This window comes from Orcinus orca, chromosome 4 (genome assembly GCF_937001465.1).
Source record: "Orcinus orca chromosome 4, mOrcOrc1.1, whole genome shotgun sequence".
Taxonomy (NCBI): Eukaryota; Metazoa; Chordata; class Mammalia; order Artiodactyla; family Delphinidae; genus Orcinus; species Orcinus orca.
In genome coordinates, this window is record NC_064562.1 from 27,219,490 (window position 1) to 27,291,578 (window position 72,089).

Below are 72,089 nucleotides of genomic sequence, written 5' to 3' on the forward strand. Positions count from 1 at the left end.
TTTGTATTTCAGTTTTAGAAGTTTCTATTGACTCAAGTATCAAGCTCACTGATTCCTTCCTTGGCTGTGTCCCGTCTATTGCTAAGCCAATCAAAGGCATTCTTCATATCTGTTACAGCGTTTTTGATTTGTAACATTTCCTTTTGATTCTTTCTTAGAATGTCCATCTCTCTGCTTATATTACCAGTCTCTTCTTGTATGTTGTCCACTTTTCCATTAGAGCCCTTAGCATATTAATTATGTTGTTTAAAATTACTAATCTGCTAATTCCAAAGTCTCTGCCAGGGACTTCCCTGGTGGCGCAGTGGTTAAGAATCCGCCTGCCAATTCAGGGTACACGGGTTCAATCCCTGGTCCAGGAAGATCCCACATGCCATGGAGCAACTAAGCCTGTGTGACACAACTACTGAGGCTGCATGCCACAACTACTGAAGCCCGCGTGCCTAGAGCCCATGCTCTGCAACAAGAGAAGCCACCACAATGAGAAGCCCACGCACCACAACGAAGAGTAGCCCCTGCTCTCCGCAACTAGAGAAAGCTCGGGCGCAACAATGAAGACCTAACACAGCCAAATAAATAAATAAATAAATCTTTAAAAAATAATAAAATAAATAAATACATCTAATACCTCTTTTCAAACGAACAAACAAAGTCTCTGTTATATCTGAGTGTGGACCTGAAGCTTGCTCTGTCTCTTCAGGGTGTGTTTTTTGTCTTTTAGTATACCTTGTAATTTTTTTGTTTCAAGAAGAACATAATTTACTGGATAAAAAGGACTAAAGTAAATAGACCTTTAGTATAAAGTTTTATGTTTAGCTGGCTAGGAGTTAGGCTATGTTTACTGTTTGCTATAGCTGTAGGTATCCGAGGCTAAAATTTCCTCTGGTGGCTTTGTTGCTTTCCCCTCTGTGTTTTCCTAGAGACTTCTTCTTAAATAAAGTCTGAAGTGTGCAGTTATTTCAGTCGTAATCCCCTGATATTATACCGGAGCCCTACTTATGTGTTGGTAAGATGTGGGGGAAGGAAAAGCATTCTATGGTCCTAGGATTAGGTCTTAGTCTTTTAATGAGCCCATGCCCCTGAGCTGTGACCTTCACAGGGGCTTCTCAGGTTTTTATTTTCTCCCTCTTAGATGAGACAGGAAGGCTAGATGGGACTGACATTGGGTATTTCCCTACTCCTAGGTCATTAGGCTCTGGTAAAAGCCATGTTGGTTAGGCTTTTGTAAAATATTTTCCTTGAGGGCAGGACTTACTAAGAACAGGGAGTTCTGGGCTGTTTCGTAATGGCTACATTTGCCCTCTCCATGGTAGAAGCACAAGGGGATTTTTCTCTACTCTTCACTGTGAGAACTGGTTCAGGATTCTGAACTCCACCAAAGTGTGGAGACCACCTAAGACTGGGAAACCCTGGCATTTTTAACTCTCAGACTTGTCCACGCCAAACTGCCAGCAATTACCTACTTACAGTTTAGGTTTCCTGCCCCCTGCTCTGGTTTTGCAGAGCTCTCTGCTCTGGGAAGCTTTCACTCTCTAGCCACTTTTCTGCTTCTCCAACTTTGGGGGCAGAGGTTTGCCCTGTGACCTCAGTTCTCTGACGGATCTAAGAACAGTTGTTGATGTTCCATTTGCTCAGTGTTTTTTGTTTGTTTGTTTTGTGGCTAGGTATGATAACTTCTGCTTTATTTATGTTAATAAAGTTTAATGAAAGTTTTGACTCAATATTTTACTAATAAGCCTGCCTCCCATGCCTGGCAATACTGTGAAATTCTTCCTGTGTGTGTATAAACATATGCAGATGAGGAAACACAGAAAATGGAACTAATAACACATGAAAGGTAAGATCTGGTATGGTATGTGTGCCATGAGGTCTTGCGCTCTGCCTGAGTGAGCCAGGGTCCTAGTTTAGGAGCCCCTCTAGTATATTATGACCTTGCTGCCTATATTCCAAGGATATTGTCTGGTTCCCATGCCTCGACTGAATCCAAAATCTCACCCACTACCTCCTGTCACACTTAGAAACTAAGAGACAACAACAAAAGATGTTCCAGCCATATGCACAGCCATGAATATTGTGCCAAGATTCCAGTCATGTCCTCATTTCCTCTCCTACTCCAGCAAGACATCAAGAAGCCATTCATCCCTTGCCCTTAAAAAACAGGAAAGAGGTGGCCTGAGAAATTTGCCTTGTCTCTTCTCTCTCGACCCTCACCTGGCCCCCTTCAGGCCTCTAGATCTGAAGGTACCTCCTAAGCAGAAGGCAATACCAATCTTACCAAGAAAGAGAAGGGAAACTACATATCCTTCCAAAAGTACATCCTCTCATCCTTGATGTGTGAGGGGAAGGGCATCATCCTCCAGTGAGCTATTAGGACCTCTATATACCATCTGCCTCAGAATCAATGGTCTACCTACTAAAATCGCACATGCCTGGGCCTCTGTCCAAGTTTACCAAACCGGCATGTCTACATTAATAACGTGCTCCCTTGATTCTCTTGTGCACATCAGAGTTTGAGAACCACTGGGTTATAGTAGCCTGCGGGTGGAAGGGCAGGCGTGTGGGGTAGTAGTCGCCATTAATATTTGAATGGGTACACATTTTTATGTCAAAGTCATCATTCAAGGATCAGTAGCCCATGGACCTAGGGCCACATGTAGTCGTTTAGAGCTTGAAGTATGATCCTTTGAGCAACCGTGAAGAAAAAATTTCCATTACAAACTCTATACATAAGGTAATTTTATATATTCTGAAGTATTACAAATGAGCTCTTAGTGTAAGACACATGACTAATATGGATATTTCTCTTCTTTTAATTAAGATCAATATCTTATTATATGTATCTTTTTTACTTAGGATAACTATCTTATTTTAATAATTTAACTTAAATGTCTAACAAATAAAATTGATTAAAATTAAATTAATATTTAATTTAATTATTTTAATAATAATAATAGTGGTGATAGGGGCTATCATTTATTTTTTCTGGAGTATAGTTGATTAACAATGTTGTGTTAGTGTCAGGTGTACAGCAAACTGACTCAGTTATACATATACATGTACCTATTCTTTTTCAAATTCTTTTCCCATTTAGGTTATTACAGAATATTGAGCAGAGTTCCCTGTGCTATACAGTAGGTCCTTTTTGGTTATCTATTTTAAATATAATAGTGTGTACATGTTAATCCCAAACTCCTATGCACTCCCATGAGTGTCTAACCATGCTTTAGGCATAGCGGTAAGTGGGTTTCAGTGATTATCTCAATTAATTCTCACAGATACTGTGAGGTAGTAAAACGATTATTCCCATTTCACATATAATGAAACTGAGGCCTAAAGAAATTAGGTAACTTTTCCAAATCGTATAACTTGTAAGTGGCAGAGACAGAATACAGCCCAGGACTGCCTGCTCAGGCTCATAACCACTGCTTCACTGCAGTAAAATTAATTAGATAATAACATATTAAAAAAATTTATAGCCCTTTGTGATATTGGTCATTTCTAACCCTTGCCTTTACTGTTTGGCTCCTTTACACGATAAATCTTTGATACTTAATTTTGAGTGTGTAGATGGCTGAATGTACCTCCATTTAATTAAAGAGAAGTACGTTTCATTGCGCTGGCAAAGTTTAAATGCTCGGCTATCCTCGGAGCTGGCAAGACCTCCTAAGTTCTTAAGTTAACCCTCGGACTTCCAGAAATTTTGCTTAATGAATGAAAGTTTATTTGAATAGTAAGAGCCCCTCTGGTTTTGGAATACAGTATTAGGGTTTTCCTTGCTAAGCCGTATCAGACTTTTCTCTGATGTGATGGAGGGTGCTTTCAGAATTTCACGGGGAAGCAGCTTGCAGGAGGTCCTTTCTCCCCTTTCCCAGGTACACGGGATTTAGCAACATAGCAGTTCTCAGATGATTTGATAAAAATCCTTCCTGCTCAGTTAGGAGTGGGTAGCAGTGTTAATTAGAGGACTTAGGACAAGGACATCTGAATATCTGCCTCTGAGAATGCAATGCTCTTTTCAAAACCAGAACCAGTATTTTCTACACCAAATGCTATACCTTGAAGGCCTCATTTGCAAACAAAAAGATGGCGAGTTTCTAGCATTTGTTTACTGTCGTTTCTCCAGGCACAATAATCAGGCACCCTCCTAATGACAGAGGGGCTGTCAATATCATTTTCAAGTGACGAGACCTCTTCCAGGTAGGAGAGCAGGGAGAGGAAATGGTCAACAGGCAATGCAGCTTTCATTGAAATCCTCCCCGGAGGATTTTCATTACCCTTTCAGTATCAGGACTTACCTTTTCCCTTCTCAAGGTCAGCTCTGTCTAGACAGTTCAACTTCCGGTAACTAAAGCACACTCACAATAGACTTGTGCCCAGGACCTCGCAGGGTGCCCTTCCACCTAAATCTGGAGAGTCCCTTCCTTCTGTCTTATTTGTGACCTTTCTCTAGGTGAGAAGGTCTCCTAGGAAGCAGCCAGGTCGGCCTTGTTATGGTGATGGCACTGCAGAAAGCGGCTTCTCCCTCGTTAGAAGTGACATCACTGTACACTAAAGACATCATATCTCCTTTCATATTAAAATGCCTGTCAGCTCTCTTGCTCAAAGGTTGTAAATCTGCCAGAGTCGCCTGAGCTTGGGGAGTTTTCATTATGAAAATACAAAGATAAGCACTCTGTTTTCCTGTCAAAGGGGAAAAGGTAAGCCTTCTGGTAATGACATTACTTTAAAAAATAAATATACATTTTCTTAACTGAGTGTTATAGGAGCACATTTGGAAAAGATAGCTCCCCCTCGCTTTTTTTTTTAAGTTTTAAAAATTCAGGCTTAGAAAGCGGACTGGCATAGCTCAGATAGGCTATATAGCTGGAGTAAGATTTATTAATGCATGCTTTTCACACTTACTCTTAGAGTAAATCATTAGACGTTTTCAATGATTTTAGCCCTTCATTTTTTGTTGTCCAGTCTCGAAAGTGACCAAAGAATACTTAACCCACCAGTCACTTGTAATTCACAAATGAAGTAGCCATTGTGTTGGACTTAAGCTTTTCCTTAACATTTTTAAAGACTTGCCAAATCATCTCTTGCTCGTAGAACTTATTTGACGACGGCCTCTCTCCAGCACAGGGAAAAAGATGGTGCCAACTACAGACTGGCACTTGTCATCTACCTCTACAACGATTAAATCATGAGCCGCTGCAGCTGCTGACTTTCAACACCCCCTGGAAGGAGTTCAGGGTGGAGATCAGGAATGAGGCCCTCTGTGCTCTGGGAAAAACTGGTAGAACAGGTCTTTAGATAGTTAGATATTTTCAAGGGAAGATTTTATGAGCCCAATTCTTGCAATCTCCTTGTACCTAGAAAAGCACTAAAACCCTTCATGGTGACGTCTGCTCCTCGTGAGTCGCAGTAACCTTCACGAGACTGGCAGAAACCTGCAAAAAATATGTGATTGATTGCATGTGCTCCCCCTTCACCAAAATCACATATTTACTGACCTTCCCCCCTGCCTCTCTGGAGCAGTTTCTCAGAGCTATCTGGGATGCTGTCTCCTGGGCTATTGTCCTCATTTTTTCCCCAATAAAACTTAACTCACGGGCTTCCCTGGTGGCACAGTGGTTGGGAGTCTGCCTGCTGATGCAGGGAACACGGGTTCGTGCCCCGGTCCAGGAAGATCCCACATGCCGCTGAGCCTGCGCGTCCGGAGCCTGTGCTCCGGAAAAAAAAAAAAAAAAGGAAAAAAAAAAAACAACTTAACTCACAACTCTTATGTTGTGCTTTTTTTTTTTTTCAGTTGACAAAAGTGAGTTTAGGGAGCATTATCCGTGGAAGGTGGGGTTTCCTTTCTACCTAAACACATAAAATAGAGAAAAATGGTTGAGGAAACTACAGTATAAACCTTTGCCTCTGTGAGGCTTCAGGTTCCAAATTAACACTTTCCAGGCAGGGACATTTGCATTTTCTGAAAGGTCTTACAATCAAAGACCTAAATTAAACTCTCAAACACCGCTGCATTCAGGAGTGGGGTTTGATCAGCTGTCTGTGAAGCAAACTAATGATTCTCCATTTGGTTTTGAGGTTCATCTCCGAAGTTTATTCTTCCTTGGTAGCTCGTGAAGAGGAACTTAGATTTCAGATACTATTACTTCTCTCTGCAGAAGTGACCATTAGGATCAATGCCGGTTATTCAGGGCATCCCATTAGTGAAAAAAAAGTGGCACAGCTGTGTCTGGCTGTCAGCTACTCTGTGGATTCATAAAGACTCAGAGAACTCAGCTTCTCAAAGATGACAAATCAAAAACTTCTCATAGGTTGGAATTAACTCCTCTTTCATTCATAAAAGGCTAAAATATCAATATCTCTATATTCATCCCACTGACAAATGAATAGAAATGCCACAACGCTCCCTCTCTTGCTTTTGACACGATGCTGTGGACTGTACATTATCACCTTCCAAGGTAAGCCGTGAAATGATTTTATGGATGTGTTTATCTGTAATTCAGTAAGTCTAGGCCCTATGACTGGTGACTTTCTATGGATTAATTCAAATGAAAATAACCAGACTCAACAAGCCCAGGAAAGGCTTGGATATGAGAAAAGCTATCCAATTACCATGAACAAAAAAGAAAACCTCCAGGGAAGTGGCTGAAGCCCAGACATCCTCTGTTTGCTGTGTTCTGTGCAGTGTGTCTCAACACCAGCCTGGCTTGCTGGGGCCTGCTCTGTGGCTCTCTCGGTAGAGGAGGAAATCTACTTGAGATTAGTCAGTGATCGCAAATGCCTAGACATAAAACCAAGTCAGGGAACAGGCTCTGTCGTTCCTAGCGGCAAAGAATTGGTTCCGGCAATGTTATAAGTCAAGGAATTTGGGGCACTCGACTATCTAGTGAAGCGAAGTGATGTTTTCAGTTATCAGCAAAATTCTCAAGGGCAAGTTCTGTCGTTTCTCCACCCTCGCCCTTAGAAAATTTAGACCATGTTACAAAAGTTAACAACTTCCCACCAATAGCGGTGTGCCTTGTGCCAAGGGGCAGTCCCAATTCAAAAGGAGACCAAACCTTCGCTCATCATCAGATCCAATGAGCATTTAAGGGGATCCCTTACTTTATAATCCTTCTGTTGAAGGAGAGGAGGGGGAAAGACTCTTGGCCTTTTGGGAATTTCTCGGAGTCTGGCTTGGGGCTGGGACGCTTTTCTCCCTAGCTGTGCTACAGGCAGTCTGTACTCACGGATGTTGGCTGTTGGTTCCTTTTGAAGTCATAATCACAAGCTCACATAAAATGGGCCTAAGCTACTTTGTGCCACTGAACATAGTCACGCGCTAGAGTGTTTTGGACTTGTCCAGAACAGGTGGGACAATTTAGCACAGACAGGCCGTAGTGACTTACAACCAGAGACACTAACCTACGCAGAAATGCAATGTTCTCAGACTCCACCAGTTTGAAATCAATGACAGGCTTTATAAAACAAACAAACCAACCGTAAGCACCCAATATCCCCAAGGCCGTCATGGAGGGCTGATTGAATCACTCCGAGCTGGTTTCCTTTGGGGGGACTTTTACTTTGTTACCTACGGCCAAGAAGTAAATAGGATTGAAACCTCTAGCTGTCACTACTCAGGCCTCCTAACGACTTCCTAAATCAGCCTTGTTTGGTAAATGAAATCACAGCTGAAAGGGGACAGGCCGTCGCAGTGGACATCACTGCATTGGGAGGGGGTCAAGTTGCCTTCGCCCTTCTGCTCCCAGCCCTTTATTGCTGGCCTGCTGCCAGAGGCCAGCACTTGCCTGGACACCGGTGACCCTATATAGAAAGCCCAGCACAGTAAAGTCAGCTACACTGAATCTAATTCGTGTATGTAATAAAAAACAGTTTTGTGATAAGGATAATTTCTTAGAAGCAGAAAAAGTATATCTTTCCCATTTAGTTGAAATTCTGCATTAAAATCCTGGACATTAGGTCAGGGTCCCAAGCTCACTTTATATAAAGTCTGGTCATTTCTCTTTGGTCCAGAGCCGCAAACTCTACCTCCATTCTGTAAATATACTCTGCCAATTTGCCATTTGATAGGCATGTTTTATCAATCAGAAGGGTGCGTTGCTGACAAACAAGAATGAATCAGCGCCCACATTATCAGCCCTGTAGTTTTAAAGCACGTTTTATGGGCAAAGAAATTTTTAGTTATGTGGCAGATTGTATTTCCCTTTTTTTAAATTTACTTTTTTAAAATATCTTTATTGGAGTATAATTGCTTTACAGTGTTGTGTTAGTTTCTGCTGTATAAAAAAGTGAATCAGCTATATGTATACATATGTCCCCATATCCCCTCCCTCTTGAACTTCCCTCCCACCCTCCCTATCCCACCCCTCTAGGTCTTCATCACAAACCACTGAGCTGATCTCCCTGTGCTACGCAGAAGCTTCACACTAGCCAACCATTTTACATTTGCTGGTGTATATATGTCAATGCTACTCTCTCACTTCCTTCCAGCTTCCCCTTCCCCACCGTGTCCTGCATCTTTATTCCTGCCCTGGCACTAAGTTCATCAGTACCATTTTTTAAGATTCCATACGTGTGTATTAGCATATGGTATTTGTTTTTCTCTTTCTGACTTACTTCACTCTCTATGACAGACTCTAGGTCCATCCACCTCACTACAAATCACTCAAAGAGGGCAGCAACAAGATTTCCCATCCCTTGTGTTCTTGCGATGTGACTTTGACATACCTCCCACTGAGGGGAGGAGTCTCCCTTAAAAGTGGAGTTGCTTTGTGACTTTTGACCAATAGACTACGGCAGAACTGACTCTGTGACTTCTGAGGCTGGTTCATAAAAGCCTTCAGCCTTGTTTGCTGGAACACTCACTCAAAAAGTCTTTAACCACCTTGTAAGTTGTCTGCCATGCTGGAAGGAAGCACAATTAGCTCATGCTCAGAGACCATTACAGGGTGGACTCACGACCACATGAATGGAGAAAGAGAGAGAAGTACCTAGCTAATCCCCAGCTGCATAAGCCCACTGTAGTTCTAGCTCTAGCTACCATCTGACTGCAACCTCGAGGGAGATCCTGAGCTAGGGACACCCAGGTCTGTCCCAAATTCTCACCCACAGAGACTGTGGGAGATAAAATGATTATGATTTAAATAACTAGGTTTTGGGGTGATTTGTTATAAAACAATAGATAACAGACAAGAACTTAGCTATTTGGCCCATGACTACTGCAGTGCACAGATTAGTATCTGCAATTTAAAAGAAATCTACTGGGCATATACCCTGAGAAAACCATAGTTCAAAAAGAGACATGGGGCTTCCCTGGTGGTGCAGTGGTTGAGAGTCCGCCTGCCGATGCAGGGGACACCGGTTCGTGCCCCAGTCCGGGAGGATCCCACATGCCGCGGAGCGGCTGGGCCCGTGAGTCATGGCCGCTGAGCCTGCACGTCTGGAGCCTGTGCTCTGCAACAGAAGAGGCCACAACAGTGAGAGGCCCAAGCACTGCAAAAAAAAAAAAGACATATACCACAACGTTCATTGCAGCACTATGTACAATAGGCAGGACAAGTTCATTACAGCACTATTTACAATAGGCAGGACAAGCTAAGTGTCCATCAACAGATGAATGGAAAAGACGATGTGTCACACATATACAATGGAATATTACTCAGCCATAAAAAGAAATGAAATTGAGTTATTTGTAGTGAGGTGGATGGACCTAGAGTCTGTCATACAGAGTGAAGTAAGTCAGAAAGAGAAAAACAAATACCGTGTGCTAACACATATATATGGAATCTAAAAAAAAAAAAGGTTCTGAAGAACCTGGGTTCAAATCTCAGATCCACAACTGTGTGATATTGGGCAAATTATTCTTCTGAGCCTCAGTCAACTCATTTACAAATCGGGGATGACAGCTGTAGTAACTTCACAGGGTCTGTGTGAGGATTAAATTAATTCATATTCATAAAATGCATAGGAGAGTGCCTGGCAAAGAGTAAGTGTTAGTAGGAGAAGTCCAGGTTATATAGGGGCCTGAAGCATATACAATTTGGTTTCTCTTTTTTTTTTTTTTTTGCGGTATGCAGGCCTCTCACTGCTGTGGCCTCTCCGGTTGCGGAGCACAGGCTCCGGACGCGCATGGCTCACAGGCCCAGCCGCTCCGCGGCATGTGGGATCTTCCCGGACCGGGGCACGAACCCGTGTCCCCTGCATCGGCCGGCGGGCTCTCAACCACTGCGCCACCAGGGAAGCCCCAATTTGGTTTCTCTTAATTCCAAATACATAAAATTACAAATACTAGACATACTCTGGGTTAGGCATGTTCCAGGAGCTAGGGACATAGTAGTAACCAGGAGTTCTCGCTGTCTTCCAGGAGCTTATACACCACAAGGGAAGGCAGGAAAATAAACAGAAATTTACAAACGAGGCAGATTATTTTGGAAAACATCTATCTTTGGGCACTCTCATTTATTTTTTGAGGAGTATAAATTGGTCTTCCTGGAGACACATCTGGCTACAGTTGTAGAAAAATATCCTTTAAACCACGCAAATCTTTGGAAATACTGATTCTACATTGCGGAATTTATCTAAGGAAATAGATAAGCATTCAAAAAAAACACAAAAAACCTCACACACATATTTAAATATATGTTGCTATTGTAGCAAAGAATTTAAAATACAAAGTTGTTTAATAATGACAGGATTAACTAAATTGTGACGTGAGTGTTATGCTGTTATTAAAATGATTTTATATTCACTGATATGGAAAGATCTTCACTAAGTCTAATTAAATGAGAAAAAAGTTATACAATAGTGAGTGTCATCTGGAGTAAGAGAGAGCGAGAGACACAGACAATGGCAGTGGCCCAGGGGAGCTCTGTACTCACACACTGGTTTGCTCGGAAGTGGTGAAATAACAGGCAAATTTTGAGTTTTCTCTTTTTCATCTGTATTTATCTACAGAAAACATGTCATATTTGTGTTTTTTAAAAAGTAGATAATTTTTTTAAAAGAATGACTACATTTCACTCAGTGTTTTTTCTTGAAGAGTAACAAACCCATCTCATTAAATATTCATATTTGCCCTCACTTCTTGGTCCACCTTAAATAAAAACACATATTTGATAAAGCATTAGTTTTTGCAGACTTGGAATCACCTTCTGGCTTGGATGGAGATGTATTGGAACAGGAGGTGAAGTGCAAGTTTGTTAGCCAGGACCGGACATGAGCTAAGAAAACACACGCCCTTCCTGGACGACCTTCTGCGCTTCCACATCCAGATTCACTAATGGAGCGTAACTAAAATCTGAAGTGTGATATAAAATGCTAACAGTATTGATAGAGAATAACGCCTCATCTCTGTGGTTTAACTGGATCGACTTCCTTGGAAGTAATCAGGCACGTTCATCTCGATCATCTTTGTGGCTCACCTTCGTGACAGCTGCCACTATTCTAACTGGGGGGTAGAAGCCTTTCATTTTTCAGGGATGGAATAAGAGGCTTAAATCTTTGGGGTTATAAATATTGAAAGTGTTCGAGTTAAATAAATTATATTCCATGCCACCTTCATGTCCTTCCTCTCCACCCCCTCCTTTTTTTTTTTTTTTTTTTGCAAACAGGTGCTGTTTTATTCCTTGGTTTGAATGAGATGGACAGAGTCTAATGTGGTCCACTCTTAGCCCTATACAACAGGAGGGCTAGGCAGTCAGGCTGCTCTGCGTCTTTGGGCAAGTGGGCTCGTCTCCTGCTTGTCTGGGAAAGCATTGCACCTATAAATACCTGCACACTGTCCCCACACCTGGCACTGATGCCAACACTTCCTAAGAGATTTATGACTCTAAGCTATTAAAGAACTCCACCTTACAAATGCACACGAGCAAAATCACATATTGGATCTGCTATTATCACTTTATCAAAAATGAGCTTATAAGGTCTTTGCTATGATGACGTTCAGCTGAAATCCTGGGGAAGAGACCGAAAGCACAGGCATTACCTTGGAGAACATTTAGAGGGTAGAAGTGCAAACTCAGAGCCAAGGCTCAGTTCCTGGGGACACTTGAGAGAAACAGCCCAATAAGAATTCCAGTGTTGTCAGGGGATGGCCTAGGAGACCAGAAGGAGGAGAATCTTGGCAAGGAAACTTTGGGAAGATGTCAAAGACAACAACTTTCTTCAGACAGCTCTTCCCTTGGCACTCACTATTCACATGGGAGGCTGAGGGTGTCATCTTAGAGGCTTATTTCCCCAGCTGAGAGGCAAGGCTCACCCCTTCCTCATGCCCTTCTCTACAGAAACCTTGCTTCTAGTGTGTCTTCCAGTGGACGTTCTTGTTCTGTGGCACCGTATCTGACTTGCCAGGTCCCTCTCAGACTGAGGGGTGGTGAGCTCTGGCGGCCTACCTAACGATTGCCACCTTTTTAACCATCCTTGCAAATCCCTGTCAGATGCAAATATTCAGCTTTAGTACTGGGATAAGTCTTGCAAATGGTCAAAGGCGAAAATTAATCCCTGCCCGAGTTTTGTCCCGCAGCTGTTTCCAGGCGAAAAGTTTCACTCTTTCTAATACGGCACTTGGTGCAGGTTTGTGTGAAATTCACAGCCTCACACCTTGTCAATCAATACCTCTAAGTTAGGTGAGCACTCTTGGGCCAATGACAAGTTGCCAGAGGTTTAGGAATGAAGGAACTTCAATGATGGAGAGAGACCACGCACAGAGCTTACCCAAGGCTTCCTTTGCTAGTGGAGACTAATAAAATATTATTGTTTAGAACACATGCATACACTCTAAGAATACAAAAGTCATCTACCTTTGTATTTTGAAAGAACAATCAATTTTCTCTATAATAGATTTCCTCCAGAATCTTTTTTTCTCTTGATGTTTGAATTTTTAGGAGTGTACTATTGAATTTTGCTCACAGTAAGTTATTCTTGAAAAACCTTTTTAAGTTATTTGGGGTGGGGCAGTTGGCATCCGTAAGACTCTAGTTTTCCTTCACATGTAGTTAGGAAGTAACTTACGTGCTGAAGGAGGCACTGGCGTGGTCTTTATCCAGTTAGGAAAGTGAAAAGTAAGCTTCATTGAAGGTTCTGCGATCTTTGCTGCCCCTGAAGAGGAATGGATGCAGAAAGTCAGATTCGGAAGCCATTACCCATTTCAGGTACTTAATCATGGTTGAAGAAATGTTTATTAACTAATTGTGTGATTTGGGGATGGGAGAATAAGGCTCAAGAAGTGTTGAAATTCTGATTCCTGTAGAGTTCACATCAAGGAACTTCATATTCTTTCATATTTTATTTAATATTTATTCAAGCTGTGGTTCTCAGAGGGTCTTACTCTGGGACCAACTGAGGATGTGTCACGTAGTCACATTTATTCATCCATGTATATTTAGGAGTACCTTTTCTTTGCCAGGCACTGAGCGAAGACATAAAACTTTAAAAGGGAACAGGTTGTCATTTGGATATAATGTTAGGATGGATCTTAATCTAGCAAATGCCTACATTAATTTTTCAGTATCTCCCCCACCAGCTGTGAGAAGAGTATATCCAGCAATTGTAATATACATCCTGGCTCTTGACTAAATTGGACGCTGTGAATGTCCTCACCATGTTTTGTGTCCTCTGCGACCTATTTGTCTCAATTCTTCAGCGTAAATCCGAAGGCCTTGTTTCTCCTTCTAACAAAAAGCAGAAAGGGACTTTTCTGGTGGTGTAGTGGTTAAGAATCCACCTGCCAATTCAGGGGACACCGGTTCGAACCCTTGTCCGGGAAGATCCCACACACCGCAGAGCAACTAAATCCTTGCACCACAACTACTGAGCCTGCGTACCACAACTACTCAAGCCTGCGTGCCTAGAGCCCTTGCTCTGCAACAGGGAAGCTACTGCAACGAGAAGCCCGTGCACCGCAAGGAATAGTAGCCCCACTTGCCGCAACTAGAGAAAGCCTGCGTGCAGCAATGAAGACCCAACACAGCCAAATAAATAAATAAATAAATAAATAAAAAGGCAGAAAGGATTCTCCTCAGTTGAGTCTGTAGAAGACCCTCAGGGAAAGAGGGTATTATTCTTTGCTCTAGTTACAATTTATAAGATGGCTGTCAGTTCCCCAAATTCTTTTTTGGGAATGTTATGAAATGAGGACAGTGTTGTGTTTTTGAGGCAGATGATCACCCTCTACCTATGGGTAACCTTCTAGAAATGTGTCCAGACGTTGGTGCAGGTCTTGTCACACCAGAAAGAACTAGACAGTCTGCTACTCAGAGTTTTAGGTAGCCACAGATGTGTTTTTTATTGCAGTAACTTCAGTGAGAGAAAAAGGCAACTTTTTCTCTTTTAAGAAAAACAAAATTGGAAGGAAAGAGTTTATGCTACCATATTGGTAATTTCCAGCTGTATTATGTTCACTAATCCAGGACTAGGAAAAACAGCTTCTAATGCTAAAAGTTACAGAGAGGTAGCATCTGCTCTTAAATTTTTGCTTTCTCCCTGTATTGAAGGCCTGAGATTCTGAAGTTGTTCTTGAACTTGACCCTGCTAGTTTATAATATGCTGTATTTTAACTACACCACAGTGCTGGTGAAAGAAACATTTACATCAAAAAAGCATATGGATTTGATAACCCACCCTGGGAAATCAAGGACACCTGTTGGTTTTTTTTTTTTTTTTTGCTGTAAACATTTTTTGAAAGTCTAAACATAAAGCACTGGTCCAATTCATTAATATTTTGGAATGAATTTAGTTATGTGTCATAATAGAAATGGATTGTGGTGTTTTTTTGTAGTTGAAAAGATCAAAATTTTCACATTATCAGTTAAAATCACGTTAGTAAGAAACATTTTGAAAATTGAATTTATTTTAAATAAATGTGGTGTCAAGTATTCAAGCAGAGAAAATCCTCAGAGATGTAGATGTGCATTTTTAAGAATGAAAAGAACCACATACCTTGGAAATCATTTGCTGATATCTAAACTATTCCTGAATTTTTATAGACTGTAATTTGTTTATTTCAACTGGCTGTACAGTTTTAATTAGTTTCACTGTGGTAGAATTAGATCACTGAAGTAGATTCACTCCACTGCAAGATGAACAGCAGCCTTATGGACCACAGATTTCCAACATAAACTATAATTCATAAAACTATAATTCATAAAAAAAAACTCTTTTCTTTGTGGCTGGGTAACCATTTATGTCTGAGGTGAAGATGTTAATATGGAGATTTTGTGAGCTAGGAAAGAAGACGAACGCTATCATTCTAATTTATGACCTTTCATATAAGGCCAAATGTAAAGGCAACTTCAATTGTTTTATATCTCAGGGCCAGCACATGGCAGATGTATGAAATTTGGAGTGTTAGACATAAACTTTTATTACTAAATTATAAATAATTTCTCCTACTTATACTGTTCACCTTTCAAGTTCATCTTGATTAAAATACAAGAGCAGGGCTTCCCTGGTGGCGCAGTGGTTGAGAGCCCGCCTGCCGATGCAGGGGACACGGATTCGTGCCCCGGTCTCGGAAGATCCCACATACCACGGAGCGGCTGGGCCCATGAGCCATAGCCACTGAGCCTGCGCATCCGGAGCCTGTGCTCCGCAACGGGAGAGGCCACAACAGTGAGAGGCCCACGTACCGCAAAAAAAAAAAAAAAATCCAAGAGCAGCGTCACACCGATTTCACTGAATTTTACTACTGAGAGCGGTTTTCTAGAGTTCAGAGTGGAGCATAAAGCATAAAGACTTTCCTCATAGGAGTTCAGACCCTGAGCCCATCTCTTCTGAAATTCAAGTTATACCAAAATGATGGTCGCTGACGTCTGAACATTTATTTAAACATCTCAAATGTTATATCTGAAACCCAGTGCCCATGATGTAGAATATATCACATCTTTTGGGAAAAATAAAAGGCACACCACGGTTTTTTCTGAGAAATTTGGCCCACAGTCAATAAGCTTATATTACTTCTCAGAAGATATTCGACAAGAGTATCTTTTTCCTTGTTGTCTTTAACAAAAAATTTTCACATCCCATGATAAAAGGTAGATAACAGTGGTCCAAACACCCAAATCTAGGATGTGACAGGTGTTTCTACTGTCCAGTCTGAAGCTCCAAGTGCAAGCCAGCACTTCATAGAGTTAATGCATTGCTGGAACAAGACGGCCAAAGTTACTAGAAGCATAAGACTAATTTAGATATTAAAATCTGCTTTGGAGACTGTTGACCAATCCAGTTTCATGTTTGCATTTCTCATCATCAGTGTCATGAGCATAACACAATCACCCACATGTCCACAGGGCTGTTGGGTGTTTTATAAAATAAGCTAGACGTGATATTGTTACCCAACTGGGTTTGTTTGCCTGAGGCTCAGCAAGCCAAATGCTCAGATGATGAGGTTTGCAGCAGAGGAAAGTTTATTCACAAGGCAGCCAAGTGAGGAGAAGGGAGAACAAATCTTAAAACCGCCTCCTTCAAAGGCGAGGGGCTCAGGATATTTATGGGATAAAGCTGAGGCATAGGAAGCGTGGAGAGAGGTGCCTGGAGATAAGAACAAGGTGAGGTGATCATCATTCTGCGCAAGCGCAACTATGCTACAGGCTTTTACATGGGACACGTGTTCAGAGAGTGGCGGTGCCAGCATGTTTTGAGGGTGGAGTTTTGGATCCTCTGATGTCAACAGGTCACCTATTGGACAGCCTAATGGGAAGGTCAGTGGTCCTAACCAGTCTTAACCTACCTGAGTTTGAACTGGAGACACAGGTGACTCCAAGTTTCTAAAAAAAATACTTGGGCAAACATCTTATTGTTTAGGCTACATGATGCTTGGAGGACATGCAAGTTTTTGTAAAAACAAAGTGAGTTTGATCAATGAAGTCAGGTTACAGTTTATTATTTATTAATGGCTAATTGACGACTGCCCTTGACTACCTTCTCTTATGCACATGAAACACTGAAGGACATGGTTTTTCAAAGGCCTAAGTACAAAGAACTATACAAGTTTGGAACAAAAAAACAGAGTGGCAAAAGTTCATCTCAGTATTTTTATGCTAGCATTTGCCTATTTTAAGAATAATAAATTCAAGAGAATGAAAAGACAAGCTACAGATTGGGAGAAAATATTTGCAAAAGACACATCTGATAAAGGACTGTTATCTAAAATATACAAAGAACACTTAAAACTCAATTTTAAAAAATGAACGATCTGGTTGAATAATGGGCAAAAGATCGGAAAAGACACCTCACCAAAGAAGATGTACAAATGGCAGATAAGCATATGATGATATGTCATTAAGGAAATGCAAGTTAAAACTGCGAAGAGATACCACTATATACCCATTAGAATGGCCCAAATCCAAAATACTGGACACACCAAACACTGGTGAAGATGTGGAGCAATAGGAACCCTGAGTCATTCCTGGTGGGAATGCAAAATGGTACAGCCGCTTTGGAAGACAGTTTGGCCATTTCTTACAGAAGTAAACACACTCTTATCATACAGTTCAGCAATTGCACTCCTTGGTATTTATTCAAGTGAATTGAAAACTTATGTCTATACAAAAACCCACACACAGACATTTATAATAACTTTATTCATAACTGCTAAAACTTGGAAGCAACCAAGATATCCTTCAGTAAGTGAACGAATAAATAAACTGTGGTACATTCAGACAATGGAATGTTAACCAGAGCTAAAAAGAAATGAGTCATCAAGCCATGAAAAGATATGGAGGAACCCTAAATGCATATTACTAAGTGAAAGAAGCCAACCTGAAAAGGCTACATACTGTATGATTCCAACTGAATGATATTTTGGAAAAGGCAAAACCATGACGACAGGAAAAAAATCAGTGATTGCCAGGGGTCAGTGGGGAGAGAAGGATAAAAACACAGACGAGGCACAGATGATTTTGGAGACCCTGGAACTGCTCTGTATGATACGATAATGGTGGATACATGTCATTATATGTTCGTCAAAACCCATAGAGTGTACGCCATCAAAGTGAACCCTAATATAAACTATGCACTTGGGGTGATTATGATGTGTCAGTGTAGGTTCATCAATTCTTACAACTAAAGCATGTAAGCTAAACTAAATCTTGTCATGCTATTTTTATGACTTTAAAACTCCTTAATAAATTAATGTTTGTGTTCAGGGTTTTGAAGACTTGTTCTCAGTGTACTACTATTCCGAAAAAGCCTTGCACGTGTTTTCTTTGTATAATAAAAGATGCTGGGGGGAAAAAAGCCCTGTAAAATATGGAAGGTTGCTTTGTGGGTTAGTGAAAGCCAATTCTAAGCTGCTGAGGGGGTTCTGGGCACAACTACATTTTGGTAAACATTTTTGGCTTGTGAACTAATTCATGGTGCCCACCCTGTTTATCTGCTTGGGCCCTTACAAATCTTTGCCCCTTCGAAAATGTTGCAGCTGCTCTGCAGAGGAAACGTGTCCTTAAAATTCTTCCTTGTCCCCTGCCCACCAGTCACAATGACTCCATGGAGGCTCTTTGGTAAAGTGAAAGAGGCTATGAATAAAAAATTCTGTTTTAAATAATTGAAACAATCGGTGCAGAATATAGTACAATTTGATGTCTTCTGTGAAGGTTTTTGGGGATGGGGCTTTATATCCTATTATGTTGTGGGGTTTTTTGGGGCAGCTAATTAATTTATTTAAATGACACTTTACCTAAATTTTTTAAATTTACATTATATTTTATATTGCAAGAACTTCAAATACAGCTCTTTTAAATAAATCTACAATTATGTGGTCTTTACCCAAAGGGAGCTCTTATAAAAGCATATAAGGAAGTCCTTCCTTTCTACCAAATCACACCTAGTCATTCTCTGTCCCCTGTGTCAATCAAAGGTTCATTTCTTCTGCCTTTAGCTAAGAGAAGCTCAAAAGAGGGTGAACTCATTTTTGTCTTAGAAAAAAAATCTGTATTTTAGATCCTGTAACACTTAAACAGGGTTAAAGATCTGCTTAAAGATATCATCGCTTTGTTTATAGCATCACAAATTTGGAATAGAAGTAAAGTATAAATTTTAAGCTGATGAGGGTATGTGTGTAGGGGAAAAAGGAATCAAGTCCTGGCATATTAGTTTTCTTCTTTTTCCTCTCCCTTGAATAGCAAGAATATTGAGAATTCATGCAAAGTTCCAAACCAAGTTCCCATAGCAGCACTTAAATAATGTCTGTACACCATTTCCAGTTAGAACTAGTTTGTAATGCAACGCACTTTATGCCTTTATAATACGAGTTACTTCAGTGATTTTAATTTTTTGTGTCGATTATCGTCGCTATGGAAACAATCTCTTGCTAAGAAAGACTTCGTCTTCACACATTTAAGCAAAATCCAAAAGTGGATTTAAAGGTCCGAGAATGCTTGTCTTATTTATTTATTTGTATTTAATTATTCAAATTCAGGACGTTTCTTGAGTATGTATAGACATTACTTTCGCAGTGAATTCCAGTTTCTTATGCCTTCAAGTTATTTTTTAACATTTCTGCCTAAAAGAAATCCTGGTTAAAATATCCCTTCCAGTGTTGCTTTTTCCTTTGCGGGAGTGGGGGAGGGAAGACTGGTGGTGTTTGCTTTCTGTTAGAAAAGAGCCCCAGCGCTTTCCACCTTGACTCCGGGGCGCCAACTTCACCTTCAGGCAAACCAGGATTCTGGGATTAGCGCGCTCTGGCGCGGTGAGGCTTTTCGGTCCTCGCGGGCTGCCGTAGTCATGGAAAGCAATGATTGGCTGAGACAGAAAAGCGCCGCAGCTTCGGCGATTTCAGTTTCGGTTTCGCCTGGTTGGTCGGCGGAGGCCGGGCTTGTGGGGTGCCCGGAGTCGGGGTGCTGATCCCGGCCGCGAGGTGAGCCATGTGGCCGCGCGGGCAGTCCGAGGCCTCAGTGTTCCGTCGTCCCGGGCAGGATTAGTGAGCAGCATCCCCGGGCCGGGCCTGCAGCCCCTGGAGGGCCCGGGAGTGAGCGCGGACTTCGGAGCCTGCGGGTGCCGGGTCCCCGCGCTCACTCTCGGTCCTCGGCGCCTGTCGTGCCCGGGAGATCTGGGACTGCCGGCGCCGGGCTTCCCGAGCTCGGTCGTAAGAACCCCACCCCGAGGGCAGCCTAGATCGCGCGGGGAGGAACGGCATTGGCCGGGCCCCACGAGGTGGCTTCCGAGACCGCTCATGGTGGTCGAAGTACGCTGGGAAGCCCGACATGAGCCCGGGGATTCGGCGGGAAAGCGGACCCGAACACAGGGCCAGGCTTCGCCTGGGATTGCTTGGCCTCCGCTGCATCGTGGTGGCTGCGCCTGACTCCCAGGAATTAAGAGCTGGACTAGCCCACCTTCCCGAGTTGTCAGGTTGGGGATGCCCACAGTTGCATGGTTTTAAGTCCTGTCACCACGGCTTTTGTGAGCAGGCGTGTGCGCGCGCGGTCAGTCCGTATTTTCGTTTAAGGTGTCTAGAACCGGGATGATGCAGATAATCTTGAGAGTGATTTGGTGTGTCCTTTCCCTACCCCTTATTAATACAAGACGGTTATAGAAAAATTGAAAATACAGAAACGTTTAGTGAAGAAAATAACGTTCATGGCACCCTTCCGCCTACAGTCTGTTCTGGGCTAGTTTGTATTTGAGCTAAGGCTGTACCCATTTTATCACTTAACAGTATATTTAGTTTTTCACTTTCATTTAGAAATCATTCCTAATTTCTAATTTTGTATTTTCTTTTGATTGGCTACCTAAATCATCATTGTGTAGGTCCTACCCATTATTTAACCATTTCCCGGCTGTGGGGCATTTAGGGTGTTTGTGAATTTTTCCTTCATTTTAGTATTCCAGGTAATACTTTGATAAACATTTCTTTTAAAAATATTTCAGATGATTAACTTGGACTGATTCTGAGGAGTGAAATTATTAGAACAGATGCTGTGATCTTGTGGGGTCTTTTTTAGGTCTTCATACACATGGCCAGATTGTTTGCCAAAAAAGTTTTAGCAGTTTCCATCATTCACGTTTGTGCCTTTTTCACCAAAAGTAATTCTTTTCTAGGATATCAACTGGCAAGGTTGAGCCTCTTTGGATTTTTTTTTTTTTTTAATATAGTGTTACGTGGCAATTCCACTTGCTTGAATTTTGTGCAGGACTCTTCAGAGGATGTTATTGTGTGTGTGTATTTGTATTTTTGGAGTTACTGCATAGGCCCTGACTGAATGTTAGAGCAGGATGATCCCTTAAGCGATCGTCTGGCATAACTCCTTTATTTTGCAGATGAGGAACCTGGGGCCTGAGAGGTGAAATGATGAGTTATCCAAGGCACACTGCTAATTAAGTAGCAGAGCTGGGATTAGAACTCAGGGTTCCCGCATCCCAAGTGAGTACTCTTTATGCTGCAGCAGGTGGTCTCTCACTGAACTGTGACGTTCTTAGTATTAGAATTTTAAAAGATGTTTACATCACTTGGATTATTCAACAGTTTATTTTTTTTATTGAAGTGTATGTAGTTGACTTACAATATTGTGTTAGTTTCAGGTGTACAGCAAAAGTGATTCAGCTATGTATATATAATTTGTATCTATATATAATATATATATATATTTTTTTTCATATTCTGCGGTTTCAGATTTGGGCCAGGTAACAGAGATTGTAATCATCTGAGTGATCTGTAGCACTGAAGAATGGGAAAAGTGATGTTTTCATGGTCAGGACTAGAAATTCATTATTTGGAATGGCAATCCCGTCAAGATTTTTTTTGACAGTTGTTTTCATATTCTTTATATGTTGGAATAAAATATCTAATAAGTTATGATTTATACTCTGTCATGGGGTTAGAACTTAGCTGTTGGTTCTCAGTTGTTAACCCTTGAAGGTTTCTTTTGCCTTAAGATCAGAGAACAATGGTTTTAGGGCTTATAATAGAGTTTCCCAACCTCAGCTGACATCTGGCGGCAGATCGTCCTTTGTTGTGGAGGACCGCCGTCCTGTGCTTTGTAGAGTGTTAAGCCGAACCCCTGGCCTCTACCTACCAGACATCAGTGGCACCGCGCTCCGCAGTCAAGAGACTCTAAAATGTCTTCAGACGTTTCTGAATGTCCCTGAGGGTGGGGTTTAAAAGCGCTGCTGGTGGAGAACCACTTGCTTATGGAAATTATTTGGGGAACTTTATACAACATAAATTACAGTGTTCCTTACCTAGAGAGTCTGACTGGGAGTTGGCTTCAGGAATCTGCATTTAACAAGCCATCTGTGTTGATTCGGGTGCCGCTGTTTCTTGTACAACACAGAAACGTTTCTGTTTTCTCCATCTCTCTTTAATTTGGTGGTCAGTAATAGAGATGTGACTAGGTTATAGCTGTTTACATGCATGCATGATGCTGTACTCATCCCTGTGCCCATAGCTGGGAGAGGAGGGGAAGGGACAGGGCTTTTCCTTGGCACTGCCCTTAAGTGCTGCTCCCTCAGGCCTGGGCAGTGTGCTTAGGTACCAGGGTTACTAAATGAGTAAGACATTTCCCTCGTCCCCGAGAAGCTTAGAACCCAGTGTGGGAGACTGGTCAGCAAACAGGAAAACTGCAAAACAGCCGCCCAGGGCAGTGACTGCGAGTGGAGAGAGGCGCTCTGGGTGCGCAGAGGGCCAGCTCAGCGTGCCCCCGGGAGAGAGGGGAGGAGGGATTGGTCTGCAGCCTTCGGAAGAGGGCAGCGTATCCGCTGTCTCAGAAGGGAGATACAGAGAGAGCTGTGTTTCTCCATGTCTCATGCCCTCTCTGACAATGATGACAATGATGTGTTAGTCTACAGCTGCGTTTACTTGGGTTGTAGTATTGGGTTTCATTGCAGTTTTTTTCCTTTTCAATTTTTTTCACCCTAAACTGTAAATACTTAAAGAGTAGGTGAAAGTTTACAGTGAACATTGCCAAGAAACAAGGATTTGCAAGTCTCCTTGTATATTTCTTTCTGTTTGACCATTTTTAAATATCATCACAGGCTAATTTACAGGACTTTGTCACTTTCGGTGTTTCCCCCTCAGTACTGCTACTCTCCAGATAGATCTCTCACTGTCTCTATGGCCATTCCCCAGGTTTAACACCTATTCAGAAGGGCAGCTGAACCTCTGAAAGGGCTTCGGCTTCGGGGTCAAGCCTTAGTTCTGCTCACCCCCTCACAGGGTTGCTATGTGAATTGCTGAGGAATCTAGTGTGGCCTGGCACATAGTGGATGAATAAAATTTGTTTCTTTTTTCCTCCCCATTCTTCTAATTAAAAAAATCTCCGCAAGGCAGTAGGCAGATGTTCTTGTACCAGACCTCTCAGTAGCTTCTGCCAGAAAATATACTGCTTTTGACTTAATAGCCATTTATGAAAATAGGTCATTTAAAACCCCGAGTAGGAGTCAGGGAAGGGAGAGGAGGCCTAGAGGGTGATTATGGCTTTAATTTTGAAGAGAAGTTTTATCAAGGTGACCCTGAAGCAAGAAAGCCTTTTTCCTCTTATATGTTTATGGTTCAAGAGGCTTTTTTCTTCCTTCAGAAACAGTCAGAACTGTTCCTTCTGCCTTATCCAATTTAAAAGATGAAAACTTAAACTTACGTGAGGCAAGTCATGGGAAAAATTGTGGTGTCGAGACCAATTGACTCATACAAAATGGATTTATGGACGAGTCATTAAGTAACAGGGAGTACCACGGAAGCCTAATGAAGACAAATGTAAAAGATACACTCTCCTAAAGTGATGGATAAAATGTGTTTGAAGCAACCATCCTCTTTACAAATAACTTAAAGCAAATTTTTTTTCAAGAGATTTAGCACAATGTCGATGTTCTAGAGAGTAAATGAGAAGCTTGGTACTAGTCTCTCCTTTCACGTGGCTTCCAGTCTTGTGAGGGAGCAAAGACTCCTATTTAAAAAAAGTAAAGCATATAAAAGAGAGTAAATAGTGACAGGTAACCAAATGGGAAACTCTGACGCCAGAACTAAGTGAGAGGGCCTGTCTCCAATCATGCAAGTCTCTGCTTCAGACCTCCCCAGGGTCCCCATCACTGACACAAGTATTTCCCATGCTTGCCAGTTCATAGGCGTCTCCTGCGCTTTTGCAGACAGTTTCTGGTTCCTGCCCCAGAACTACCGAATCAGGATCTCCAAGTGATGCAGATGATTCACTTTTGGGAAACTGGCCTAGAGGCTCAGGGCTGCGTCTCTCAGCCTGACTTGCTCTGATCCCATGATGGTGGCCCTGCTCCCTTCAGCAGCTGCTGCTTGTCCTTCTTGCCAAGGTGGCATTTTCCCCTCAAACCCAAACACTGTCTAATACCTTTGCTAAGATTTCGCTCCTTTTAGGCTGGTGGACTCCTTTTCCTCCATACTCAGCTCAGGTTCACCTCCCGAAATCTTCCTTTGATCTCCAAGGCCTGGTGTAAGCCACTCTTCCGTAGGTGCTATCCTCTGCATCATTTTATCCAAATGCATACAGCTTTTTAAAAACTTTGCCATTTGTATGTTTCTGTCCCCTTTGGAGTATCAACTCTGAGGGCCCAAGGCCACATCTTATAGGTGCTACATCCCCAGCCTAAGTGCCTGACAGGTAGGTGCTGCATAAAAATTCGAAGCGTTGAATGCCTTCAGGAAGAGATTGATGTTAATTGGGGTAGAGATGAGACTTAATGGCAGAGGCATGATCTTTGATGAGTTTAGAACAAGAATATGTCCATGCTTTTTTAAAAGGTGAGGAAAGATAGTAACATTTTAAAAATAACTAATATCATCAGTTAAGCAACTATCAGTCTAGGTTTGTATTCTTTCATCTGTCTTTAACTTTTTTCTTTTTTCTAAACAATGGAAAATTTTATTTGAGGATCCTAACCCAGGAAGAGCATCTCAGAAACTTTCAGAACTGTTCTCTGTCATTAACTTTTTTTTTTTAACATCTTTATTGCAGTATAATTGCTTTCAATAGTGTGTTAGTTTCTGCTTTATAACAGAGTGAATCAGCTATACATATACATATATCCCCATATCTCCTCCCTCTTGTGTCTCCCACCCACCCTCCCTATCCCACCCCTCTAGGTGGTCACAAAGCACCATGCTGATCTCCCTGTGCTATGCAGCTGCTTCCCACTAGCTATCTATTTTATATTGGTAGTGTATATATGTCCATGCCACTCTCTCACTTCGTCCCAGCTTACGCATCCCCCTCCCCGTGTCCTCGAGTCCATTCTCTACGTCTGCGTCTTTATTCTTGTTCTGCCCCTAGGTTCTTCAGAACCAATTTTTTTTTTTTTAGATTCCATATGTATGTGTTAGCATACGGTATTTGTTTTTCTCTTTCTGACTTACTTCACTCTGTATGACTGTCTCTGGATCCATCCACTTCACTACAAATAACAATTTCATTTCTTTTTATTGCTGAGTAATATTCCATTGTATATATATCCCACATCTTCTTTATCCATTCATCTGTTGATGGACACTTAGGTTGCTTCCATGTCCTTGCTGTTGTAAATAGAGCTGCAATGAACACTGTGGTACATGACTCTTTTTGAATTATGGTTTTCTCAGGGTATATGCCCAGTAGTGGCATTGCTGCATCATATGGTAGTTCTATTTTTAGTTTTTTAAGAACCCTCCATACTGTTCTCCATAGTGGCTGTATCAATTTACATTCCCACCAGCAGTGCAAGAGAGTTCCCTTTTCTCCACACCCTCTACAGCATTTATTCTTTGTAGATTTTTTGATGATGGCCATTCTGACCAGTGTGAGGTAATTCCTCATTGTAGTTTTGATTTGCATTTCTCTAGTGATTACTGATGTTGAGCATCCTTTCATGTGTTTGTTGGCAATCTGTATATCTTCTTTGCAGAAATGTCTGTTTAGGTCTTCTGCCCATTTTTGGATGGGTTGTTTGTTTTTTTGATATTGAACTGCATGAGCCTCTTCTATATTTTGGAGATTAATTCTTTGTCAGTTGCTTCATTTGCAAATATTTTCTCCCATTCTGAGCATTGTCTTTTTGTCTTGTTTATGGTTTCCTCTGCTGTGGAAAAGCTTTTAAGTTTCATTAGGTCCTATTTGTTTATTTTTGCTTTTATTTTCATTTCTCTAGGAGGTGGGTCAAAAGAATCTTGATGTGATTTATGTCATAGAGTGTTCTGCCTATGTTTTCCTCTAAGAGTTTTATAGTGTCTGGCCTTATTACATTTAGGTCTTTAATCCATTTTGAGTTTATTTTTGTGTATGGTGTTAGGGAGTGTTCTAATTTCATTCTTTTACATGTAGCTGTCCAGTTTTGCCAGCACCACTTATTGAAGAAGCTGTCTTTTCTCCATTGTATATTCTTGCCTCCTTTATCAAAAATAAGGTGACCATATATGCGTGGGTTTACCTCTGGGCTTTCTATCCCGTTCCATTAATCTATATTTCTGTTTTTGTGCCAGTACCATACTGTCTTGATTACTGTAGCTTTGTAGTATAGTCTGAAGTCAGGGAGCCTGATTCCACCAGCTCTGTTTTTCTTTCTCAAGATTGCTTTGGCTATTTGGGGTGTTTTGTGTTTCCATACAAATTGTGAAATTTTTTGTTCTAGTTCTGTGAAAAATGCCATTGGTAGGTTGATAGGTATTGCACTGAATCTGGAGATTGCTTTGGGTAGTATAGTCATTTTCACAATGTTGATTATTCCAATCCAAGAACATGGTATATCTCTCTAACTGTTTAATTTCTTTCATCAGTGTTTTATAGTTTTCTGCATACAGGTCTTTTGTCTCCTTAGGTAGGTTTATTCCTAGGTATTTTATTCTTTTGGTTGCAGTGGTAAATGGGAGTGTTTCCTTAATTTCTCTTTCAGTTATTTCATCATTAGTGTATAGGAATGCAAGAGATTTCTGTGCATTGATTTTGTACCCTGCAACTTTACCAAATTCATTGATTAGCCCTAGTAGTTTTCTGGTAGAGTTTTTAGGATTCTCTTTGTACAGTATCATGTCATCTGCAAACAGTGACAGCTTTACTTCTTCTTTGCCGATTTGGACTCCTTTTATTTCTTTTTCTTCTCTGATTGATGTGGCTAAAACTTCCAATACTATGTTGAATAATAGTGGTGAGAGTGGGCAACCTTGTCTTCTTCCTGAACTTAGTGGAAATGGTTTCAGTTTTTCATCATTGAGAATGATGTTGGCTGTGGGTTTGTCATATATGGCCTTTATTATGTTGAGGTAAGTTCCCTCTATACCTACTCTCTGGCTGGTTTTTATCATAAATGTGTTGAATTTTGTTGAAAGATTTTTCTGCATCTATTGAGATGATCATATGATTTTTCTCCTTCAGTTTGCTAATATGGTGTATCACACTGATTGATTTGCATATATTGAAGAATCCTTGCATCCCTGGGATCAACCCCACTTGATCCTGGTGTATGATCTGTTTAATGTGCTGTTGGATTATGTTTGCTCGCATTTTGTTGAGAATATTTGCATCTATGTTCATCAGTGATATTGGCCTGTATTTTCTTTCTTTGTGATATCTTTGGTTTTGGTATCAGGGTGATGTTGGCCTCGTAGTATGAGTTTGGGAGTGTTCCTCCCTCTGCTATATTTTGGAAGAGTTTGAGAAGGTTAGGTGTTAGCTCCCTCTAAACGTTTGATAGAATTCGCCTGTGAAGCCATCTGGTCCTCGGCTTTTATTTGCTGGAAGATTTTTATTCACAGTCTCAATTTCAGTGCTTGTGAGTGGTCTGTTTATATTTTCTATTTCTTTCTGGTTCATTCTTGGGAGGTTGTGCTTTTCTAAGAATTTGTCCATTTCTTCCAGGTTGTCCATTTTATTGGCATATAATTGCTTGTAGTAATCTCTCATGATCCTTTATATTTCTGCAGTGTCTGTTCTTACTTCTCCTTTTTCATTTCTGATTCTATTGATTTGAGTCTCTTCCCTTTTTTTCTTGATGAGTCTGGCTAAGGGTTTATCAATTTTGTTTATCTTCTCAAAGAACCAGCTTTTAGTTTTATAGATCTTTGCTCTTGTTTCCTTCATTTTTTTTCATTTATTTCTCATATGATCTTTATGATTTCTTTCCTTCTGCTAATTTTTTTTTTTAATTATTATTCTTTCTCTGATTGCTTTAGGTGTAAGGTTAGGTTGTTTATTTGAGATGTTTCCTGTTTCTTGAGGTAGGATTGTATTGCTATAAACTTCCCTCTTAGAATTGCTTTTGCTGCATCCCATAGGTTTTGGGTCGTTGTGTTTTCATTGTCATTTGTTTCTGGGTATTTTTGATTTCCTCTTTGATTTCTTCAGTGATCTCTTGGTTATTTAGTAGTGTATTGTTTAGCCTCCATCTGTTTGTATTTTTTTCGGATATTTTCCTCTGATTGATACCTAGTCTCATAGTGTTGTGGTCAGAAAACATACTTGATACAATTTCAGTTTTCTTAAATTTACCAAGGCTTCATTTGTGACCCAAGATATGATCTATCCTGGAGAACATTCCATGAGCACTTGAGAAGAAAATGTACTCTGTTGATTTTGGATGGAATGTCCTATAAATATCAATTAAGTCCATCATGTTTAATGTGTCATTTAAAGCTTGTGTTTCCTTATTTATTTTCATTTTGGATGATCTGTCCGTTGGTAAAAGTAGGGTGTTAAAGTCCCCTACTATGATTGTGTTCCTGTCGATTTCCCCTTTTATGGCTGTTAGCATTTGCCTTATGTATTGAGGTGCTCCTATGTTGGGTGCATAAAGATTTACAATTGTTATATCTTCTTCTTGGATTGATCCCTTGATCAGTATGTAGTGTTCTTCTTTGTCTGTTGTAATAGAGTTTATTTTAAAGTTTATTTTGTCTGATCTGAGAATTGCTACTCCAGCTTGCTTTTGATTTCCATTTGCATGGAATATCTTTTTCCATCCTCTCACTTTCAGTGTATATGGATCCCTAAGTCTGAAGTGGGTCTCTTGTAGACAGCATATATATAGGTCTTGTGTTTGTATCCATTCAGCCAGTTGGTGTCTTTTGGTTGGAGCATTTAATCCATTTACATTTAAGGTAGTTATCAATATGTATATCCCTATTACCATTTTCTTAATTGTTTTGAGTTTGTTATTGTAGGTCTTTTCCTTGTCTTGTGTTTCCTGCCTAGAGAAGTTCCTTTAGAATTTGTTGTAAAGCTGGTTTCCTGGTGCTAAATTCTCTTAGCTTTTGCTTGTCTGTAAAGGTTTTAATTTCTCTGTCTAATCTGAATGAGATCCTTGCTGGGTAGAGTAATCTTGTTTGTAGTTTTTTCCTTTCATCACTTTAAATATGTCCTGCCATTCCCTTCTGGCTTGCAGAGTTTCTGCTGAGAGATCAGCCGTTAACCTTATGGGGATTCCCTTGTATGTTATTTGTTGTTTTTCCCTTGCTGCTCTTAATATTTTTTCTTTGTATAGAATTTTTGATAGTTTGATTAATATGTTTCTTGTGTTTCTCCTTGGATTTATCCTGTATGGGACTCTCTGCACTCTCTGCACTTCCTGGACTTGATTATCTATTTCCTTTCTCATATTAGGGAAGTTTTCAACTATAACCTCTTCAAATATTTTCTCAGTCCATTTCTTTTTCTCTTCTTCAGGGAGCCCTGTAATTCGAATGTTGGTGTGTTTAATGTTGTCCCAGAGGTCTCTGAGACTGTCCTCAATCCTTTTCATTCCTTTTTCTTTATTCTACTCTGCAGTAGTTTTTTCCACTATTTATCTTCCAGGTCACTTATCCATTCTTCTGCCTCAGTTATTCTGCTATTGATTCCTTCTAGAGAATTTTTAATTTCATTTATTGTGTTGTTCATCATTGTTTGTTTGCTATTTAGTTCTTCAAGGTCCTTGTTAAACGTTTCTTGTATTTTCTCTATTCTATTTCCAAGATTTTGGATCATCTTTGCTATCATTACTCTGAATTCTATTTCAGTTAGACTGCCTATTTCCTCTTCATTTGTTTGGTCTGCTGGGTTTTTACCTTGCTCTGTCATCTGCTGTCATTAACTTTTAACTTTGGACAAGGTAGTTAATAATAGATTTTCACATCAGAATGCATCTTAGTGGGTTTTTTAGCACAAAATAAACTAGTTTTCTCTCAAATTTGTAGATGAAGAAGCTGGCACAATGGGACTTAGCATCTGATGGGAAATGAACCTAAGTCTCAGTGAATGAGTCTCTGTGGGGCCTTCAGCATGTCTGTAGACCTGTCCAACTACAGAACAATGCATGTTGAAGACAGAAATAAAGCACTTTGTAGATAAATGGGAAGATGTGTTTCCTTTTACTAATGTCATTAAAGGTATTGAATCTGCTACAGTACTTACTTTGTAATTTTCTTCGTGAGCTCAAAACACCATAAATAATGTTGTGTGGTCTGAATCATGAATGAATAGTGATTGTCCTGAATAGTAGTCGTAATTTCATTTATCTGTTGAGACAGTGTAGCTAAACAAATAAACTGGCAATTCAGTGGAAAAATTAAAATTTGCCAAGCAGAATAATTATTTGATCACATTTAAAAAATCCTTCAAACCTTGAGGAGATGGAATGGATGGACCAAATGTCAGCCCCACATTCAAGAATAGTTTTTGAAATTTGTATTTTCTTTTGTTTAATTTGAGATATTGACTTTTCTTGTTTAAAGAATTTTTTTTTTTTTTGTGGTACGCGGGCCTCTCCCTGCTGTGGCCTCTCCCGTTGTGGAGCACAGGCTCCGGACGCGCAGGCTCAGCGGCCGTGGCTCACGGGCCCAGCTGCTCCACGGCATGTGGGATCTTTCCGGACCGGGGCACGAACCCGTTTCCCCTGCATCGGCAGGCGGCCTCTCAACCACTGCGCCACCAGGGAAGCCCTAAAGAAAACTTTTTTACTTAAATTATGATCATTTTTGTTTACTCATGCCCTTTAAACAAGAGTTTAAGTTCTTCTAGATTCTAAGTTCTTTAAGGTCAGAGCCTGTGTGTACATTTAAAAAATTTTCTTACCGGGTGTGTCCATACACATAATTGTTAAACAAATGAAAAGCCAATAATCTAGCATTCTAGTTTATCCAAACTGCTGAGTCTGCATGAATTTACATTGAGAAAATCTCCAAACAATCATCTTAAACCTGAATTCAGATCATTGAGTGGATGGACTTGGAGTGAAATAACCAGTGCTATTTATGGAAGAATGTTTAGTGAAAGTTTTGATTGAAAACAAAACAAGAAAAACCTTGATTTTTTTTTAAAAAAAGTAATTTATTTACTTTTGGCTGTGTTTGGTCTTTGTTGCTGCATGCAGGCTTTTTCTAGTGGCGGTGAGCGGGGGCCACTCTTCGCTGTGGTGCACAAGCTTCTCATTGCGGTGGCTTCTCTTGTTACAGTGTGTGGGCTCTAGGTGTGTGGGCTTTAGTAGTTGTGGCACGCGGGCTCAGTAGTTGTGGTTTGCAGGCTCTAGAGCGCAGGCTTAGTAGTTGTGGTGCACGGGCTTAGTTGCTCCGCGGCATGTGGGATCTTCCCAGACCAGGGCTCGAGCCCGTGTCCCCCGCATTGGCAGGCACAGTCTCAACCACTGTGCCCCCAGGGAAACCCCACAACTTGAGTTCTTGAGGAGAGTCCTTCAAGTATTGCATTCATACTAATTTTTAAATGTGAATGTTTATATGGCTACTAAATAAAATTGATGCTGAATTTGACTGAAACAGAATAATTAATTTCCAAAGTTTTTATTTAAGTAACAGTTACGTTTTGTTACGTTTGTTTATTAAAATATTTTGAGATAGAGAACTTACAAAACAGGATGAGTTTTGAAAGGAGTGATGGGTAGCTATGTATGTCTGTGATTGATTTGGGTACGTAATGCTCTTTCCGTATTTTAGATTCCTATTATACTTGATTTTTAAGATTTTTTTCTTTGTTATAAGGAGTGTATATCTGCTATAATTATAATATAATATAATAAAAATATTTGGCTACATTAGCAGCTTTCAGGAGGCTGCATAAAGGTGTGATTAAGACATGGGCTGGCCATCTACTTACTGGCTATGTTACCTTGACCAGGGTGTTTAGCCCTTTCTGTGTCTAGTCATCTGTAAAATGAGTGAGCTCTAAGTGGATTAATACATGTAAAGTGCTTACATAAGTGCCGGCCTGTAGTACACTCAAATATTGGCTCTCAGTTATGATTATTATTCTTTCTGAAGATACTGTTTTGGCATATAGTATTTACAATTAGATGTTGTAAATACTATATAAACATTATGTAAACTGTGGCTTTAAAACATGCCTGAGGGCTTCCCTGGTAGTGCAGTGGTTGAGAGTCCGCCTGCCGATGCAGGGGACACAGGTTTGTGCCCTGGTCCGGGAAGATCCCACATGCCGCAGAGCTGCTAGGCCTTTGAGCCATGGCCACTGAGCCTGCGCGTCCGGAGCCTGTGTTCCGCAGTGGGAGAGGCCACAACAGTGAGAGGCCTGTGAACGCCCCCCAAAAAAAACAAAAAAAAAACCCATGCCTGATTAGAACTTGAATGTTGATCCCCTCACATTTGTGGGCACGTAATTTCATCCTTCTGGGCCTTTAATTTCATCAGCAGCCTTTAATTTCATGGGGATATGAAGACCTTCTTCCCAGGGTTCTTGTAAAGATTAAATTTGACAGTATTTCTAGGGATCTTAGCAGAGCACTCAGCATGAAGTGAACGTTGGGTAAGTGGTGGCGGTGGTCATGGTGGTCGTGGGTATGTTGACTGTGGACACAGTGGTGACAAGTGGTTAAGAACAGGGGCTCTGGAATCACAGGACTCTTCTGTGGTGAGGCTGTGTCTGAGGATTCTTGTGGGCCTAATGAGATAATGTGTGTCAAACGCTTAGCTTAGTATCTGGCTCCAGGTAAGAACTGGAATCACGTTAGCTGCTGTGCTCTGGGTGTGGTGGTGGAGCAGTGTTGGCTCTTTGCACGTGGTCCTTTGACACTTGATTTCCTATAAATACATTAAGGGCTTCCAGGCTTTTTTGTTGAATAATTAACTTTTGTCTTTACCTTTATTTCTCCCTTTCAGATTTCTGATCAGGATTGTTAAAATGAGTCTGCGGAAGCAAACACCCAGTGACTTCCTGAAGCAAATCATCGGACGACCAGTCGTGGTAAAATTAAATTCCGGAGTGGATTACCGAGGTAAGATTTCCATGCTTCATCCTTACTGGTGTTCACTAAAGAAGTAAAGGTGACTTAACTGCTTTTTATTAACCTCTTTGAAGTACCCAGTAGACCAAAAAAGCGTTAGTTGTCAACAGTTTCTATACCCATTCCTTTTTTTTCTTTTTTTTTTGCGGTACGTGGGCCTCTCACTGCTGTGGCCTCTCCCACTGTGGAGCACAGGCTCCGAACACGCAGGCTTAGCGGCCATGGCTCACGGCCCCAGCCGCTCCGTGGCATGTGGGATCTTCCCGGACCGGGGCACGAACCCGTGTCCCCTGCATCGGCAGGCAGACTCTCAACCACTGCGCCACCAGGGATGCCCCTATACCCATTTCTTTTTCTACCTCTGAGATGGTTCATTTTAGAGACAACTCTGACAGCAGAGCGTGTTCCTCTGACTTGCGTGATCTGGGGCTCCTGTCTCCTGTCTTTGCTTTGAGATTGGTGTGCCTGCATCCCCTGGTGACAGCCAGGCTTGAATAACCGGATACTAAAGAACTCCTTGGCCCAGCAGCATTTGTTTTTGTGGAAGCAGTCAAGATTGGCAAGCAACGGGAGGGACCTTCAAGACGGCAGAGGAGTAAGATGTGCAGATCACCTTCCTCCCCACAAATATATGAAGAATACATCTACATGTGGAACAACTGCTACAGAACACCTACTGAACGCTGGCAGAATACCTCAGACTTCCCAAAAGGCAAGAAACTCCCCACGTACCTGGCCGAGTGTCTGACAGGGTCTTGGTGCTCCGGCCAGGTGTCAGGCCTGAGCCTCTTAGGTGGGAGAGCCGAGTTCAGGACATTGGACCACCAGAGACCTCCTGGTCCCACGTACTATCAAATAGCGAAAGCGCTCCCAGAGATCCCCATCTCAACGCTAAGACCCAGCTCCACTCAACAGCCAGCAAGCTACAGTGCTGGACACCCTATGACAAACAACTAGCAAGACAGGAACACAGCCCCACCCATTAGCAGAGAGGCTGCCTAAAATCATAATAAGTTCACAGACACCCCAAAGCACACCACCATATGCGGACCTGCCCACCAGAAAGAAAAGAACCAGCCTCATCCTCCAGGACACAGGCACAGGCACCAGTTCCCTCCACCAAGAAGACTATATAACCCACTGAACCAACCTTAGCCACTGGGGGCAGACACCAAAAACAATGGGAAATATGAACCTGCAGGCTGCAGAAGCTCATTTTGCTTCTCATTAAGCAAAATGAGAAGACAGAGAAATACACAGCAGATGAAGGAGCAAAGTAAAAATCCACCAGACCAAACAAAGGAATAGGAAATAGGCAGTCTACCTGAAATAGAATTCAGAGTAATGATAGTAAAGATGATCCCAAGTCTTAGAAATAGAATGGAGAAAATACAAGAAACATTTACCAAGGACCTAGAAAAACTAAGGAGGAAAAAACAGAACAACACAGTAAGTGAAGTTAAAAATTCTCTAGAAGGAATCAATAGCAGAATAACTGAGGCAGAAGAACAGATAAGTGACCCGGAAGGTCCAATAGTGGAAATAACTACTGCAGAGTAGAATAAAGAAAAAAGAATGAAAAGAATTGAGGACAGTCTCAGAGACCTCTGGGACAACATTAAACACACCAACATTCGAATTATAGGGCTCCCTGAAGAAGAGAAAAAGAAATGGACTGAGAAAATATTTGAAGAGATTATAGTTGAAAACTTCCCTAATATGGGAAAGGAAATAGATAATCAAGTCCAGGAAGTGCAGAGAGTGCAGAGAGTCCCATACAGGATAAATCCAAGGAGAAACACAAGAAACATATTAATCAAACTATCAAAAATTCTATACAAAGAAAAAATATTAAGAGCAGCAAGGGAAAAACAACAAATAACATACAAGGGAATCCCAATAAGGTTAACAGCTGATCTCTCAGCAGAAACCCTGCAAGCCAGAAGGGAGTGGCAGGACATATTTAAAGTGATGAAAGGGAAAAAACTACAAACAAGATTACTCTACCCAGCAAGGATCTCATTCAGATTAGACAGAGAAATTAAAACCTTTACAGACAAGCAAAAGCTAAGAGAATTTAGCACCAGGAAACCAGCTTTACAACAAATTCTAAAGGAACTTCTCTAGGCAGGAAACACAAGAGAAGGAAAAGACCTACAATAACAAACCTAAAACAGTTAAGAAAATGGTAATAGGAACATACATATTGAAAACTACCTTAAATGTAAATGGCTTAAATGCTCTAACCAAAAGACACTGACTGGCTGAATGGATACAGAAACAAGACCCATATACATTCTGTCTACAAGAGACCCACTTCAGACCTAGGGACATATACAGACTGAAAGTGAGAGGATGGAAAAAGATATTCCATGCAAATGGAAATCAAAAGCAAGCTGGAGTAGCAATTCTCAGATGAGACAAAATAGACTTTAAAATAAAGACTATTACAAGCAACAAGGACACTACATAATGATCAAGGGATCAATCGAAGAAGAAGATAAAACAATTGTAAATCTTCATGCACCCAACATAGGAGCATCTCAATATATAAGGCAAATGCTAACAGCCATAAAAGGGGAAATCGACAGGAACACAATCATAGTAAGGGATGTTAACACCCCACTTTCACTAATGGACAGATCATCCAAAATGAAAATAAATAAGGAAACACAAGCTTTAAATGACACATTAAACAAGGTGGACTTAATTGATATTTTTAGGACATTCCATCCAAAATCAACAGAGTACATTTTCTTCTCAAGTGCTCATGGAATGTTCTCCAGGATAGATCATATCTTGGGTCACAAATGAAGCCTTGGTAAATTTAAGAAAACTGAAATTGTATCAAGTATCTTTTCCGACCACAACACTATGAGACTAGGTATCAGTTACAGGAAGAGAATCTGTAAAAAATACAAACAGTTGGAGGCTAAACAGTACACTCTTAAATACCCAAGAGATCACTGGAGAAATCAAAGAGGGAATCAGCAAATACCTAGAAACAAATGACAGTGAAAACACAACGACCCAAAACCTATGGGAAGCAGCAAAGGCAGTTCTAAGAGGGAAGTTTATAGCAATACAATCCTACCTCAAGAAACAGAAAAAATCTCAAATAAACAACCTAACCTTACACCTAAAGCAATTAGAGAAAGAAGAACAAAAAATCCCCAAAATTAGCAGAAGGAAAGAAATCATAAAGATCAGATGAGAAATAAATGAAAAAAAATGAAGACAACAAGAGCAAAGATCTATAAAACTAAAAGCTGGTTGTTTGAGAAGATAAACAATATTGATAAACCATTAGCCAGACTCAACAAGAAAAAAAGGGAGAAGACTCGAATCAATAGAATTAGAAATGAAAAAGGAGGAATAAGAACAGACCCTGCAGAAATATAAAGGATCATGAGAGATTACTACAAGCAGTTATATGAAAATAAAATGGACAACCTGGAAGAAATGGACAAATTCTTAGAAAAGCACAACCTTCCAAGACTGAACCAGGAAGATACAGAAAATATAAACAGACCAATCACAAGCACTGAAATTGAGACTGTGAATAAAAATCTGCCAACAAACAAAAGCCTAAGACCAGACGGCTTCACAGGCGAATTCTATCAAACATTTAGAGAAGAGCTAACACCTAACCTTCTCAAACTCTTCCAAAATATAGCAGAGGGACACTCCCAAACTCATACTACGAGGCCTCCATCACCCTGATACCAAAACCAAAGGTATCACAAAGAAAGAAAATACAGGCCAATATCACTGATGAACATAGATGCAAATATCCTCAACAAATGCGAGCAAGCAGAATCCAACAGCACATTAAAAGGATCAAACACCATGATCAAGTGGGGTTTATCCCAGGGATTCAAGGATTCTTCAATATACGCAAATCGATCAATGTGATAACACCATATTAACAAATTGAAAGAGAAAAATCATATGATCATCTCAATAGATGCAGAAAAATCTTTCGACAGAATTCAACACATTTATGATAAAAACCCGCCAGAAAGTAGGTATAGAGGGAACTTACCTCAACATAATAAAGGCCATAGATGATAAACCCACAGCCAACATCATTCTCAATGGTGAAAAACTGAAACCATTTCCACTAAGTTCAGGAAGAAGACAAGGTTGCCCACTCTCACCACTATTATTCAACATAGTGTTGGAAGTTTTAGCCACAGCAAAGGAAGCCAGAAACAAGACAAAAAGACCACCCTCAGAATGGGAGAAAATATTTGCAAATGAAGCAACTGACAAAGAATTAATCTCCAAAATATAGAATAAGCTCATGCAGCTCAATACCATAAAAACAAACAACCGAATCCAAAAATGGGCAGAAGACCTAAATAGACATTTCTCCAAAGAAGACATACAGATTGCCAACAAACACATGAAAGGGTGCTCAACATCAGTAATCACTAGAGAAATGCAAATCAAAACTACAATGAGGAATTACCTCACACTGGTCAGAATGGCCATCATCAAAAAATCTACAGAGAATAAATGCTGTAGAGGGTGTGGAGAAAAGGGAACCCTCTTGCACTGCTGGTGGGAATGTAAATTGATACAGCCACTATGGAGAACAGTATGGAGGGTTCCTTAAAAAACTAAAAATAGAACCACCATTCGACCCAGCAATGCCACTACTGGGCATATACCCTGAGAAAACCATAATTCAAAAAGAGTCATGTACCACAGTTTTCATTGCAGCTCTTTTTACAATAGCCAGGACGTGGAAGCAATCTATGTGTCCATCAACAGATGAATGGATAAAGAAGATGTGGGATATATATTACAATGGAATATTGCTTAGATGAAATTGAGTTATTTGTAGTGAGGCGGATGGACCTAGAGACTGTCATACAGAGTGAAGTAAGTCAGAAAGAGAAAAACAAATACCGTATGCTAACACATACGTATGGAATCTAAAAAAAAAAAAATGGTTCTGAAGAACCTAGGGGTAAGACAGGAATAAAGACGCAGATATAGAGAATGTAGTTGAGGCCACGGGGAGGGTGAAAGGTAAGGTGGGACGAAGTGAGAGAGTGACATGGACATATATACACTACCAAATGTAAAATAGATAGCTAGTGGGAAGCACAGGGAGATCAGCATGGTGCTTTGTGACCACCTAGTGGGGTGGGATAGGGAGGGTGGGAGGGAGACCCAAGTGCGAGGAGAAATGGGGATATATGCATATGTATAGCTGATTTACTTTGTCATACAGCAGAAACTAGCACACCATTGTAAAGCAGTTATACTGTAATAAAAGTGTTAAAAAATAGATTGGCAAGCAACTATTTAGACAGTATCATTTTTCAGCGTAAACTTCTCACTCATATAATATGTGGGGTATCCAAAGACACCTTTCTGGTCTTGTAGAAAATGAAATGCTCTTTTTAAGAGGCTTGACACTACTGAAACTAACTTTGTGTAAGGAATGGTATCCAATTCCATTGTTTTGAAGTAACTAAATTCCTAATTTTCCAAAATTAAGATATGTTAAATTACTGGGAATATTTCACAGGTATGGATAACTAATTGATTAGCAAAGTTTTAAAGCCTTTTTTGGCCTCTTTTCTGAATAATTCTTGGTCTCTTTCCTGAGTAATGATCGAAATCTCTTGAGATTTTTCCACTTTCCACATGTGCAAACTTAATTTTATTGAGAGGTTACTGTGGGTCCCGTGTGCATGAATCACTTTAATTTTCATTTTCTCTTCACATAAATCCTTTGAGATCTCTGTTGATTATCTCCACCTAGTAAGGGAGGAGCTAGGACTCAAACTCAAGCTTGCTTCAAAAGCCTTCCTAAAAAATACTCTGCTTTTTATGTACTGCTTTAGTTTCTTGACATTAATAATGTAGCTCCAGTTTAATTTGACTTTTACAGTGGAATCAATGGATTTATACTGAATACTGAGATATTATAACATCTCTGTGTGCTGCTTCTCACCCCTGGGCTTTTGATGGGCCCAGAGGAGGTAATAGATTCGTAGAGAATATCCAGCAGCTGATTAGGGTGGCGACATGTGTTCAGTATCTTCTCAGTACCCCCTTCATTGAGGAGATCCACCAGCCTACTCTTTAGGGGAACATTTTCTATTTTCAAAGGAAATATATACACATATATATATATTTTTAAGAAATTTCAAAGCAAATAATGGAGAAAAGTATATAGAAGAAAGGTAAATCTTCCCCAAATTCTACCATCCAGAGATAATCACCCTTACCCATTTAGATCTGTCTCTGTATAAGCATAATTTTACATAAGTGGGATCAATTAATTGTACATGCATTCTGATTTTTTTTTAACATTAAATGCATTCAGTTTTCTGACAACATGGAGTGTTTAATGGCTACATAGGAATACCATGAGTGGATGGACCACAGTTTTGTTTTTGTTTGTAACCAGTGTCCTATTAATGGACATTTAGGTGTTCACCAATCTTTTTTCTAATGTAAATGACTGTTCCTTTAACATGTATCTCAAGCACTTGTCCAAGTGTCTCTTTATAATAAATTCCCTGGGGTACGGTTTCAGAGTCAAAGAGGGTGTACATGACCCTCCATCAGGGCAGGTGGCTCATTCATCTCTACGTTCTCATCAACCCTTGTGTTAGCCTTTAATGTCAACTTTTCCATTCTAATTGGCAACAAGTAATATCTCATTTAATTTATATTTCCTTGTTTACTAGTAAGTTTCAACAACCTTTCACATGGGTAGTAGTAACCCTAATTTTTCTCCGTTTATGATTGTCTGGCCATGGCTTCTATACTATTAAAGCAAAACGTTGTACACTATTGAGAGCATACTATAAAGAATGTGATTAACTAAAAACAAACAAACAAGGAAACAACCCAGTTCTCTGTAGCAATTTCCCTTCAAGTTTGAAGAAACTTGTTTTCTGTTATTCATTGTAATTTAATCCCTTAGAGAAGGGAGGGGGTTATAATCCCAACCTCCAAGAACCTTTTTTGTTAAAAAACCTTTGCTATGAGAATATTTTTATTAGAAGGGAACATTTCATTTTTAAATGCGTTTAATTAATTTTCAAACATTTGCATATCATGTCTCAGAAGTTTCTTGCTCATTTATGATTGTGGTTTAGATATAAAGTAATACAGCAGGAATGAAACTAAAGTTGTAGCTTCAGCTTTCTTTTGATAGGAAATAATTATTATTATTCACAGTGCATTCTGATGCTTCGAAAGTTTGCAGCTTCTAGCAGAATTTTGTTAGCTTACTGTCTTGAGCTCTCATTACACACACACAAAATTTTGAAAAGAAACTTTTGTTGAGAGGATAATGGGGGCAGAGGCAGGGAGTGAGAAGCATATTAATGAAGTTGAGACTACATGGGGCTATCGACTTTGTTAATTGAATCACATTTGTAGTATTTGTTTTTACTTAAGTTGTCTATCTAGAAAATACCACTTGAAGTTAGAGGCTCAGAGTTAATGGTTTACATATCTTCGTCTTTTTTAAAAAAGGATCATCAGGTCCAATTTTGCAGAATTGATACCATCTTAACACAATTAAAAAGGTTCACTTGAACAGTTTCCTCGAAAGCTGCCTGGAACGTTTACTGTTTTTCTTATTAGTGTGGTTCTGCAAATATTCTAACTGGAAGAGCGCAGAGAGGGATGTGCTGTAAAGCAATATGGTGCCCGTGTTCTCAAGCTCTTCCTCACTGGGAGTCACAGCTTTAAGATGTTCTTTCAGGAGCACCTGCTGTCTCCTCTTTTCCATTATTCTGGCAGATTGTGGAGCCTTCCTCTTAACCTTGGAATACATTCATCCGCTGCAGGAGATGTTGTGAAAGAACGAGATCAATCTGCCAGACCCGTATTTCACTTAGTGCCCAAAGTCAGAAATGCCACTGGGCATGAGGAGTCATGGCTAGGGATCATTTGTTCCTGCATAATTGCCCACTCCTGTCTTTAGCGCTCAAAGAATGGTGTCGTACTTGGAATATTCTTACCGTGTTACTTTTGTGAAGGCTTTAAAAGTTGCCATTGTTGCCACACATGCAATGAGGGAGGCGGCAGCCCATTGTTTTCCCTGCCAGCAGTGGGTGCATGACGGCCTTCGTGCTGTACGCGTCTTAGCCTTTCATTCAGACGGGCAGAGAGCAAAGACTTTTGTGCTTCGCTCTATTGAATTTCATTTACGGTGTGAGTTTTTATATTAAGCATGTAAGAGCTAATGAGTAAAGAGATTGTCAGCTCTAAGGTATACCCTGTAATTTTCAACTCTTTGCTTTGTATGTCTTCTCTTTGTCTGAATCCATCTCCAGGGGTCCTGGCTTGCCTGGATGGCTATATGAATATAGCCTTGGAGCAGACAGAGGAGTATGTAAATGGACAGCTGAAGAATAAGTACGGGGATGCATTTATCCGAGGAAACAATGGTAACAGCCCTTCACTCTACAGTTATATCGCATCCAAAACAGGATCACCAGCATGTTTTCTAGATGACTTAAAAGTTCAGTTTTAGTTTTGCTTTGTTTTTAAATTCTTATTACATCTCAGATCTTCAGTGTGGCTAGTTCTTTTTTGGATGCTTCATGGCATTTTGGAACTAGAAATTCTCTTCTTCCCTCCCTTTGCTGATGGTGAATTGAGGGGCCTTGGTACACTGACCCAGAGCTCTGTTCTCGAATACAGTGTGTTATATTCCCCCAACACGGCCTCTCACACTGGCGGTTGGTGCTCTGAGAATGGCCACTGTTTCCCTGCTACCTTTGGTTTGGCAGTTAGCTTGTCTTGTTTCTCTATTAAGCATTCAGATGCTTTTTTTCTGTGGGAGATTTGTATCCTTTAGTTTGGCAGAAATGACAAAAGAGGAAATATGGTTCTGAAGTTACCCAGCTTTTTTAACAACTTATTGATCTGATTATTATGGTTACTTTCAAGTACCTGGTTTAAAAACACATTATCAGTAAAGTTATATTTGAATTTTGGGGTGGGGGCGGGGAAGACATCAAAACTGTGGGAATTATCCCTTGATTCATCCCCACTTTTTGGTCCCATCCCCCAAATGGAGCTCTGTGACTCTTGATTCGGGGTTTTTTATTGATGTGTATTCTTTAGTTCGGATAACTTCTTCAGCCCCCATAACACTTGGATCTCTTTGCTGTGAACTAAACATCCTGACTTTCATTGCAGTTATTCTACCTCCTGTCCTTACAATACCATATTGCTGCTTCACATTATATCTTCATTTTATTTTATTTAAAATTTTTTTATTAAAGTATAGTTGCGTTACAGTGTTGTATTAGTTTCCGGTGTGCAGCAAAGTGATTCAGTCATATATGTGTGCATATATAACTGAATATATATATTCTTTTCAGATTCTTTTCCATTATAGTTTACTGTAAGATACTGAATATAGTTCCCTGTACTATATAGTAGGACCTTGTTGTTTATCTATTTTATATATAGTAGTTTATATCTGCTAATCCCAAACTCCTAATTTATTCCTCCCCCCACTTCCTCTTTGGTAACCATAAGTTGGTTTTCTTTGTCTGTGAGTCTATTTCTGCTTTGTAGATACGTTCATTTGTATCATTTTTTTAGATCCACCTGTAAGCGACATCATATGATATTAGTCTTTGTCTGACATATTTCACTTAGTAGGATAATCTCTAGGTCCATCTGTGTTGCTGCAAATGGCATTATTTTATTCTTCTTTATGGCTGAGTAATATTCCGTTGTATATATGTACCACATCTTTATCCATTCCTCTGTCAGTGGACACCAAGGTTGCTTTTATGTCTTGGCTATTGTAAATAGTGCTGCTGTGAACATTGGGGTCACATCATATCTTTATATATATACCTTTTTAGTCCTTCCAATGTAGAATTTCTTTTCCTATTTTTAATATTGTTCTTGTTTGACTCTTTCCATTTACTAAGAAATGTTAATGATCTTTCCCCATCTCAGTACAGCTGATAACAGCAGTCAGCTAGCTGCAGGTTCTGTGAGAGGTGATAGGATGCATCCTGTCATGTACAGACTACATCTTGGACTTGGCCAGTTTCCTAGGGATGTTTTTACTGTCATTCTGATGCTTTCCTTATATAACTTTTTCCATGGGGTAATCGGCTCCATAATTCACATCCTAGGCTCTTGAAGAGGATCCTGGCTTATTTAATTAATCTGTGCTATGTCCTTTGATCAGGATATCTCTTAATGTTCACTTTGCACAAACCTGTCAGAGTCTGAGTAGGCGTGGGTGGTAGGAGGGGAGGTACACCTCTGGGGAAAGCTTAGTCTCTAGTGACCAAGACATTAGATGTGGTCTGATTCTCATGTACTACATGTTCAGTATACCCTGAAGAGTTCATGTGGGTGGTCACGAGAGGACTAGCTGAGCAAAACTTCAGATAAACCAAAGGCTGATACTTTACAGGGAATTCAGAATAAGACAAAATAACAAACTCCTCAGCTCTTGTTTATCCTGATGCAATTAAAAAAGTAAACAGGAAGTTTAGTGATTATATCGAGGAGATGGATGAAAATATTTATTTTTTATTTATTCTTTATTTTGAATCTGAAATCTGGCCTGGTAGATTTACTAATTTGCTTTAACCACCAATCATAATTGTTATACCTAGAATTATAAAACATTCGAAGATTCCAGAGACTTTCACATACATTTTATTTTATCCCCTTGGTTGCGATTTGCAAATCCAGTCAGATGTATAGCTAAGATCAGAACACAGTCCTCTAAGACATCAAACCCAGGTCTAGAGACATAAAATTAGTCTTATAATAGTTCTAGAATTTATTGTGTGGTTTGAAAATTCCTTTGAAATATGCAGAGGTGTCAGACTAAAATCTGCTTGCTTTTAAAACTTGCTATTATGATACTTAGAAAAGTTTTTTTCAATTTGTTCATTTTCTCTTTTCAGTGTTGTACATAAGTACACAGAAGAGGAGGATGTGAAGACACCTAGAGTGCCATACTTCTCACACTCGGATATGTTTTTTATTAAGTTTTTTGGTTCTTCTGTCATATAATTTGTCCTATTTTGTCATAGTTGGTGATTTTTCACTGACACGTGAGTGAGATAAATGTATAAAATTGTGGATTTAATTGTAAAGAGTTCTTTCATATTTAAGTTGCAGTCATTTTCTTTTACCTCTATGTCAGTGAGCAGAAAGCAAAAAGAATTTTCAAAAAAGAGAAAATCTTTCTCCCTACATGATTTGTAACTGAAGTCTCAAACAACACCGTTTGATTTGCCTGCTTTGCTTGTGGGACTGACTGAAATGATGGACGTGAGGACAATTAAAACATTTGTAGAGACGGCTTCCTCTCTCCTGCTCTGTTCACCGTACAAAATGCTTGAGGGAAAATGTTCCACGAGGCATCCAGTTTCAGTCTCAGGCTGAAAAGGTTCCCTGAGACCAGATGCTCAGCCTCTGTTTCCATTATCTTGATAGGAAATAGAATTGGGCATCTAACCGTGGCACTTCCGCAAAAGGAGTGGGAATCCGAATTGAGCTGGGGGAGAGATTCTAAAGGTTCCAACATGCTAGGTGTAGGTGTAAACGTTCCTTTTAAGCCAAGTCTGTGCGCACTCATCTTACATCTCCCCCGGGCGGTTCACGCGGTGGGTGACGGATTCCGGGCCATCCACGCCGTCCTCTCACTTTGTGAACACGGTGGAAAGCGAGGCCTGGAGTTTGTAAACTCATTCAGGTTCCAGTTGCTCTGCTATGACTGGAAGAATTTCTCTGCGCTCTGGCTTAGGGAGGGGCTCCCGGGAAGCCTTTCTCTCCAGTCCCAGCTGGGTTTGATGTGACCTCATCAGAGCACAAGTGTCCACGTTGCTTGGCACGAGGCAGCCTCTCTGTGTCATGTGGCTCCTGCCGAGAGGGTTTCCCACTCTATTCATGACGTTTCCACAATCCTGCTGTATTCCCTGAACAGTTCACGCTTTCTCTCGGAACAACAAACACATCTGGGCACTGCGGTTGAACGAACACCAGACAATTGTGTGACCATCGTGTTGGCCTTCCTCCTCCACCCCTCCCCCTTCTAAGCAGCAGTCCTGTTCCAGGAGCGCCGTGTGAGTTTCAACAGTTTCCTGGTTGAAGGATGTGCGGGCAGGATGGGGAAGGAGGGGAGGGAAGGGGCGGTGCTGGGTCTGGAGAGGCATGTGTGGTATTTTGTCTGGTTTTAGCTTAAAGGTCACAGAGTAATTGGAAACAATTATTTTTTAATTAATAACTTAGGAAAGGTGAACAGAAACATTTCACAAGGTATTACTGCACACCAAAAATAAAACCATGCTTCAATAATTTATCACTCCTTGACAGAGGCTTGAAAAGGGTCCAGTCTGTAAGTACAAATCACCAATTTGCTCTTTTATAAATGACTTCTTCTAAGGGGAAAGTGGATGTCCCTCCAGATGGAGCATACATGTTCTCATTTGTTTTGTAGAATACGGGGCTGCCAGGTTACTGCATCCCTTCATGTACTCACATCAGCTGCTTCTAAAAGCAGTTCCACTGTTATCTCCCACCAGTCTGTAGCATCCTGTTTTTACTAACTTTTCCCCTGACCTCCCTTTCGGTATGTGTCTTTATTTTCCCCTTGCTGTCTCTCTGTTCTAATATCTGTGTGGTGGAGTAGTGTTTTCAACCATGGAACTACTTTTAATCATGATCAACTTTGGGAAATGCTACCATTTTTATGGTAATAAAGGACTGTATTATTCACTTGTACCAATGCAAGTTGTCCCCTGTGTATACCTTCACATAGTAGAACGGTGAAACAAAGTATAAAAGCTAAAATTACTTTTTTTCTTAACTGGAGTCTCCTAGAGGTCAGTGAATGATTTCCAATTGCATTGTAGCAAAGACATTTGTTCTGGGTTGAAGAATTTTTCACTTGAGTAAATACATTTTTCCCTGTCTCTCTGCCCCCAAACTCTGGCCACCAGGCTCTGTCTCTTGGGCTGTGACAAAACAGTGTTTAGCGAGAAACAGAAAATTGTGCTTGATTTTTTTTTTTTTTTTTTTTTTAGACTATCTGACTTCATGTTCTGTTTTGGTCTTCTGAGCTGTTCCTTGGTTAATCTTCCAACAAGTCGAATTGATTCTTACTTCAAAACTGTTTATCCCAAAACAGAGCTGTTGACAAGTACAAATACAGATGGCAGACATGTGCTGTGATTTCCACATTCACATCTCAGCATTCAGGAAGGGAATGCTATTGAGAGATGGTTTACATCTTCAGCTTTTTTATCCAGGGCAATGTGGAGTGCATGCTGGGAGTGCTTCATTACGTGACAAATAGTCAGTGTTTAAGGGGTTTCCGTAAGGTCTGAGAACTCAGCGGCGATGACTTGCGTGTATGGCTTATCACCTGGGAGGCTGTAATAATCTACTTTATAAGAATAAAAGTGACCTCTGGGGGGAAACATTGTCTTCGATAATCACACTGACTCACAAGTGACCTTAGTACAGCATTCCAGGCCGAAGGGTCAGTCTGTCCTCTTACCGTGGGCTGACACTGACCTTTGTCCTCATAGAAAATGATCCTCAAAGTATTGGCTAGCTCTTCTATTCAGAGGCAAATCCTGGCCCATTCTGTGGCCAGGACTAGTCTCCACAGCCAAGCTGCATTAACCATCCTTTTTCTCTCCACGAAAAGAAATTGTTGGTGAAAGGAAAACAAACTCCAGTTTTTATCTCCCGTGACCTTGTTTCTGGAGGGCCTGCACTCAACAGCATGGCTCTGACTACCTTTACTAAGATTGCCCCCATCGTTGTTGAGCTAAACTCCACCTGAGAGTTCGGCTTGACTTCTGGGATCTGAATATCCAGCAGCTACTTTTATTCCAGTTTGTACCAGTACACAGCAGTCCACAGCAGACGTGCGGCACTCACGCATGTCTCCGTTGTTGACCGACCAGCTTTGACTCACCAGTTGGAGTCCAGTTAGCCAAAGTGGGGATGAGACCACAGAAGTGGGTGGGCAAGAGTGGCACATGCCAAGTGGCGGGACAGTGGATGTGACCCTGACACTTGCTCTGCGCCTCTCTCAGCCTGCTTCCCTGGTTTAGGGGATGGGGGAGGGGGCCAGGCAGTGGGATTTGAGGAAGTGGTAGCAGAAATCAGTTTCACATTTAGGGAATGATAGCAGTAGGCAGGCACTGTGCTAGGTCCTGTGGGGAGAGTAAAGTAAGTGTGACCCTGTTCACGCTCTCCATACGAAGTGTGCAGGTTTAGGTGTTTGTGGGAGAAAATGGTGTCATCCTTTTTTTTTTTTTTTAATTGAGACAAATTTTGAGAATTCCTTTAAAAACCTGAACACTTTAGGTGGATTTGATCATCTCAACTGTATGTTCATATCTTGCAATTCAAGATAACCTCAGGACTAGATAATTTTGAAATCTGATTGTCCCCATCTGTTTATCCCATTTCCTCACAGGCCCATATGGTTCAAACTCCCATCTTTATACACTTTTTTTTTTTCCCATCTAGCAAAAGCCAGATTTTTGGTTTCGATTCATCTGTCTTATTGAAAGATTATCTCTTCTTAGTAGTAATTTGGGAGTTAGAGCAAATAGAAGGTGGACATATTCTAGGACCTTCATAAAATCATAAAACACTGGAGCAGTTGAGATAGAACATTTTGTAAACAAGATAGGTCTTGTTTACAAAATGTTCAAATCCATATGGACTCCATTTCTTCCAAGTTTCATAATGGAATGGATGCTGGAGGGTTTAGCAAAATATTCTACCAATAGTTTGGATTAAAGGCGAGGCCAGTTTGTGAAAAGTTTACATAAAATAATTTTAGAGAAACTGCTTTACTGCCATCATGTGCAGCATTCCAAATTACTATTCAGTGTTTACATCAAATAGAAGTCCTACTGAACTTGTAATAAAGAAAAAATAAAAAATTTGTAATTGGCACGTTGAGTGGATGTTGCTAGGATACCAACAACTTTTTTTTTTTTCCAGGTGGTGTGTCAGTCATAAACAACACCCAAATCTCAGTGGTTTGAAACAAATGATTTTCACTCATGCTGTACATCCACAGGGGCTTGTAGGTAGGACTCTGCTCATGTGGTCACCTGGGGGCCCAGGCAGAGGGAGGCAGCACCTTATGTTTCTAGCATCTCAGCGTGACTCAAGGCTTGGTGCCCTGGCAGAAGAGCGCAAAGCATCACGCCCTGGCTCTTAAATGCTTCTGCTTAGAAGTGACACCAGTCACTCCCACTCCCATCTTATTAGCCAAAGGAGGTTACATGGCCGTGGTTTACCTTAAGTTTTCAGTAAAGTATAATCTTTTCATGGACCTAGACGGAGAAGAAACCAGAAATATCGGTGAACAATGTTCATATTTATTACAGTATGTGTATTAGGGTTCTCCATAGAAACAGAACCAATGGGGGGGTGTGTATATCTGTCTATCCATCCATCCATGGGGGGCAGGGAGGGGACATTTATTTTAAAGGACTGGCTCACACAGTTGTGGAGGCTTGGTATTTCAAAGTTTACAGGGTAGGCTGGAGACCTGGGGAGGAATTGCAGTTCGAGTCCAAAGGCAGTCTGGCAGAATTTCTTCTGGGGAGGTCAGGTTTTTTTCTATTAAGGTCTTCAACTGATTAGATGAAGTCTGGCCACATTATGGAGGGTAATTTTGCATTACTCAGAGTCTGCTGATTTAAATGTTAACCTCATCTAAAAAATACCCTCACAAAAACATCTAGAATATTTGACCAAAAACTTCAGTACCATGGCCTAGCCAAGTTGACTCATAAAATTAGCCATCCCAGAATGTTAACTACATCCTTTGCATTATACATTTTTCTTACAGACTGCAAAAAGTCTCAGATTTTTATTGCCTTGAAAAAAATCCTTTTTTCGTTGACAGGGGTCGAGGGACCTGTGTTCCTAGTGCCTTAACTACTTCTTCACTAGATTCCAAAGGAAAATAGTGATCGTTCCTTCCATAGTTTCTGAAGCTGGGTGTGGATAGGTTGGTTTGGTTTTGTTGCAGGATAACTTAAAAGTTCCCTATATTTCTGGATTTAAAAGAAAATGCAAAGGGTAAGAAAATCCATTCCGTGGAGCAGGTAAACATGATCCCAAGGCAGACACATATGTTTTCTGTCCACATATTGTGGAGAGCCATGGAGCCTTTCATGTACATCACAGCCATACCCTGTGTCAGCTGTGTCTCAGAGGCACGGGGTATATTACATCTAAAACTGAACCTCATCACTTTTCAAACATTAGGTTGGTATGGCTCTCACTTTCAGTATATTTGAAACCCATTTTAAGTATCTTTATCCTGAGAAAGCGAATGTGCTTCCTATTTGTCCTGTTGGTAGGACCTGACCTTTGAGCTGAGCAAGCCTGCCTCACACCCTCTTCCCAGTCTCTCTGGCACGAGCACAGATGCAGAGATTTCTGGGATGATTTCCCCACCTTGGGAGTGCGGTAGAAGATCCCCACGGGATCACACCTCCGCCCTGACCTCAGGAACCGACTGGGCAAGTCCTCGCCGTCTCCCTCTGTGGTCACTGAACAAGGCAGTCGCCTTTCCCAGACGCTGAAGCCTGAAGCAAAGAAGTTCCGAGACTTGCCTGGGTCACTTGGGGGGTGGCTGCGACTAGAATAACAGTTCCCACTGCTATTTGATCAGGCTCTTTTTTTTTTACATCTTTATTGGAGTATAATTGCTTTACAATGGTGTGTTAGTTTCTGCTGTATAACAAAGTGAATCAGTTATACATATACATATGTTCCCATATCTCTTCCCTCTTGTGTCTCTCTCCCTCCCACCCTCCCTATCCCACCCCTCTAGGAGGTCACAAAGTACCGAGCTGATCTCCCTGTGCTATGCGGCTGCTTCCCACTAGCTATCTATTTTACGTTTTGTAATGTATACATGTCCATGCCACTCTCTCACTTTGTCCCAGCTTACCCTATCCCCTTCCCATATCCTCAAGTCCATGCTCTCGTAGGTTTGTGTCTTTATTCCCGTCTTACCCCTAGGTTCTTCATGACCTTTTTTTTTTCTTCTTAGATTCCATATATATGTGTTAGCATACGGTATTTGTTTTTCTCTTTCTGACTTACTTGACTATGTAGGACAGACTCTAGGTCCATCCACCTCACTACAAATATCTCAATTTCGTTTCTTTTTATGGCTGAGTAATATTCCATTGTAAGTGTCCATCATCGGATGAATGGATAAAGAAGATGTGATCAGGCTCTTAAGTGCTGAGTTCCGTCGGCTTCTCTGTTGATTGTACGTTTAATCAATAAATCAATGTTCTCTTTACTCATCGTCCCAGTAGTCGCAATAAGAAGGCCCCAAGGTGTGTGAGGTCCTCTGTGTTCAAAGATGATGTTGCTGACAGTGATTTGTTGGCGCTCTGCTTGGGTGTGACAGGAAAGATCAATAGGCAGCCAACAGCCCTTTACACCCCGGCCGATGTACAAGCTGCCCTGGGGCTGTGTCTGCAGGTGCTGCATCTTGAGTTTTTTGACATGACTGTCTTTTAGAATTTGTTCCCCCCGCCCGCCCCCGGAGTCTCCTGAGTCCTAATTTCTACATGCCAGGCTGTTTCCCAGCAGCCCTTTGCTGCATCTTCATGTTAGAAGCTGCATCGTCAGACCCAGTAAGTACATGAGCGAGATGGAGACGGACTGTGTGCAATGGGATCTCCTTTTCCTCCCCGACCCAGCTCTGGCTGCATCCATTGTCCTTGGTCACAGGTACATGCGCTCAGATGTCAAATAAAGACTGAAAGAGTTTGGTGCCCTTTCTAGAGTGAGATTTGCTGTGCCGCTTGACCGCCCTCCTCTGCACCCCGTCACACCCACAGTGTGAGCTCAGGGGTCCCTCGCCCCCCACCCCTTGAAGTAAGACCCACCCCATGAAACCGCCACACCCCCAGAATCCAACCGGGTCGTGTTGTGTTTCCTGTTAGATACATTTTACTTGACAAGTTTACTGATGACTCCTCTTTTGCTGTTCTCCTTACCATCTTTCACTTTATTATATAACTTAAAAAAAAAAAAACCACACTTTTCACTGAAGCTGATCACTGAGAATTGTGATGGAAAAGTCCAGGATGTCGAGAGATGTAGCAGGCCTCCATCAAAATGTCCTATTGTGTTTGCATTTTGGAGAAAAAGAGAAACATCTATTTTAAGAACTATTTAAAATACTTCTTAAGAATGGGTGAGAGGCTGAGTGAGAATAGGTGCTTTTCCCCTGATTAGAACAGTGTTTTCCCAAATGAACCTGTTTTGCCCGTTCAGAGAAATGAAAGTATTGTTTTAACTGAAGAGGAAAACTAGGATAAATAATCAAGCCATCAGACAGAGAATTTAAAAACCGTTCTTTTTATTATTGAATAAAACCCAGAACAGACTCTTAATATGATTCCTTTTATTATTGTCATTCATTCCCCTTTAACGGGGTGAAACTTAACTCCAAACTAAGGCGTTCTCTTCTCTTCTTGCGCCATCTCCCCTGTGTTGTGGGAGAGACCAGCCTTGAGACTACAGTTCCTGTTCCTGACATCACCCCTCCCAGCTTACACAGGCGTCATTTCTCTCCAAGTTGCCCTTCTTCTGTACGTCATGTCCATTTCTGTATTTTTCGAACAAGCTGACCCTACCTCGAGCTTTCCGTGCAGGGGGAGGAGATGTGCCACAGTCACGGCTAACCTTCAGTGGAGGAAGGACCCATCCCACAGGTAGTGACCCCTTGAAGGGCTGGTGCGTGAGTGTCACTGACGTGGGTGCTTTAGGAATTTAACAAAACATGAAGAAAGAAGTTCCTCTCTGGCGCGTGTGGAGGCATGAGAGACACACCACTCCAGTTTAGACAGAAAACAGCGAGGAGACTGGATGGATTTTAGAGCCATCGTAGACTGGAGGCTCCTTGCAGGTAGGGCTGTGTTTGGCTTTGTATTTCCAGTGCCTGAAAGTGTCTGGCTCTTTGGTGTTTGTTTGCTGTCTTCCTGATGACAAGTAACCACACAGAAACACAGTCCTGACGCCCTTAAATAATTTACCTGGGTCGTTGGCAGGCATTTTTGCTTCCAGATAGACATGCTCTCATCCTCACCATCAGGCCCACTATTATATGTTATTGGGAAGTTTGGAAACACTGGCAAAGGCAGGGTACGGTGCTATTCCTTCATTTCCTAACATTGGCTGGCAGCTCATCCCGCTACAAGGAGGTCATCTGACACATTTTTGGCTTGCCTGGGTGACAGTTTCATCCCTTAGAAATCAGAAGAAACACCAAGGAGGGTTGATACTGGGCTCAGAGGAGGAAATGCTCACCGACAGAGAAGTGATGGGAACTGGGGAGAGTGACTTTGTCACATAAAATAAACATGAATGTAGTCAGACGTGTAGCCCAGCCTTTAGGAAGGCAGATAGCCAAAAGTTCAGAGAAAACATCATCTTGTGAGAGGAGACTCCAGAAGGTTAGAAACCTTCGTAAAGTTTTTTCCAGTACAGAAACTCCAAAGAGAAAGTGAAGGATCGGCCTTCAGAGAGTTCCCCGTGATACCGATACCAATAGCAGCTGGTTTTATGCTGGCCACTGTTCTAAGCTCACAGCAGCCCCACGAGATAGACATTATTCTTCCTTTTGCAAATGAGCAAGTTGATCACAAAGAGGCACTTGCTGGGCCTCACCCAGCTAGTAAGTGGCAGGGGTGGGATTTCCACCCAGCAGTTGATTTCAAAGACTCTAACCTACCACCTGAATATGTCAAGAAGCCCAAACCACAAATGAGCTGAGGCTTTTCAGAATAAAGTGAACCACCAAGGGACAGGCCACTTGTTAACGGGATGCTGCCAGGTGGTAAGAAGACCAGGCTACTCTTTATTCTTCAAAAAAAAAAAAAAAACAACTCTCCAAGCTGAAAACATTCCTAGGAGAGAAAGAATCCACCAAGATACAGGAGACTGTAGCTCGTCCAAGTTAACTCATTGAATTATGTCCCCCCGCACAAAACAACTTGCTGGTGACCTTGAGGAAACACTGTTAGGAGTCTGTGAGATCCAAGAAAACAAGAGGCGAGCAAGTGCCCTGGTTTTAAAAAAGGAAGAAAAGGTTAGGAAAACAACGGATCTGTGACTTGAGGTTACAACCTTTCAAATTCTTCTGAGGTTACTCAAAATAGAAAAAGAGGAAAAAAAGGGGTGATTTTTAGGAGGCACTTTGGGTTCACTTGAAGGAGGCATGCCAAGACCACATTAGTATGGTTTTGAGCAGCTATACTGGAGGAAGATCACTGTGACACCACCATCATCACCATCGATGTCATCCCAGCTAACAGCCATCCAGCCAGGCACTGTCTAGAGCACCCGGCTTACATCACCTCATTTCATCCTCAGAACCAACCACCCTATGGCATAGCCACGGTCTCTCTCTCTCTCTCTCTTTTTTAAAATATATTTTATTATTTACAATGTTGTGTTAATTTCTGCTCTACAGCAAAGTGATTTCGGTTATACATATACATATATTTTCATATTCTTTTACATTATGGTTTATTACAGGATATTGAATATAGTTCCCTGTGCTATACAGTAGGACCTTGTTGTTTATCCATTCTTTATATAATAGTTTGCATCTGCTGACCCCAAACTCCCACTCCTTCCTTTCCCCACCTGCCCTCCCCCTGGCAACCACAAGTCTGTTCTCTATGTCTGTGAGTCTGTTTCTGTTTCGTAGATATGTTCATTTGTGTCGTATTTTAGATTCCATATATAAGTGATATTATATGGTATTTGTCTTTCCATGGTCTCTTAATCTTACCACACTGAACAAAATTTCTCAACCTTGTGGACAAAAATAAAATAGAGAAGTTGTTGGTATGCTTGAAGGATTTGTAACTGATTCTTGGAAAAGAAACTACATAAATAAACACACCTGGGTGAGCAACTGCACTTAAAATGAGTTGCAATCTTCTGTTCTTGGTTCTATACAGTTTCATATTTTCATCAGTTACTCAGGTAAAAGGATCAAAGATTTTTCAGATGATGTAGTATAAGCAGGAACAGATAATAGAAATAGAATCAAGAATTGAAAAGCTTAATAATCTAGGATAAGAGAAGGAAAGCAATAAACTGGAAACAAAAAGCAGTTCAATTAGGATTTGGGTTTTTTTTAAGCTACATAACACAGTTTGTATTATTGAATGATTGAATCTCATTGCAGGAAGGAATTGTTGGCTCTCTGGCTCACCCAAGCAGCCTACTCAATAGTTCTCCAGGCCAATGTTTTTCAGTCCGCGTGATATGGCACTGGAGATGAAATCAATTTAGTGGATGAAGTTCAGCATTTAAAAAAAGTAAAATAGAGGGACTTCCCTGGTGGTCCAGTGGCTAAGATTCCCCACTCCCAATGCAGGGGGCCTGGGTTCGATCCCTGGTCGAGGAACTAGATCACGCACGCATGCCTCAACTAAGACCTGGCACAGCCAAAATAAGTACATAAATAGATTTTTTAAAAAAAGTAAAATAGGAAGAAAAACCCAAAGTGCATCATAGCAATTAGTAGTAGTAGTAGTTAGACTTTTGTTTCCATTTTATTCTCAATCACGTATGCATGTATATGGTGGTGATATAAAATATATTATCTACTATATGTATATATAATATATACTATGTATAATATTTAATAAATAGTGTATTATATATACTATGTATAACATATACATTATACATATACTATGTATTTTATATATATATATATATATATATATATATATATATATAATTTTCTGAAGATTGTGGTTGAAAATTTGAAAGCCACTGCTATGGCCCATTCTTAAATACCTTTCTTTCGTTGCCTCATAAGTAAGACACTATCTACATGAAATCTGCAGACTTCTACTTTGTATTTGTACAGATTTGACTCATAGGAGGACTTTTTCTATTAATATTGAATTTAAATTTGTTCTGAGCTCGAGCACATTCGTTGTCTCTCAGCCCTGCCACATACTGGCCAGAAGGTCTTTGCTCAAACAATTTTATGTCTTTAATCCAAGATATCCAAATATCTTGGATTAAATGCTCTTCTTCTTCATAATCCTTAAGTTTACCTTGGACAAACCTAATCTCTTCTTGTCAACCCTTCAGCTATTTGAAAACACCCCTCATAAATCTTCTCCCCCGTCCGTCCAACTGCACTTCGGAAATGCAGGTTCAGAGTCCACAAGCCACTCCGGCCACTCTCTTCTAAAAGCACTCCAGTTTGCATATGTTTATTCTGTTTTATTTATTTTCTTCTGTATACTCATTTTAAAGTAAGTATGCAACGTGAAAAGTGACATGCAAGCAATGAACATAGCCGTGTTGGGTGAAGGAACTTATGGACAATGACTTTGCTTCTTCAAAATTTTTTTTTTTAACATCTTTAATGGATTTTAATTGCTTTACGATATCAAAATTGTTTTTAATGTTAGTTTAGACCCATCTTCCACAGAAATAAAGCAGGGTGCCCAGAATCTAATTCCAAATGTAGACTAGTGATCTCAGAATATGAAGAACATATTCTTGTTCAAAAGACAAAATTGCATTAAGAAGTTTTGGGTTGTTTTTAGTGACATGCTTGTAGTTTAAAACTCTAAAGTTTTTTTGTTTGTTTTGTTTTGTTTTTTATGCCTGCTGGGGAACCATATCTCTTCCATCTTGGGTTGGTACCATTGGTTTTTTTCTGACCTAAGAAAAGCACTTAACATTTGTCCTTGTTTAATTTCATCTTGTTAGATTCAGCTCATTGCTCCGGCCTGTCAAGATCGTTTTTCATTATTATTCTGTCGTGGGGTTGTCTGCCTGCTCATCCCAGGGCTGGTCACCTACAGGCCAGAGTCACATGCCCGCCACACCTCCCTCCCTCAGCACTGGGGGAAGGGGCCACAGGGAGCCCCTCGCCAGGTGACATGAAGGAGACGACAATAAGTATCCTTTCCGAGATCCTGCAGCCAGTTTATCGTCTCTCTAGTTATCCTTGTGTTATTTTAGCCCATTTTTCTCCTTATGGTCCATAAAGATAATAAGTAGGCAACTGGTTATACTTACCTTTCTTACTTAGCTTCTAGGAAGCTCAGAGCCTGGGCCAATGATCCATTTTCAATGGGTCTAAGCCATTCAAAATCGATAGAAATAAACTAATAACATATGTGGTAAAAAGCTTTTGTTTTTAAATGATGTACTTCTATAATATATGTAATTTAAAAGAATCTGGCTATATAAATCCCACTTGGGACTGTTCCTATCTTGTATATTTCAAATAGAGTTATTTTTATACACATGGCGCAGAAAAGCAAAACACTAAAGGAGCGGCCATATTTGAATTTTGTTTAGACAAAAACTATGTTCGAATAATTAATAGTTTCTGCTTAACTACAGATCCTTCAGTAACACACGTGTGAATTTGGCTTTGGGAGGGAGATAGAGGTGCTTTGGTGGAGGAATTCGTACTGATGCGCCATCTTACCCTGTGAGATAAGCAAACAGGTCAGCAGGAGATTTAGTGAAATGATGGCGTTAAAGTGGTATTGTTGGCTCAGCTCAAGGTAGACCTTTCATTAAACTGAAGGGTGCTATTGCCACATGGATTTTGTCCCCTTCACAGCAATGTTTTCACGTGAAGAGAGAATTAAGTACTGGCCTAGGAATTGGGAAGGCTGGTGTTTCTCCTTCCAGCTTTCCTGCTCGGAAGCAAATGAGCACGTTTCTCTAAGATGCCTCAGACTCATGCAGACGTGGGCCCCCCTCACGTATTAGAGGTGTGTGCAGAGGACGTCAGTGATTCGGTAAAGACACTGGCCAGTCTCCCGGTAGCAAGTGCAGGTGTAGCATTAGCGGCTGTGCGGCACTGCCCTAGAGGCTGACTTCTACTGCGATTTAACGGGAGGCCAGTGAACGAGGCCTGTCCATTTCAGGTGCCCGTTTAGTAGAAGAAAGGGCTGTGTTAACAGCATGTGACAGAACTCCAGTGGGTCTGGGGGGAATTTGGACCCGGCTCCGGAGTTGAGGGTCATAAAGCTAAAGAAGGAATTTGTCCTTCAGAAATTGTCTATAAAAAGTGAACCAGAGAATCATCTTTGGAGTTTGGTCTTTGTAGGTGCCTTGAAAAATGTTTTTTAAAATTTTCTCAATTTTGATGAAGGGCCTTCACGTTCAAAGATCCTGGTATTCTCCATTGGCAAGGGAGGGCAGGGAGGAGGGTGCTAATCAAACAATCTGCTTGTTTTTGATGCAGGCTGGATAAGAGGTTTGGATCACTTCCGTAAGGGGGAAACTTAGAGAACCCTCCTTGTCGGGACTGCTTCCGTGATGGGACAGAAAAAGGTAGTGTGAAGGACGAGAAAGGGAAGGATGATATTTAGGTACTAGAATAAACATGTTCTTTATTTTGAAAAGAGGGAGAGAAAAAAGGGAAAAAGAAAATACATCCTTAGAATTTTAAAATTTCTTTAATTTGAGAACATCTGCCGTGGATGGAAGGATGGAAAACATTTGACAATGTGCAGTACTGAGGCGCCCTTACCTGCAGTTATGCTGTGGGCTTTTTACCTGCATCCTCTGAAGGAGTGGATTTGCCCATTTATGTTAGGTTTGCAAGTTCAGGATGCGAGTTCCTCCCTGAGGGGAAGTTCTCACGGGGTGTCCTACTTACCCAGAGGGCCTTCCAAACCCTGGTCCAAGAAGCAGAAAATTGAAGTCTCGCTGCCACCCCTAATGTACTCTTTAGAACCCTCACAACCCGCACCCTCTGTATACTTCAGTTTTCTGGAACATTGATGGCAGCTGCAACAGCACAGGGGTTGGCCACAGGTTCCAGAGCTCCTCCGCTTAGGAGCAATGTGACCTCAGACAAGTTGTCCTAATCTTTCTATGCCTCAGGCTGTAAAGCGGGAGAGGATTAATACATAGTTTATAGGGTCGTTGTGAAGATTAGATGAGCACATACATGTAGAGTTAGATGTGTGCCTAGCACATAGTGAGAACTCAACAATTGGGAGCTATTATTCCTCCTTCCCTGGGAAGGTTGGAAGAGGATGATTAAAATAAATGAAACACATAGAGTTCTGAACACAGAGACGCATGCACCTTCGCTTCCGTCTGTGCTAAATTATTGAACAGATAGCCTCACAATAAGCATGGTACTGTGCTATGTACTGGAGCTTAGCAACTTTAAGATGAATCCTGCCCTCCAGGGGTTTAGCGCTTGGGTGGTAGAGAAGATAAGCACACAAAGCCGGTCCGTTGCAATGCAGGGCAGGGAGGGGGACCAAGTGGCCACATGAGGATAAAGAGTAAACATGGTGTAGGATACTTAAAAAAGGCTACAGAACAGTCACAAACGCATTACTTGAAGACTGATCTTTGAGACTGATTTTCGGCATCCAATCACAAGATGTGAGTGTTTGGGTTTTTTGAAAAGGGAAAAGGAAATTCTTAACCAACCCCCAGATACTCCTCCTCTGTACTTCCATAGTCGTATGTGATTCTATCTCCGCTGATCATTTATCCCATAGTTTCGTGATTATCTGCTGATGCTTCAGTCTCCATGTCTAGCATGACAAAGGCAGATGTTGTGTTATTCATCTTGAGAGCCCAGCCCTGTGTACATGGCCTGCACTTAGTAGGCATTTAGGAGAGGTTGGCTGAGGAGTGGATGATGCTAAGAGGGCATTTTCAGCACGTCTAAGATTGAACGCTATCTCCCCTATTTCAGATATAGGTTATATTTTTCGTTCAGGCTTTCTAAATACCAATTTTTAAAAACCCCTCCTTCGTCTCCATACAGACAGCCTCCAGATCTTCCTGGCTCTTCCCTTTACTTCCATTTCCTCCCAACAACATCACTAGCTCCAACACCCTACATCAGGCATGCCTCATTTTATTTCCGGATAATTACAACTAACGCGATCCGTTTTTTCCCACTTTCACACCATTGTGCAATCTCTTTCTCCGGCTTTGAATGTTCTACTACCCTTCTCTATCTACCCAGACCCCACCTAACCTCTAAGATCCACCATCGTTTCTTGTTTCTAGTTGAAATACCTCTCTCTGCTCTAAATTCTGGTAGCCTGGCTTTAATCTCCCTTCTGATAACAGCTGTGATTTACTGCTATGCATCATTATACAAGGACACCTAGTCCTTACAGTATCCTTGTGAGAAACCTAATCATCTCCCCATCTCACAGATGGGAAAACTGAGGTTCATCAACATTAATTAACTTGCCAAGGCCACACAACTAACTTGCCGTCTGACTTCTTTCTTCTACATCCTGCCACCCCACCCCAAGTAAAACGTTAACTCCTAGAGAGAAGAGATACTGCTGACACTTTCTCACATTAGCCAACTCTCTGTAAGTACTTTTTTTGCAACTAGTAAGCAACTATTGATTTGTTTTAAAGTCCTGTTCGTCTGTATTGTTCTTTAACAGGGAGAATACAGGAGGGGATAATTGGGTAGAAAAAAAGCACCGAAAGATTCTTTTTTTCCAATGGAAGAAAGTGCATGGCAGCATGGAGAAGGAAGCAAGTCGACAAGCCTGCGACATTTACATAAATGTCCATCAATTTCCCCTTTTTAAGTAAATTAAAGTCGAGTTCAAAGAAAATTGTGAAAAATTTTCTCTTTTCTTACACTGATTGTCCCAGAAATCTGTAGTTTTAATAAAATTTTTATTTCTGAATATTGCAATGCTCACCACAATAACGATACTAGAATAGCCATATCTACCTACAAACACCAATCAATGTCAATGGAAATTCACGACCAAGGCATGAAAAAGGGACAAAGGGTGTTAATAAGTTGCCAAAGGCAGGGCCTTCCCTGGTGGTCTAGTGGGTAAGACTCCACGCTCGCAATGCAGGGGGCCCAGGTTCGATCCCTGGTCGGGGAACTAGATCCCGCATGCATGCCACAACTAAGAGTTCGTGTGCCACAACTAAGAGTCCTCATGCTGCAACTAAGAGCCCACATGCTGCAACTAAAAGATCCCTCATGCCACGACGAAGACCCGGCGCAGCCTAAATAAATATTAAAAAAAATAAGTTACCAAAGGCACATTCTCCATTTCTCCCTTTCAGAAGCCTCTAAACATGAAGAAAATGTCCCAGGGATGGGACTGGGCTGGTGAAGTTGGCAGGTCCTTCATCTCTGAGGATTCCATGGAGGTTGGGAAACACTTTTCCAAGGCTGCTCCCGTACCTGGAGGATGCAGGTGGTGTGGTCGTGGCATCATCACGTGCCAGACTTGGTCCATGTCATCCCAAGATGCTCTGAGGGTAGCTCATTCTATGCCTTCATGACTAAAATAAAAGTAAACCTATGTATAATTTTCTAGCGGGAAGAAATCTGAGGGATCATTTAATTCAAACCTTTTATTTTATACCGGAGGCAACACAGAGAAGTTAAGTGATTTACCGAAGGACACAGAGCTGCCGATTTATAACCATAAAACCCACCATGAAAGAGAATTTTCTTGTGTGTGATGTTAATGTAACTCTTCTAGTCGGGGGCCATGGGATGTTAATGTAACCACTTAGTCACTTAATGTATCAAGTCCAGCCAGATTGCCAGTGTGAAATGACTCCAGCAGATTCAAACAGAAAGCAATGTTTTCTTGCTTTCCCTGTGCACCCCGGAGCCCAGATGCTGGATACCCTCTTTCTTAGCCCCACTCTGGCTCTCTTCCTCACAGTCACACCCCTCACACCCCCACCCCCCGAGGGCTGCCCGGCAGGAAGCCTCTCCTCTGCAGCTCAGCCCTTCCGCAACGAACATGCTCTGAGCCCTTCCTTTGTGTCCAACCCGGCCCGAGGGCTCCCTGCTTACTCTTCATCACCTCACTGAAACCGCACAGAACGGGGGGATGCAGGTACAAGAAGGACGGTTGTCCTCATGTTTGGAGGAGGTTATAAAGGGGGTCAGTGGCAGAGCTGTGGGGAGAGACTGTGTCTATCACAGCCTGGGGGAAGTTAGACACAGGGGCTCAGTTTCCTCCCCTGTAAAATGGGCTAACAGTAGTACGGCCCTCCGGTGGTGTGAGTGTTCGTGAGCTAACTGGCTAAATGCCCAGAATGTGGCACAGGGAGTCCTGCCAACCCAGCGGAGGCTGTGAGTGAGGCAGGCAATGAAGGTCATGCCTCGGATAAGGTGTCCTCCTGGTTTCACCAACAGGAACACTTAGTACCTGGGTGAATGGCAGGATTATTTACTGAGCCGTGTGTGGGCTCTCTCCAGCTGCTCGCCAGCCCCTCTCTAACCTGGGGGCTGCTGGCCTTTTGAGAATCACTGCATCAGAGGGCATACTTGTTATGGGGCTAAAGCAGAAGTGTTGGCACCTTACCCCTCTCTCTGTGGCAGGTAGATTATACCAGGTGACCGGGGTGGGAGTTGGCTGGAGATAGTGGGGAGGGGCCCTGGGGAGGGGAGATAGCCAGTTATCCCCAGACTAGGAAGGGAGTGGGGTGAAGAAGTCTTTCCTAGCAGCAGGAATCTGTGCCCCACTCACGGGGGACCCGGCAGAGGGGGTGGGAGACGCTCAGAGGGCAAAGGACACTCGGTGCATCTGGGGAGGTCAAAGCCCAGCCTGGCTGGAGACTTGAGACTTTCTTTGCACCAGAGCATCTGAGCCAGAGCCTTCAAATGACCTTGTGAGCAACGGCGATGGAAGACCCTCACCCTAGGTTTCTGAGCCCCCCAGAGTCTCTGCTGACTTAACAGAAGATTGAGATTTCCTCCTTCCTGGTGGGACAGAGGCTTGGAGAAGTCAGATTCTATCAACGTGATTTCACCCTGCACAGGGAGCACCGGCGTCCTGGCCGAGGGAGCTCGACCTCCTCTGGCGTCTGCAGGGCAGACGGTCTTGCACTTGCCATGACGGCCTGAGCAACTTGGCCCCTAAACCGACATTACGGGCCTGGAACTGTGGTCTTCGAGTTGGTGCTTTGCCCATGAAGTCACTCACTTCATTGCCTGGAGCAGAGACTAGGCCTAACGGTCCAACTGCTGCCCTTCCTGGAGCCCTACTTCCTGTTACCTGGCACCGCCGGCGCTAGGATGCTCTCTAGGACATCCTGCATTTATTTTTTTTTTAATTTTTTAAAATAAACTTTATTGAAGTGTAGTTGGTTTAGATTGTTGTGTTCATTTCTGCTGTACAGCAAAGTGACTCAGTTATACATATATATATTCTTTTTCATATTCTTTTCCATTACAGTTTATCACAGGATATTGAATATAGTGCCCTGGGCTATACAGTAGGACCTTGTGGTTTATCCAGCCTGTGTATAATAGTTTGCATCTGCTAATCCCAAACTCTCAATCCGTCCCTCCCCCATCCAACTTCCCCCTTGGCAACCACAAGTCTGTTCTCTATGTAGGACACCCTGCATTCATTCGGTCACCAGATGCTACCAAGTCTGTCTCCAAATGGTGTCCTGAGTCCCTCCCTCTCATTATCTCCACTGTCACTGTTCACCTCACCCTTTCTGACTGACCTGCAATACAGTGGCCTCCTCCACAGCCCCTGGGCTCTCTTCTCTTCCCAAGTTGTCTTAAGGGACCCCACTGCCTGCCTGAAACTCTACTGCTTAAACAGCCATGGAAGTTCCTTACATCCCACTGAATACGGTTGAACCTCCTAATACTATGACGTGCAAATCCCTTCAGCGTTTGGTTGCTACCACAGTTCTCAGCCTTGCTTTCCTCTCCCTCAGAACCTTCTTTCTGGGCACGTCTCAAACATGCCAGGCCCTTCTCAGGACTCCACGGTCAAGTCTCAGAGGCGGAAAAACAAAGACAAACAAGCAAACACACGAAAGCGCTCTCCCATAGTTCCAATAAAGGGGAAGGAGGACGGGACAGAGAGAGAGCTCTCAGAAGTGAAATTTGGTTGGGCTGGGCATGTCACCTGTTCCAGTCCTCACTTTCTGTATCCTTTTAGCTCAGACGATGTGTTTCTTGAAAAGTCTGGATTCTCAAGGCAGCCTGGTTGGTTGCTTCCCCATCAGTGATTGACTCACCTTGGGTAAAGTGACTGCCTCTGACCAATCAGTCATGGTAGGGAGGGGGCAACGTCATACAGTATAAAGGGTCTCTGCCAAGGGCTGAGATCTGGCAGGTTCTCTGGGAAGCCTGTGAAAATGCAGGAACCGACTCAGTGGCTCTGCCTTTCTCACAGGCTCGCAGGTGACACGGGTGCTTCTGGTCCATGGACCACACTTTGAACAGTGAGACTCTACAATAGGATGTAGTCGGGAGAGGCAATAAACAGTATTCAGTACATCCTTCTTATTCTAGAATGTTCTCCATTCTTTGTTGGCAGGAAAATTTTGCTCACTGTTTAAGGTGCAGTTCAAATGTAAGGTCCACAGGGATGTTGGGTTCTCCTAGAGTTAATCTCATAAGTCCTTTCTGGAATCCCACGTGTCATTTGCCTAATAGTGACTTGTGTATATTTGTCACGTTCGTTTTTGCTTATTCTACTTTTTTAATGTACATACAGTAAAATCCACTTTTTTTGGTACACAGTCTGTGAGTTTTAACAAGGTGGTACAGTTGTGTAACTACCACCACAACTGATTCAGATTCACAGTAGTTCCATCCGCCAGAAGTTTCTCTCCTGCTGCCCTTTGGAGTCACCCCTCCCCACTGACCCCAGCCCCTGGCCACCACTGACCTGTTTCTGTTCTACAATTTTGCCTTTTTCAGAATGTTATAAAATAGAATCATGCACTCCGTAGCCTGTGAGTCTCCTCCGTTTTGCTATATCTATGGATTGGGATTCGTGTCTGATTCATCTTCATTTTTGACTAAATAAGTGCCTAACACCAAGTTAGAGTTCAGATAACCCATATGCATGCATGATGCTTGTAGTGAGTCCAATGTCTTTTCAGAAGCCTGACTCTTTATTAATAAACCTCCCGGTGGGATGGAGCCTCTAGAGGTTTGGTGGTGACTCTTCACCTCAGTGTTTGCCTAACTTGCCTGGTCAAAGAATCTCCTGTCTCCTGGGTGTGTAGTAAAAATATGGATTTCCAGAACTCTTTCCTGCACAGTCTGATTTCACAGGTCTGGAAAGAAACCTGGGGAGCTTCTCAAATTATGCTCATGTCAGAATCACTTGAATCACAGATTGCACGGTCCCACTCCAGAATTTCTTTTTCAGCGGGTCTGCAGTGAGATCTAAGAATTCGCACTTCTAACAAGTTTCCAGGTGAGGCCAGTGTTGTGCTCTGGGGATCCCACTTTGAGATCCGCCGATCTACGGCTCTGCGCTAGGGTCGTCTCCAACGATCTTTGTACGCATGCGCAGGTGTGAATTCCAGCTTAAGTGCGACTGATGGGGAGGGAGTGTGCTTGCACCCTGGCCATGACCTCAATCCCACTTCACCCGGGACAACTTCTTCAGCCCACGTTGACCCAGAAGCAGAGATCTCAGATTTGTTTGATTCGATCATTCTCCCCGTGGCAGGGGGACCAAGATGAAGGCGTCCGGCTCCTGCTGAGAATGCCGAAGGAAGTCATATGCAAAACCAGTCCCAGTTCTTTCTAGTTCTTCACACAGGCTTGAACAATGATGATGTGGAAACTGTACATGAGGATGCGTCTCTGATCTTAAAGAAACCAGTGCGATTAAGGCTGGATTTGGACTCCGAAGAAAAGTTCCTGGGGACGCTGAGGGTTAGCGGTAACAGCTGTTATCCTGCCCATTGGAGGAGAAACTGAAGGGGGAAGAAAGGACTTGTTGAAAGGATGTGTCTCTGCAGCTCTGAGAGTGGAAACTGTTGCATCAATCCTGGAGGAAAGTGTATTCCTCGGTAAGTGGTTGTTTTTTCTGGTTCAGGTAGACAACAAAGTGCCGGTGGGTAAGAAACTTCGAGATCTAAGGAGGGGGGGGAGGATGAAATTTATGGCTTCGGTGGTGATCTGCGGCATGTGGCCCTCACCCCGCTTCCTCCATAGGCATCTGTGTTCAAGCTGCCTCTGTGAGGAGGAGGCCAGCTTCCGCCATCCACAAGGGCCCCCCGGGGCTGTCTATGTGGCCCCTCTGAAAGGAGACGAGAAGGGCCCTGGGTCTCCTCAGCTGAGAATAGGCTTTTACAGCTCCTTGTTCATCATCTTCTAATGTGTCTGGAAATCGGTAGGAACGGCCCCTTGTGGTGTAGGGGTTTTGACTTTTACTGCCTTATGGAGAACAAACCTAGCAGAGAAAGGTATTGTCTGAGGACTCTTAGGACAAGTCCAAGAGATTCCCATTATACAATAGATCATACTCTGGTCCCCTGTGTCTGGTCAGTGTAAAGGTGGCGATGGTGTGTGCAGATAGGATGGCAGTAGATGACACGATGATTTGGTTGTATGGTTTACCTCCTTAGTCTACTGCTTTTATAGCTAATTTCACCAAATTTTTACATTTTATTTTTACCTTTTAAAACCAGCTTATTAGAGAGGAGAGCTGTTGTTGCTTTGCATTGCTCCTTAGATCACAATATTAGCAGAACTTTTAAAATACATGTACATAGGACTATAAAAACAAATAGCTATTTTTAAAAAATGCCTACTAGTCCAGAATTTTTACTCAGAGAGCTTTTCATCTGTCTTATTTGCTACTTCTCACTTTACTTCCATCTGTGAACTTCTTTGACAATCAACTTTTAATTCTTTCTGTGGATGGGCATCGGAGGTGTAAACAAAAATATTTACTCTATAAATGTTGTTTTGCCCAAATATTTTATTCTATTTCTGAGCCAGTTTTTTTGTGGGCTTTTTTTCCCCCCCAGTATATTTAACAATGTATAGAGTGGATGGGCTTGGGTATAACTTTCTCTGTGAGAAAGGAGTGAAATAATTAAAAATCATCAACAGGAGAAAGGATAGGAGCTATGGAAGCATTGCAAATTTAGCAGTCTCCTCTAAATAACTGATAGTTGGCAGAAGATACGTAGCAGTTAACTCTGTAATCTGCAATTAGAGAGATAAACCAAGTCACCATATGTCAGGCTGCCTGCCCATATTGGAATATTGGGTGTCTCATTTCAGCAATAATATATTACAGCTCACGTTGTCCTTGGATATCAGGCAGTTTGTAAGGAGTCCACATTAGGATTCAAACATTTTCTGGTCTTTTTTCTTTGATGTAATTAGTATAACCTCTCTTTAAAAAGAAACATTCTTACAAAAAAATTACAAGAAGAGAGGTTTAAAAAAAAAGGTTTAGAAATGAAATACTTCCTACAGTCTGGCACATTTTTTTTTTCTTGTGGTTTCATTTTTCACATTTAAACTTTAATTCAATTGAAATTCCTTTTAGTTAAAAGATGTTCTAGCTATATTTATTGATCATTTCCACATTGATTTTTTTTTGTTTTTTTTAAATGCCATTTTAAAGAGATATACCTTTTTTTTAACAGAAGTATAGTTGATTTACAGTGTTGTGTTAGTTTCAGGTGTACAGCACAGTGATTCAGTTATACATATACATCTATTTTTATTCAGATTATTTCCTTTATAGGTTATTACAAAATGTTGAGTGCAATTCCCCATGCTATTACAGTGGGTCCTTGTTGGTCATCTGTTTTATGTATAGTAACGCGGCACATCTTTTTGATCTTGACCTTGAGTGCTTACAATCTGGGGAGGTGATACCGAAGGTATTTCAGGTTTAAAGGCAGTGTGGGATCCAGGTAAGGCACATTCAGAAGGACATCGTATTGTTTTCCTAAATAGCATCTGCATTGAAGCTGCTGTTTCTCGGGGCACAGGAGAGGGCAGGAAGAGGGTCCCCGCTGCCCTCGCAGGCTGGCCTTGTGCAGCTCTCTGCCCGGCATGCAGCTCCTCTGCCTTTTCCCATGGGACCGGCTCGGTGGCCTGTGTGGACATGCAGCCCAAGCACATTCCAGCCCAGCCTCAGCACCCCAGGACCCCCCACATCACCATTCTCACTGGCAGCTCTTCCGACTCACCGGATGACACGGCTTCGGGTATGTATGGGAGAGGCTTTGAGAGACCCCCAGGAGCCCCTGGGCCATAGTGACAAATTCCAAGTTGTGTTTGTCCCAGGTAGGAGTTTCCTGGGCTAAAGTTTGGCTTAATCCTAAGAAGAAATTATGTAGCCAAAAATAAGCATGAAATATTTGTGGGTTTAAAAAAATTTTTTTCTATCGAAGCATAGTGGATTTACAATGCTGTATTAATATCTGCTGTGTAGTAAAGTGCCTCAGTTATTCACATATATACATTATTTTTTATATTCTTTTCCACTGTGGTTTATCACAGGATATTGACTATAGTTCCCTGTGCTCTACAGTAGGACCTTGCTGTTTATCCATTCTATATGTAATAGTTTGCGTCAGCTAACCCCAAACTCCCAATCCATCCCTCCTCACACCCCCCTCCTCCGTGGCCACCACAAGTCTGTTCTCTATGTCTGTGAGTCTGTTCCTCTTTCGTAGATAGGTTCATTTGTGCTCTATTTTAGATTCCACATGTAAGTGATATCATATGGTGTTTGTCTTTCTCTTTCTGACTTACTTCACTTAGTATGATGATCCCTAGCTGTAGCTATGAAGCATGAAATATTTGTATCATGAAAATCATACAACTAATCCCTATATTGATATTAATCTTTATAAGAGAAGAGGGCACAAATGGCCTTACAATAAAAACTTATTTTGTCTTTATTATAAGGTATAAATACAGTTACCCTGAACAAACATCACATATCAAGGATGTGTGAGAAATAGACTTTTTTCCTCCTTATTTAAAACTAAAATTATTTGAGGAGTGAAAAGAGCATTTCCTGCTATTTTAGTTCAGGTGCCTACAAATTCAGAGCGAGAACTTGAGTTCAGGTGGTTTATTTGGGGAGTGATCCAGGAAGAATAGATGAGAGAGAGGGGAAAGTGTGACAGGGAATAACGAAACACTAATGAAGTGTCAAATAGAGTGGGTTACTGCCGTGGGCAACGCACTGGGGCCCAATTCCAGTGGGGACCCTCTGAGAAACCACGGGAAACACACCTGTGAATCATCCCTTGGGAGGATGGAGGAGGGGTATTTATTGGTTGAGGTAGCCCCCCAGGGGTGTTTCCACCATCCATCCCACCTCCCAACACGCATACACACACTTCAGAGTCACACCTGCCCACCTTGGACCAAGCTCCCAAGATGCCAGCTGGAAAAAGCAGGAAAGACAGCTACTCATGCAGAGTGAAGGAAGTCAGAAAGAGAAAAACAAGTATCGTATATTAACGCATATATGTGGAATCTAGAAAAATGGTGCAGATGAACCAATTTGCAGGGCAGGAATAGAGAGGTGAACGTAGAGAACGGGCGGATGGACACAGTGGGGGAAGCAGAGGGTGGGATGAATTGGGAGATTGGGATTGAAATATGTACACCACCATTTGTAAAACAGATAGCTAGTGGGAACCGGTGGTATATAGTGCAGGGAGCGCAGCTCAGTGCTCTGTGATGACCTAGAGGGGTGGGATGGTAGGGGGTGGGAGGGAGGTCCAAGAGGGAGCGGGTATATGTATACATAGAGCTGATTCACTTCGTCGTACAGCAGAAGCTAACACAACATTGTAAAGCAATTATACTCCAATAAGAAAAAAGAAAAAAAAAGAAAGAAAGCTACTGAGGTGATTCAGTTATACATAGACATATACACCCCTGGGGGGGCTACCCTCAACCAATAAATACTCCTCCTCCATCCTGAAACTAACACAACATTGTTAATCAACTATACTCCAATATAAAATATAAAGTTAAAAAAAGAAGAAAGCTACTGATGTTGAAGATAGTAGCTAAGCGTAGACAGGAAAGTATCTATTTAATAGCTACAGTGAACTCAAACACATCAACACTGTTGTCTCCATTCCTTTTTGATGTATGCTAACTCTTTTGATGGGAATTAGAGGCGATAAATGGAAATGAAATTTACCCTCTGTATATGGTTTTATCCAATCATTTTGTTCTACTGATTAGTGTGAGGAATAAAAAAAAATGGAAAATATTGTCGGGTTACCCCCTCAAAAAGTTTCACAGTTTAAGTTCCAGTACTACTGAATAAGTGCCCTAGCTTTTCTGTTGGCCTATCAATACTGGTTATAATTACACATTTTGAAATTTGTTAACATGATAGGTATAAAATAGTGTCTTATTTATAATTGTTTTAAAAATTATGATTGAGCTTGTTTATTTTCTGTTTGTGTCTATTGATAATTTTCAGTTTGGCTATCTTTTTGTTAATTCACCATAACTCTTTGTATATTTGTCTGTTGTATCTTACAAATACCTTTCTCATTTTATCGTTTGTTATTTCTTCTATATTGAGAATTTTAAGAAATCATCTTTTCCTTTATGGCTACTGAATTTGCTTAGAGAGGCATTCCTAACTCCAATATTAAAACAAAAACAAAAGCAAAAAAAACCCAAAACAAAAACAATGAAAAAAAAAAGCCAAACTATTGTTTCTACTTCTTTTGTATTTCATTTTTACATATCTTTTATATTCCATCTTTACAAATGGAATTTATTTTGGGTGTGAAATAGCACTTCAACCTTTTTTTTTCCCCTAATGAATTGTGTACTTTTGGGGGACTGGGCTGGTCCTAAGCTTTTCATTTTGAAAATACGCATGTAAATTCACCAAGTGGAACTCCTTCAAGTGTGTTGACCTTGAATGGATGTTTTCTGTGGAAGTGGCTGTGAGGGGCAGTCGTGATTTCATGGGCTTTCTACTTCAGGCCCGAAGGGAGTCTGATCATCAGATAGCTGGCACTTTTGTTTTCATTCTTCCTCATTCCAAACCAATGGCTTGTTTTGAAGAGGCTGACACAGTCACCCACATGGACAAGTCCCGGAAGAGAAATCTATCATTTGAGTGGCAGACCTGCCCACCCTGTAGGGGACATCAGGTTCCTATAAGAGAGTCAAGTTCTGGTTCTTGGTAACTGAGCTTCCACTTTGAAGACAGGGAGCTTCTCCTCCCTTTCTTCTCGTTTCCTACCTCCCACCCTCCACCTTATAACAAGGACAGGGTCACTGGGGCTGCCCCAACTAGAGTGTCTCTACGGGGGGGACTAAAAGAAAATTGTCCCAACGCCCCTCTGTGCTGTTATCCATGGTCCAGGAATGTGTGATGTCCCTCCTCCCTGCGCACAGATGAACCTTGGCCAATCTCTCCAGGAAATTCTCACTAGGGGACAAAAGAGCTGCTGGTGGGAGAGTCGGGAGAGAGCCCAGAAAGAGAGAGACAGAAGCAGACAGACAGTGGACACTTCCTGGGCCTGGGCAGAGCCACTGAGGGCTCTGTGCTTCAGCTTATTGTCCCCCAGACGGGTGTGATGATGACAGGACCCACCTCGTAGTGTTGCATAAGGACGAAGGAGCCAACTGCGTGGACCAGTTCCCGGCAACTGTAAGCATCATACAAGCATCATCGTTCCTCAAAAGGAGACCGTGGCTTTGTCCTTCTTTTCACTCACATGTACCAAGAAAGCGAACTTCTTTTTTTTTTTTTTTTTGGTTTTTAGGAAAGGGTATGTATTCCTCTGTTTCTTTCCCCTACACCCTCATATACAGAAGAGGGAGGTTGTGCCCAAGTGTGGACACATCCAGACCCCATGGTTGTCCCCTCTGCACTGGGGAACATGAGAGATGAGGTGTATATCCCCTGTCCCTCAGGGTCCTCTTTCCTTCCATCCATTCCTGGTGGCCTAAAACAACAGGAAGGACAAATAAGGAGGACAACACTGTGCCCTGACGACTTTGCCCATCTGGAAAGGCCAGGACCCACTCGACTGTTGGTGTAACTGGCTCCTGCCAGGACTTTGGTTCCAATGCAAGGGGTGTGTGGTGCCTGAAGGCCTTCAATCTGTACAGTTACTTTTATTTCTCAAAGCCCCTCCGTTTGTATTTTTAGATGTACTGTCATAGCTGCTCTGTGCTACAGAAGAAGTAGTTCAGAAACTGTTATCTCCCTTTGGCAGAAAAAGGAGCTGAGTCACTGGTCAGAAGCATCTCTCAAGTCCTACATTCTCTCACCTCCCAGGATCCTTTCCCACCATAACCTTGACATGACAACAAACCATGACTTTTACTTGCCCCTTAACTCTCTGGGTGATCTCAGCTAAATTCATCACCTTTTTATCACTGCCTTCTGAATACTTACAGTGAGAAAAATGGTACTTGCCAATAATCCCTACTTCGGTGAAATTTGGGGGAGGATGAATGAGATCATGTCAGTGCAAATGATTTTTACTGAAGAAAGGCATTATGTATTCAAAATATTATTTAGACTATGAATGATTTACCTCTCATTTTCAATAGCATTTACAATTCCAATAGGATTATACGATTTTACGACAGATTTATAAAATTTTCAATGAAGGGTGTAATTCAATTCATGACGTACCAGTACTGGCGAACGATCACAGTTGAAGATGAAACCTTTTGAGTCCACGGTTCTAGAAGACACCTCTTAGTCAAAAGGAGATTCTTAATGATTGCATTTATTCGGGAGGGTAATTGATTTGTACCTATTGTCTCCTATAGTCACCCGAGGGAGTAACACAATCATCTCTCTCTAAGTTCTATCCATGTAGACTTGGGCTCTTCTTTATCTTTTTGTTTGTTCTCTCCTTTCTATCAGGACGGTCCGAGGTACGATTTAAGGGAAACTAAATCCTCGAATCACTCTGCTCTCTTTCTCCACAGTTTATCAGTGGTCCAGTCATATTTCGTTTACTGGACGAGGATTGAATCATCTGTCGTGTCTCAGCAGACACACAGTAGAGCTAGTTCCGACAGCCACGTGGAGCCTGGCTCACCTATGCCAGCCCCTGGGCAGAGGCCGGAGGGCATGGAAGGAACCGCCCCA

The 72,089-nt window shown here is 41.6% G+C and overlaps 2 protein-coding genes across 3 annotated transcripts in view; both read left to right on the forward strand.

Moving 5' to 3' along the window:
- Positions 1-19,695: 19,695 nt before the first annotated feature.
- Positions 19,696-44,476, forward strand: LSM6 (LSM6 homolog, U6 small nuclear RNA and mRNA degradation associated). 2 transcript variants are annotated; one of them, XM_004263612.3, is made up of 5 exons: positions 19,736-19,846; positions 21,247-21,349; positions 33,017-33,132; positions 41,460-41,573; positions 44,079-44,476. In XM_004263612.3, exons 3-5 carry the CDS (start codon positions 33,039-33,041, stop codon positions 44,111-44,113), a joined length of 243 nt encoding a protein of 80 aa, XP_004263660.1. In that variant the 5' UTR covers positions 19,736-19,846; positions 21,247-21,349; positions 33,017-33,038; the 3' UTR covers positions 44,114-44,476. The 2 variants fall into 2 exon arrangements, with proteins under 2 accessions (XP_004263659.1, XP_004263660.1); XM_004263611.4 differs by lacking the exon at positions 21,247-21,349 and having other exon boundaries at positions 19,696-19,846.
- Positions 44,477-62,946: 18,470 nt separating this feature from the next.
- The window catches only part of REELD1 (reeler domain containing 1), a 20,329-nt gene continuing 11,186 nt past the window's right edge, over positions 62,947-72,089 (forward strand). The window contains 6 exon segments of the mRNA XM_033400386.2: positions 62,947-63,094; positions 64,770-64,892; positions 66,826-67,185; positions 69,911-70,097; positions 70,099-70,139; positions 71,935-72,088. Coding sequence (XP_033256277.1) covers positions 62,947-63,094; positions 64,770-64,892; positions 66,826-67,185; positions 69,911-70,097; positions 70,099-70,139; positions 71,935-72,088 — 1,013 coding nt within the window.

Coding starts and splice junctions, on each gene's coding strand:
- LSM6 (XM_004263611.4), top strand. CDS start 33,039: ATGAGTCTGCGGAAGCAAACACCCAGTGACTTCCTGAAGCAAATCATC. Junction 33,133..41,459: donor TTCCGGAGTGGATTACCGAG/GTAAGATTTCCA, acceptor ATCCATCTCCAG/GGGTCCTGGCTTGCCTGGAT. Junction 41,574..44,078: donor ATTTATCCGAGGAAACAATG/GTAACAGCCCTT, acceptor TTCTCTTTTCAG/TGTTGTACATAAGTACACAG.